Raw genomic sequence first — 72,089 nt, 5'->3', positions numbered from 1 at the left:
CAAAAGCTGCAAGGCAGGGAAATGTCTCTTCCAAAAAGGGAATAGGGAAGACCACCAGAAACTGGTGGGAAAATATTTGTCCATCCCAGCAACAAAGAAGTGCTTGGGTGAATATTTTTGTGATTGTTTTTTCCTGTGGCACCCATAATGGTACAGTTTTGGGAGGAGAAGGCTCTGGAGTAGGAGGTCAGGACAGAATAGGTAGCCCCCGTGTCAACCAAGATACTCTCGGATATACCTGCCACATCCAGTTGCACCTTTGGTCCCAGCCCCATGATGGTTGTCTGTGATAGGCGGGCTGTCTGGAGCTGGCGACTTCAGTCCTGTTGAACCATCATGAGAGAAGGTTTGGCACTTGACCTTGAAGCTCTTGGGTCCCAAGGGTAGAGTGCTGCCCAATGTCCCAATTGACGGCATTGGTAACAAGCCATTTTAGGAGACTTGCCATGGTTCGGACACTGTTTGGCCCAATGTCTGCCTGTCTATAGATTAGACATTTACCTCATGCCTTCTCCTTCAAGGACTTAGGGTTGGTCATAGGGCTTCCTTGGAGTGCAGCCAGCATCTGGCCATGCCTTGTCTCTTTATTCCTCACCCTTTCCTGGGCCTTGGCCTCCCTCTTCTGTTTTCTTCTATAAAAGGTATTGGTGGCTGTCTGGACCATCTCATCTAAAGAGGCAGCAGGGTCCTGCTGCTGTAGCTGTTGTAACTTTGTCCTGATGTCTGATGCACATTGGGAAAGGGATTTGTCCTTTAAAATCACCTGTCCCTCATATGAGTCTAAGTCCAGATTGGTAAACTTTTGGAGGGCCTCTTCTACCCTTTCTAGGAAGGCAATGGGGTTCTCATTGGGCTCCTGAGTTATTGCTGAGAACGGGCACAGTCCCACAACTAATAGTCTTCCTTCTATTTTTATGGGTGAACTTCCTTAGGGGTGAATCTTCCTGAAGCTTATCCTATACAGTACTGTTGCAACCTGAGATCTGGGTGTCCCCTGGTCAGGGTGCAGATCCCCAGGCAGATTGAGGCTGACAACATCTTGGAGATTGAATCCCCTGGCAGGTTGAGGGATGTCAGCCTCCTGAGAGTTGAGTTCCTGGGCAAGTTGAGGCATGTCGACCTCCTGGAACCCCTGGACTGGCGGATCCCTGAGCAGGTTGAGGTGTGACTACCTCCTGAAAGCCAGATCCATAGGCAGGGCAAGGCAGGTCGACTTCCTGGGATCCCAGGATGGAGTTGGGTGTCCCCAAGGCCTCTAGCATGACCAGTTCTGGGTACACCTGAGGGGCTGTAATCTTAACTCATTGTTGCTTTGCTACAATGGCTAGGAATAGATACCAGGATGTAAAGCAATCCCAGCCTGTTACCTGAGACTAGGAACCTAGTGAAGCAGCATTTGCCTTATTCTCTTATTGCTCTAAGGGAATGTAAGTCACTGATTTCCTCCCCTAGTCTTCCATAAGACCAGCTTAGGGTGTCTCAAATGGTAAACATTTCATTGTCATAGACGCACTCTAGGTAATACCAGAAATAATGACATGCAGTTGGTTATCTCACCCTGTTAGGGGCATTAAGAGTTTTATACTTTAATAATAGGCTGGGTGGAGGAATTTTGCCTACAGAGGTGGCAGGGTCCTGGTTGTAGGAGTTATTATTAAGTGTCTTAAGGACATAATGGTAAAAGGCAACAGATATTCAATAAAAGTGGAGTGGAAATTTGAATCAGGGGTATGTTCAAAGCTTTAGGAGAAGTGTGGTAAGTGTTTGGGTCCAAATGACCTGTAGGGCTAACCTCCAATGTGGTAAACATTGTCCCTGGAAGTCCAATTGCTCTTGAAGGGATGTCACCAACACATGGACTTCTAGCAAGCATTGCATTCCCTGTCATCCATCCTAGCGGATTCACTGACATGTTGTAGGAAACATGGAATATGAAGGCCTGAATCTCCAGAAGGATTGGATATTATGCAGTATTTCCATCCAAAGGGCCAACTATCTTCTGGTTGTCCCATCAGAAGATTGTAGATGCAACATTGTGTGTCCGGATGGGGCTCACAAAAAGAACATGAAACAAGATGGAAGTGGGCAGGGCACAACTTTTGAAAGAATGACATAGCCCAAGGGCATAGTTAACTGATAAAAATCAAATTGGTCCAAGACAGTAGACTGTGGAAAATTCTTCATGAGACCACCTGACCTGACCATACAGAGAAATCTGTATGCAGGTCAAGAAGCAACAGTTAGAACCGGACATGGAACAGCAGGTTGGTTCCAAATAAGGAAAGGAGTATGTCAAAGCTGTATATTGTCACCCTGCTGATTTAACTTATATGCAGAGTACATGATGTGAAATGCCAGGCTGGATGAAGCAAAAGCTGGGATCAAGATTGCTGGGAGAAATAACAATAACCTCACATATGCAAATAACACACACTCTTGTGACAGAAAGCAGAGAGGAACTAAAGAGCCTCTTGAAGAAAGTGAAAGACAAGAGTGAAAAAGTTGACTTAAAATTCAACATTCAGAAAACTAAGATCATGGCATCTGGTCCCACCACTTCATGGCAAATAGATGGGGAAACAATGGAAACAGAGAGTTTATATTTTGGGGCTCCAAAATCACTGCAGATAGTGACCTCAGCCATGAAAATAAAAGATGCTTGCTTCTTAGAAGAAACACTATAAGCAACATAGACAGCATTTTAAAAAGCAGACACATTACTTTTCTGACAAAGGTCTGTCTAGTCAAAGCTATGGTTTTTCCAATAATCATTCATGTATGGATGTGAGACTATATTGGACTTTGGACTAAAGTAAACTGAGCTCTGAAAAATCGATGTCTTTGAACTGTAGTGTTGAAGAAGTCTCTTGAGAGTCCCTTGGACATCAAGGAGACAAAACCAGTCAGTACTAAAGGAAATAAGTCTTGAATATTCATTGGAAGGATTGATGCTGAAGATGAAACTTCAATACTTTGTCCACCTGATGGGAAGAACTGACTCACTGAAAAAAACCCTGATGCCAGGGAAGATTGAGGGCAGGAGGAGAAAGGGACGACAGAGGATGAGATGGTTGGATGGTATCACTGACTCTATGGACACGGGTTTGAGCAAGCTCCGGGAGTTGGTGATGGATAGGGAAGCCTGTCACAGTCCGGTCCATGGGGTAGCAAAGAGTTGGGCACAACTGAGCTACTGAACTCAACTGAACTGGCAGAAAAGTAAAATTTAGCTAAACCTTGATCCTCAATCTGCAAACTAAATGACACACTCAGAGGCACCATCACAGTTCCAAATCACTATTGAAAGACCAAGGAGTGGGTGGTCACCCAATTGTTGGAATGATCATTAACATATGAAATCGCTCAGCTCAAAAATCTAACTGCACATTTCACAGCTGCCACACTCGCCCTCTGTTATGGCCCACACTCTTAGAGCTTGCTTCTCTCTGAATCCGAAGAAATCTACCTCTTACCTTTTGCTGTGTTTCTAAATGAATTATTTCTTCAATGAAATATTAAGAAGCTGAACTTCATTAGGTCCTGAAACCAGGCACCACGGATTTTGGCCAGGCTTAAGTCCCAGTCGGATATGACTGTGAGACTAAGCACAGCACCGAGTCCCTGACATGTGGGTTTGAGTCCCAGTTTTAGGTAAATGGTTTCAAAAACAACTTTTAGAAATGGAAAGATGATGACCTTCCCAATACTTTGTAAATGGTGACATAAATGAAGAGAGGATGGGAGGAAAAATCATTGGGAAAAATATCCTGAGGAATCCTTTTCATAACTTGCCAGAAAAGCTGCTAAATATCTGACTTGTGCCCACAACTTTCATTGGCTTGATCCTTGGCACAAAGGAGATTAAGGACAGAAGAACCCTCACCCACTTGGGCAATAGCTACTAGGGTGCAGCAGATAATGGAGCCTTTGGAATACACTGGGGAGTAGCCCCTTCCAGAGTACCTCAATTGCACTCACTGTTACTTATCTGTTCACAGGGGCTTCAAGGAAACAAGAACTGAGAGATTGTAAAGGAATTAAGAACTTTTAGCCATATGTCCTTCCAGCCATAGGGGTGAGGACCTTCTACTTTAACCGGAGGTCTTCTGGAATCTCAGACTGATCCTTGTGGGCTTTTTGCTGAGTTTCTTTTTGCTATCCCAGCTTCCAGCACACTAGGCTTCTTGGCACTTCCATTGTGCTGGGTTTCCTTTCTGTTCAATTTCCATGATGTGAGCTTTTGCCAAGTTGGCTCCTGCTGTGTTTGGTATCTGCCTCACTGGGGCCAAGCTGAGATTATTTCAGCCAGGTTACATCCAGGTCACAGCACCAGATATCTCAGAGGAGTGTGTAATTTCCTCGGTTCTGTCTCCCTGCAGCAAAGATTTGAAATGGTGGACCAGTATTACAGCTCGGTTACAGCTCAGAGTTGTATTTGGCAAGCAAAGGAAAGTACACCCTCAAGGTGTGAGGGCAGGCTGACCCCAAAGGAGAGAGGCTCAGTCTTGGCTCCTCTTTTTGCATGTTTTGCCTCTTTCCCCTGAGTTTGCCCTGTGTAAATTGGGCTAGCCAGGAGGGTTGTTTATTTTCGCTGAGGTTCTCACTCTGGTCCTTGGATTTTCTTTTGTTCCGTTTTCGTGGGCTTTTTCATTTCTTTGTCTTTTAGTCGTCATCATTTTGGACTCCTTTTTCTTATTCTAACTACCTAACAAAATTGAAGGCAGGTGGAAAAGGGGATGACAAAGGATGAGATGGTTGGATGGCATAATCGACTCGATGGACAATGAGTTTGAGTAAGCTCTTGGAGTTGGTGATGGACAGGGAGGCCTGGCGTGCTGCAGTCCTTGGGGTCGCAAAGAGTAGGAAATGACTGAGAGACTGGAATGATGAGTTTCATTAGCAATACTCTAGAAACTTGAAGCTATACTCAAACTTAATTATTGTAGTCAATTTTTGAGCATTCAGTGAATCAGTTAATGTTTTTTATTAAGATGGAAAAACATTCAGTAAGCTGAACTCTTCAGGATTGTATGAGCCTGTGTCATCTTGTTGGTGAACTCAGTCTATATGCATATTATTTCCTCTGCCATAATTTTCCACTTATTTACATGCAAGATTGTATTATCTCTGTGAATTGGAATATATACTTCCACATCAACAAACAAGGACTTAATAGCTATCAGTAATTTCTGGACTTCAAAACTCCTAAAAGGGAAACAATGCCTGTGATCCAGCAGATGCCATCACTCCCCACAGTGATTTCTGAGAAGCTCTGGGGATGTGAGAAATCAGAAAAACAGGATGCTGGCCCCAGATAGCTGAAATGCATATGAAAAGAATGATTTCAATAATCCCAGACTCATGCATCTTCCCATACATAAAAGTGTTAAATTCCTTGAGATATATGGTTTTCCTTAGTTAACAATAATTTCTAATATTCAGACTGCCTGTCTGCTTTGTTGCAAACTTCTAGATACCCTGACTCTTTACCCCAACCACACATCAGTCTCTCAGGGCTACCACTGAATAAAACACTCTACTTTCAGGCTATGACTAATTTTGAGGTCAACATCTGTAATAGTTTTTATTCTAGAGTAGTGCTAGAATTCTTAATTGCCACTACTCTCAACCCCATCCTTATTTGTCTACTTGCTCCCTTGAAATTCTTTGAATTCTTTCTCTATAGTAATAATCCTGCATAAGCATTCAGTTCAGTTCAGTTCAGTCTATCAGCCATATCTGACTATTTGAAACCCCATGGACTGCAGCATGCCAGGCTTTCCTGTCCATCACCAACTCCTAGAGCCTGACCTAAGTCATGTCCATTGAGTCACTGATGCCACCCAACCATCTCATCCTCTGCTGTCCCCTTCTCCTCCCACCTTCAATCTTTCCCAACATCAGGATCTTTTCCCAAGAGTTGGCCCATTGCAAAAGGTGGCCAAAGTACTGGAGTTTCAGCTTCAGCATAAGTCCTTTCAATGAATATTCAGGATGGATTTCCTTTAAGATTGACTGGTTGGATCTCCTTGCAGTCCAAGGGACTCTCAAAAATCTTCTCCAATGCTACAGTTCAAAAACATCAATTATTCTGCACTCAGCTTTATTTATAGTCCAACTCTAACATCCATACATGACTACTGGAAAAACCATAGCTTTGACAAGATGGACCTTTGTTGTTAAATAATATCTCTGCTTTTTAATATGCTCTATAGTTTGGTCATAGCTTTTCTTCAAAGGACCTAACGTCTTTTAATTTCATGGGTGCAGTCACCACCTTTAGCGATTTTGGAGCCCAAGAATATAGTCTCTCACTGTTTTCATTGTTTCCCCATTTATTTGCCATGAAATGATGGGACCAAATGCCATGATCTTAGCTTTCTGAATGTTGACTTTTTAAAATTTTTATTTATTTTAATTGGAGGCTAATTACTTTACAGTATTGTATGGGTTTTGCCATACATCAACATGAATCTGCCACGGGTGTACACGTGTTCCCCATACCATCCCTCTGAGTTATCCCAGCACCAGCCCCAAGCATCCTGTATCCTGCATTGAACCTGGACTGGCGATTCATTTCTTATATGATATTATACATGTTTCAATGCCATTCTCCCAAATCATCCCACCCTCTCCCTCTCCCACAGAGTCCAAAAGACTCTTCTATACATCTGTATCTCTTTTGCTATCTCATATACAGGGTTATCATTACCATCTTTCTAAATTCCTTATATATGCATTAGTATACTGTATTGGTGTTTTACTTTTGGGCTTACTTCACTCTGTATAATAGGCTCCAGTTTCATCCATCTCATTAGAACTGATTCAAATGTATTCTTTTTAATGGCCAAGTAATATTCCACTGTGCATATGTACTGCAGCTTTCTTATCCATTTGTCTGCTGATGGACATCTAGGTTGCTTCCATGTCCTGGCTATTATAAACAGTGCTGTGATGAACACTGGGGTATACGTGTCTCTTTCAATTCTGGTTTCCTCCGTGTGTATACCGAGCAGTGGATTGCTGGGTCATAAGGCAGTTCTGTTTCCAGTTTTTTAAGGAATCTCCACATTGTTCTCCATAGTGGCTGTACTAGTTTGCATTCCCACCAACAGTGTAAGAGAGTTCCCTTTTCTCCACACCCTCTCCAGCATTTATTGCTTGTAGACTTTTGGATAGCAGCCATTCCGACTGGCCTGAAATATTACCTCATTGTGGTTTTGATTTGCATTTCTCTGATAATGAGTGATATTGAGCATCTTTTCATGTGTTTGTTAGCCATCTGTATGTCTTCTTTGGAGAAATGTCTGTGTAGTTCTCTGGCCCATTTTTTGATTGGGTCATTTATTTTTCTGGAATTGAGCTGCAGGAGTTGCTTGTATATTTTTGAGATTAGTTCTTTGTCAGTTCATTTGCTATTATTTTCTCCCATTCTGAAGGCTGTCTTTTCACCTTGCTTATAGTTTCCTTTTGAGAAAATAGAAAGAGAAATTAAGGAAAAAATTCCATTCACCACTGCAACGAAAATAATAAAATATTTAGCACTATATCTACCTAAAGAAACTAAAGACCTATATATAAAAAACTATAAAACACTGGTGAAAGAAATCAAAGAGGACACTAATAGATGGAGAAATATACCATGTTCATGGATTGGAACAATCAATATAGTGAAAATGAGTATACTACCCAAAGCAATCTAAAGATTCAATGCAATCCCTATCAAGCTACCAAGGGTATGTTTCACAGAGCTAGAACAAATAGTTTCACAATTTGTATGAAAATACAAAAAACCTTGAAAAGCCAAAGCAATCTTGAGAAAGAAGAATGGAACTGGAGGAATCAACTTGCCTGACTTCAGGCTCTACTACAAAGCTACAGTCATCAAGACAGTATGGTACTGGCACAAAGACAGAAATATAGATCAATGGAACAAAATAGAAAGCCCAGAGATAAACCCAGGCACCTATGGACACCTTATCTTTGACAAAGGAGGCAAGAATATACAATGGAGCAAAGACAATATCTTTAACAAGTGGTGCTGGGAAAACTGTACAAGTGGAAAACCACTTGTAAAAGAATGAAACTAGAACACTTTCTAACACCATACACAAAATTAAACTGAAAATGGATTAAGATCTAAACATAAGACCAGAAACTATAAAACTCCTAGAGGAGAACATAGGCAAAACTCTCTCCAACATAAATCACAGCAGGATCCTCTATGACCCACCTCCCAGAATATTGGAAATAAAATAAAAGTAAACAAATGGGACATAATTAAAATTAAAATCTTTGGCACAACACATGAATGTTGACTTTTAAGCCAACTTTTTCACTCTCGTCTTTCACTTTCATCAACAGACTCTTTTTTTTTTTTTTCCAGACTCTTTAGTTCTTCTTTGCTTTCTGCCATAAGGGTGGTGTCATCTGCATATCTGAAGCTATTGATATTTCTCCCCACAGTCTTGATTCCAGCTTGGGCTTCATCCAGTCTGGTATTTCACATGATGTACTCTGCATATAAGCAGGGTAACAATATACAGCTTTGACTTACTCCTTTCCTGATTTGAAATCAGTCTGTTGTTCCATGTCCAGTTCTAACTGTTGCTTCTTGACCTGCATACAGATTTCTCAGGAGGCAGGTCAGGTGGTCTGGTATTCCCATCTCTTAAAGAATTTTCCATAGTTTGTTGTGATCCACATTGTCAAAGGCTTGGCATGGTCAGTAAATCAAAATAGATATTTTTTTTCTGGAAAAATCAAAATAGATATTTTTTTCTGGAACTCTCTTGCTTTTTCAATGATCCAGCAAATGTTGGAAATTTCATCTATGGTTCCTCTACCTTTTCTAAATCCAGCTTAACATCTGGAAGTTCATGGTTCATGGCCTGGCTTGGAGAATTTTGAGCATTACTTTGCTAGCAAGTGAGATGAGTGCAATTGTGCAGTAGTTTGAAAATTCTTTGTCATTGCCTTTCTTTGGGATTGGAATGAAAACTGACCTTTTCCAGTCCTGTACCACTGCTGAGTTTTCCAGATTGTCTGGCATATTGTGTGTAGCACTTTCACAGCATCATATTTTAGGATTTGAAATAGCTCCACTGGAATTCCATCACCTCCACTAGCTTTATTTGTAGGTATGCTTCCTAAGGCCCACTTGACTTCACATTCCAGTATGTCTTTCTCTAGGTGAGTGATCACACCAAGATAGTTATCTGGGCCATAAAGATCTTTGTTGTATAGTTCTTCTGTGTATTCTTGCCACCTCTTCTTAACATCTCCTGCTTCTATTAGATCCATACCATTTCTGTCCTTTATTGTGCTCATCTTTGCATTTTGTGAAACATAAGCATACTTTCACAAAATATTCTGCACTACTTCATTCATTTTCTCTATGTTAAACTTGATTCTCTTTAAGAATACCTTCTTTGTTTGTGACATTTTCTGACTAAATACTTCTCATTATTGTAAACAGAGTGATTCTAGAGCCAAGATAAATATTTACTGTTTTTCTATTCATTCTTTCAATTGACTACTGTTCAATTCTTTTTAAAATTTTATTTGAAGTTCATGCTATCTTATTGTTCCCACTTTTTTGAACTTATAATTAGTGTCATCTCATAATCCTGCCACCTTTTCTGTTTCCCTTTATTTCACATTATTTCCTGTTCAACCGGAGGATTATCTCTGTCTTGTTGTCACTTTTGAAAATGACAGAGACATCATTTTTTTTCCTTCTGATGTATAGATGCAATAATTCTTAAGTTTGGATTAACCCAAATATCTTGCTTTCCATTGTAATAGCCTAACTTCTGAGAGGCTCTATTAAAATATGTAAATAAAAACTTTGGGACTATTAAAATTTATGATCGATAAGTTCAGTATAGGGCAATGTTACTTTTACCTGTTCTGGACAAAGTAACTTCTTCACACTGTAGCATCTTCAGTTTCTACTGATTTATTTATTTTTTTAACCATCAAGATAACAAATGTCCTTTGTGCATAATTAAAATAGAAAATTCAGGCTATTATACATTACTTCACCTTTCTGTTTTATAACTGCCAGGTAATTTACAGTCACTGATTGCTCCATTATCTGTCTGGGTCTTGGCAGATACTTTCACATAGATTTTACCTGGGATATTGATTCATTAATTTGCTTTCTCCCACTTTTTAATTCTTTGTTTTTTTCCTACTTGTAGCATTTTACAGAAAAAGAACTGTAAAATTAGGAAACTCTGATCATATATAGGGCTACTGATGGCCAGGTCAAACACCCTCCCCTCGAGGAAAAACACAGTGAAGAGACAGAGAAAAAGGACATTGTCTCTACTCTGAAATTAAGTGAATGCTTCCTGGGAAAGCACAGGAATCCCTAGATTTATTTTCCTTGAAAAAGCAAATCTACTTCAAGGAGAGGAAGACAATGTCTTTACACCTAGTAGTAATAACCTCAGATATGCAGATGACACCACCCTTATGGCAGAAAGTGAAGAGGAACTAAAAAGCCTTTTGATGAAAGGGAAAGAAGAGAGTGAAAAAGTTGTCTTAAAGCTCAACACTCAGAAAACTAAGATCATGGCATCTGGTCCCATCATTTCATGCGAAATAGGTGGGGAATCAGTGGAAACAGTGTCAGACTTTATTTTTGGGGGCTCCAAAATCACTGCAGATGGTGATTGCAGCCATGAAATTAAAAGACACTTACTCCTTGAAAGGAAAGTTATGACCAAGCTAGACAGCATATTGAAAAGCAGAGATATTACCTTGCCAACAAAGGTCTGCCTAGTCAAGGCTATGGTTTTTCCAGTGGTCATGTATGGATGTGAGAGTTGGACTATGAAAAAAGCTGAGCACTGAAAATTGATGCTTTTGAACTGTGGTGTTGGAGAAGACTCTTGAGAGTCCCTTGGACTGCAAGGAAATCCAACCAGTCCATCCTAAAGGAGATGAGTCCTGGGTGTTCATTGGAAGGACTGATACTGAAGCTGAAACTCCAATACTTTGGCCACCTCATGTAAAGAGTTTACTCATTGGAAAAGACCCTGATTCTGGGAAAGATTGAGGGCAGGAGGAGAAGGGGACGTCAGAGGATGAGATGGCTGATGGCATCACCAACTCAATGGACATGGGTTTGGGTAGACTCCGGGAGTTGGTGATGGACAGGGAAACCTGGCATGCTGCAATTCATGTTGCCACAAAGAGTCGGACACAACTGAGGGACTGAAGTGAACTGAACTGAGTAGTACTCTGCACCAGGAAGGGACATAGGTCTGAAACATTAGTATCTTGGAATTTTTCCCTACATAATTATCCTTAGCTGAAAGTGCCTTGCTCAGAAGACCTGAACCAAGCAAAATGTGCGTCAAGTATGGAAAATCATGTCTTTGGCAAATAGTTTCAATCCTTTGGCAAATAGTCTCTAGTTTCTATACTTCTTTGTAACATTTTCCCATATAAAACTTATACTTTATTGAGTAACTCAAATGAAATTTTCCTTAGAGTTTCCTTTGGTGTCAAACATAAAGCAATTTTACCACAGCTATGTAATAAAACTTGCTCATCTTCCTTTGTAATAGTTTCACTTGTTTGTTAACTTATCCATTTATGCATTTTAACTTTTTAACGTTTATTTTATCTAAAATTAGTTTTGGTGTCAAGGTGATATTTCAAGTGGGTAATCGATTTTGTTGCCAGTGAATTTGAGGTTCTTTCTTCATTGCAAAAGATCTGGAGACAGAGCTGAGAGGTAAAGGAAGTAAAGTGATAAAAGTTATTTAAGTAAAGGTACACTCTCCCAGGGACAGCCGTTGGGCAGGTGAGGAGCTGTCACCCTGGGCCTCTTTGGCAAGCCAGTTATGAGGAGCATGCAAGTGAAGGGGCACAATACTAACTGGGGAAGGATGAGTTTGGGGGATGACTTCCTTGATTTTTCATGGTAGTTGACTTCCCTGAGGGGAGGAGTGATTTCTGTCCACATTAGCTTAGAATAGAAGTGTCACGGCATTGGTGCATGATGCATACTTCTTATTTGTAAGGCTAATCCTATTGTAATGAGGGCACAATGAGCAAAAGGTTACATTTGTATGCATTTCCCCACTTTTTTGTTCTGATACTGGGACCCTTATCACCCAAAATGTGTGGTTTCCTATCAGCCTGCAGGTTCCTGCTTTCCTTTGTCTGTCTGTGTGTGTTTGTGCGTGTGTGCTCAGTCCCTCAGTCATGTCCAACTCTTTGGAACCCCATGGACTATAGCCCACCAGGCTCCTCTGTTCATGGAATTTTCCAGGTAAGATTACTGGAGTCAGTTGCCATTTCTTTCTCCTAGGATCTTCCTGCCCAGAAATTGAACCCATATCCCTTGTGTCTCCTACATTTCAGGTGAATTCTTTGCCACCGCACCTGTGAAGCCCCTTGTCTGACTATAGACCCCTACTATTTACCAGATGCGTGATTTCCTTCCACTTGGCCCCTACCCCAAAATCTCATATCTAGCTACCTGTCCGCTGTTAACAATTGTATCATTATGTTTATTTGAATATTGTTATTTTTTCACTAGTTGAAATTCTACAAGTCTCAAAGAATAATTGTGTATACAAACAGACACACCCATGCACACTTCTGACTGATTGTAAAGTTTATTTTCTACTTCACTAATCATCTGACTACCTTTTAGAATGGCTTTACCATATTCTATATTTAATATTTTGTTTCTGCTGTCCAGTCACCCAGTTATGTCATGTCCAACTCTTTGTGACTCCATAGACTGCAGAAGGACATGCTTCCCTATCCCTCACCATCTCCCAGAGTTTGCCCAAGTTCATGTCCATTGCATCAATGATGCCATCTAGCCATCTCATCTTCTGACACCCTTTTCTCCTCCTTAAAATAGACTCTATCTGTACAAAGTGTTTATGTAGGTCATAACATAAAAAAATAGATCTTTATAAATAGAATATAATCCTTGAAAAGTCAGTAAGAATTGGATTTAGCACATAAGTAGAAGGATTTGTTATCGATCTCCAGAGGCCTCAGCCTACAATAGCTTGGAGTAGGTCTTGGGTTCCCAGCCAGATATTGGGGCTGGTTTGCAGTGGTGAAAACACCAAATCCTAGCCACTAGACCAGTGGTCAGTGCCAAGGACCCTGGCCCTCCAGATTTGTGGAAAAGAATCACCAAAAATATGGAAAGTAGTGAAGCAAGAAAAGTATTTATTAAGAGGAAAAGAGTACAGTACATGTGGATAGGCACATGGGCAAACTCAGAGGGAGATTCCCAGAGTTGTGTCCATGTGGTAGTTTAAATCACTTATATGGGGCATTTCTTCCAGTTTTCCTCTGGTCAGTCATTTTAATTTGCCTGGTTCACAGTCTGTATTTGGTGTATCTCAGGAACCTTCATGTCTCGTCACTCATCTCATAGCCAAGATGAATCCTACCTCGGAGGTGTCTGCGTAGAGCATCATTTGATGTTGCTCCCTCTTTGGGCTGCAAGGAGTCTTTTCTGCACATGTGTGGTTGGGAAAGTCTCCAGACTTTAGAATGGGAAATATGTGGTCTGAGCAAGGCCTAGCCTCCTCCCTTGATTTTCCTCCTATTCTTGTATTGGACTTTTAGTAAAGAGAGAATGGATCTCCAATTTCTTTACCCTGAGAGGTAAAGAAATTTTACCCTTTACCCTGTCTTCTACCTTTTTATATTAAGTATAAAATGCCTTTTTCCATCAAGCAGAAAAAAATAAAAGTAGGCAAAAGTTCTAAGTTTTCAGCTTGTTTGGATTTTGAAGACTTGACTGCTGATGGATTCTGCATTACATGAGGTTGCTATTATTTTACAAGCACTGATCAACTTGATTTTCCCTACTCTTGCCTTCCAGTAAATTATTTTTATTCATTGTCACTTTTGATCATTATTTTATTTTTATTGCTGATTTAGTCTTATGACATTTAAATTTTTTCATTAACTCTCTTAAAATTTTATACTGTTGTGCAAAACAATGATGTCACTTACTTTTGCCTACCTAGTATCCCTCTTCTGGTAATGTCACTTAAGTTTTCCTTTGGGAAACTACCCTCGTTTCCTTTCTTACAGTTTTAACTTAATGATCAAACAATGTTTCCCACTTTTTTCAGTCTAAAAAATAAATCTTTATTATAGGAATTGATTCTGGTTAGAAGAATGCTATTAAAAGATTGTCCATTAATGACAACATCCCAGAAACTATACTAGTTCTCATTATTTCTGAGACAGAATTCTGTAGTTTTTTTTTTTTTTTCTTCCTTTCATTGGGTGAGTTACCCTATAGATTTATTGAATTTCTTTTATTGTACACATTACCCAATGACAACTAGTGTTGTCTGCAATCATTGTGGTCTTTCCTAATGGCAATAGAGAACAATATAGAATGAACTAAACCCAAGTGGTGGACACAGGTTTTAAATTGCTCTTGGGTTGAGATGGGACAAAATGCACGGGCAATCTCACTGATTTTGGGGGATATAAAAGTAACAATCCATGGTAGCTAATTAAGTTATCACCTATGGTCCTACAGACGTCTGCCTACTACTGCTACTGCTAAGTCGCTTCAGTCGCGCCCAACTCTGTGTGACCCCATAGACGGCAGCCCACCAGGCTCCCCCGTCCCTGGGATTCTCCAGGCAAGAACACTGGAGTGGGTTGCCATTTCCTTCTCCAATGCATGAAAGTGAAAAGTGAAAGTGAAGTCGCTCATTCATGTCCGACTCTTAGCGACCCCGTGGTCTGCAGCCTACCAGGTTCCTCTGTCCATGGGATTTTCCAGGCAAGAGTACTGGAGTGGGGTGCCATTTCCTTCTCCAAGACGTCTGCCTACTAATAGGGAAAAACTCTGCGTGATTGAACAACCAAATACTTAGAGTGATATGAAGAGAATGAAAAATTATGTCATCATGGGGGAAAAAGTTTGATGATTAAATAAAAGAACAGAATAATCAGATCTTTAAGTTCCTACTCTAACCATAGAAACTTTACATCTTTGTGATAAAAGAATATTATACTTTTTGTAGCTTAGGATAGAAGTCATTGAAAGGGAAAGTCAGTGAAAGATTTTTTTGCTTAACAAATTAGGTTATCAATTGAATTAAAATTCCTTTAAGCATTTGGACATGAAATTTAAAGAAATACAAATAATTAAAATGAAAATATATGTGCAGATTCAGGAAATACAGTAATGAATTCATATTGAAGGTATGATTGAATAGCCTGAACTCATGAGTTCATTTACAAGTAATTCCTATCCAACTTTGCTTTTATGGTCATCCCTGCAATGTTCCTTGGGCTGGATGGGAGTACAGCAGGAAAAGTATAAAGGTGTCATTCAATGGCATCTCAACATTTGCTAGTGCATAATTGTCTTTCTTTTATTTTTAAGAACTGAATTCATGGAACTACTAGGACAAGGAAGAGAATGTTGAATTGACTCCTTTCTTTGATTTTCATCTTCTGGGTTTGTGTTCTGACATGTTGATGCTCTTGTAGTAGTAGTTTGTAGGACAAGGGATGATAGCTATTTCCATCTTCTTATCACCTGTTGGTAGTATTAATATTTACAGCTCCACCTGACACTGATCACTTTTCAGTTCCATATGTGCTACTGACCTATTGTACAAATGCTGGCAGTATAGTGAGCATGTATTTGCTGGGTTTTGTGAGAACTCTTCAAACACTCCTTGCCAATGCAGATGCCTGGTGTGAGAGGTGCAGGTAAGCTATAGCTCTGCACCCAAAGCAGCCCCAAAGTGTGATCCACCTCATGCCACAGTGTTTTATTTTATTTTATTTTATTTTATTTTTTTTGCCACAGTGTTTTAGTTGCAATGCTTTCCCCTCCAGTGGATGACCCATCTGAAAAGTATAAAAAGCATTTTGAGATCTGGATGCCTCCCACAGACTTCTCAATCCATATGAACTCATGACATTTTACTATGTCAAACAGCAGAAATATTGCTTGCTGCTATACATAAACTTTTCTTCTTTATTCTCTATAACCTCTGATGTTTATGTAGCTTAGAGATATTTGTATGAGAGACAATTTATAAACTGTAAATTGTGGGGAGAAAGAGATGCTGATTCCTTGACAAGGTACTTTGCTCTTTCTCTGATTATGTTTATACAGATAAGGGAGTAATGGAAGACGGAAAAGAATTTAGTTTCTCCTTGAATGGTGCTTTTTGTAAATCCTCAACTGCATTTGCTGATAGCCTTTCAAATTAGAAAATGAAGCATATCCTGATTTTCATATTTCAGCTATGAGCTAACTACACTCTTGTTCTGCATTACCCTTTTGCAAAAAAAAAAAAAAAAATTGGAAAGAGTAAAAAAGTAAGATGCCTCCATGGATCACTACCTTGTCCTGGCAAAGGGGCTTACATAACTCAAAGAAGCTATGAGCTATGTCATGCAGGGCCACCCAAGATGGACAAGTCATAGCAGAGAATTCTGACAAAATGTGATCCACAGGAGGAGGGATGGCAAACCACCCCAGTGTACTTGCCATGAGAACCTCATGAAATGTGTAAAAGGCCAAAAAGAAGGTGTCCAATATACCAGGGAAGAGCAGAGGAGAATTACCAATAGCCCCAGAATGAATGAAGTGGCTGGACCAAAGCAGATAGGATGCACAGTTGTGGATGTGTCTGGTGATGAAAGTAAAATCTGATGCTGCTAAGTACAATATTGTATAGGAAATTGGAATGTTAGGTCCATGAATCAAGGAAAATTGGATATAGTCAAGCAGGAGATAGTAAGAACAAACATCAACATCCTAGGAATCAGCAAACTAAAATAGATGGGAATGGGAGAATTTAATTCAGATGATCTGGTCTTTCCAATAGTCAGATACGATTGTGAGAGCTGGACTGTAAAGAAAGCAGAACACCAAAGAATTGATCCCTTCAAACTGTGTTGCTGGTGAAGACTCCTTAATGTTCCTTGGTCAGCAAAGAGATCAAACCAGTCTATCTTAAGGGAGATCAACCCTGAATGTTCCCTGGAAGGACTGATGATGAAGCTGAAACTCCAGTATTTTGGTCATCTGATGCAAACAGATGACTCACTGTAAAAATCCCTGATGCTCAGAAAGATTGAGGGCAGAAGGAGAAGAGGGTATCAGAGGATGAGATGGCTGATGTCCATCAGTGATGGACAGCATCACTGATGCAATGAACATGAACTTGAGCAAACTCTGGGAGATAGTGAGGGACATGGAGGTCTGGGGTGCTGCAGTCCATGAGGCCACGAAGATTCCGACACAACTGGGTGACTGAACAACAGCAACCATTGCCACAAATTAAGGAAACAGTGTATATCTCAAGTTTTTTTTTTTTTTTTAAACAAGTGAACACTATCACAACCAAATTTCAAAAGTAAACAAAATCTGAATAACTGTCTGAAGCAAACTGAAGAGTTAAAATGGAGAAGAATGAGGTTTCACTCATAAAATGTAGCAGAAAATTATTAATGTATTTTATTGACTACAGGCTTCCCAGGTGGTGCTAGTGACAAAGAACCCTCCTGCCAATGCAGGAGATGTAAGAGATGCTGGTTCAATCCCTGGCTCAGGAAGATCTCCTGGAATAGGAAATGGCAACCCACTCCAGTTTTCTTGCCTGGAGAATCCCCATGGACAGAAAAGCCTTGTGGGCTACAGTCCATAGGGTCGCAAAGAGTCAGACATGACTGAAGTGACTTAAAGTATTTTATTGACTAAAGAACCAAAGCAATGTTAGATTAGACTGAATTTACCTGTATTGGTATATTTTCTAGAAATCTTGTGGTTCTTTATTTAATTAAAGTTGATTTACAATATTACATCAGCTTCAGGTACAAAAAATAGTGATTCAATATTTTTTATAACTTTACTGAAAAGTTTTATAAAATACTGGTGTTTTCCCCTCTGTTGTCAAATATGTATTTGTAGCATATTTACTTTAAGGATATTAGTTTATACTTCTTAATCCCTTACCCCTATCTTGCTCTTCCCCCTATCTCTCTTACCACTTGTAATCATTAGTAGTTCTCTTGATCTGTGAGTATGCTTCTGTTTTATTATAATTATTTTTTTTAGATTACATATAAGTGATAACATAGAGTATTAGTCTTTGTCTGACTTATTTCACAAACATAATACTCTCTGGGTGTTGCAATAGCATCCATGTTGTTGCAAGTGGCAGAATTTCATTCACTTGACAGAGTGATATTCCTTTGTGTGTGTGTATACATGCATATGATATTATATATAATTTTCTTTATCCATTCATCCATTGATGAGAACTTAGTTTGCCTCCATTAGCTATTGTAAATAATGTTTCAGTGAACATACAGCTGCATGTATCTCTTCCGAATGTGTTTTCATTCTCTTCAGATATATACTCAGGAATTACTGGATCATATGGTAATTCTATTTTTAGTTATTGAGGTACCTTCATACTATTTTCATAGTGGTTAAACCAATTTACATTCCTACCAGCTGTGCACAAGTTTTCAATTTTCTTCACATCATCCCCAACATTTGCTACTAGTGAGATTTTTTTTTTCTTTTTTGATGGTAGCCATTCTGACTGGTATGAAGTGAAATCTCATTGGGAATTCAATTTGTATTTCCCTGTTGATTCAAGATGTTGAGTATAATTTAATGTGTCTTTTGGCCATCTGTATGTTTTCTTTGGAAAAATGTCTATTTAGGTTTTCTGTGCATTTTTTAAAGAGTTATTTCAGTGACATTGAGTTATATGAGTGGTTTATAGGTTTTGAATATTAAGCACCTGTCAGTCATAGGCTTCCCTTTTGGCTCAGATAGTAAGAATTTGCCTGGAATGCAGGAGACCTGGATTCAATCCCTGAGTCAGGAAGATAACCCCAGAGAAGGGAATGTCTACCCACATGAGGATTCTTGCCTGGAGAATTCTATGGACAGAGAAGCCTGGCAGGCTATATTATTTTCAGATATTTTCTGTCATTCATTAGGTTGTGTTTTCATTTCCCCAGTGGTTTCCTTTGTTTTGAAAAATCTTTAAGTTTAATTTTGTCTTGTATGATTATTTTTGTTTTTGTGTCATTTGCCTAAGGAGACAGACAGATATATATATATATACATACATATATATACAGCTTATGTCAAAGGGTGTTCTATGTTTTCTTCTAGGAGTTTCAGAGTTTCCAGTCTTACATTTAGGACTTAAATTCATTTCATGTTTTTGTACTTAGTATGATAAAATGTTTGACTTTTATTTTTTTACTATAGCTCTCCAATGTTCCCAGCACCACTTATTTAGGGAAGCTTCCTTTCCTCACTATATGTTTCTGACTTCTTTGTCATAGGCTCTATATGTGTGGATATATTTCTGGGCTCTCTATTTTGTTGCATTTATCTATGGTCTCTTTTTGTATTAGTGCCATACTGCTTTGATTACAGTAGCTTTGTAATATAATGTGAAGTCAAAGAGTGTGATACATCCAGCTTTGTCCATTTTTCTCAGGATTTCTCTGTCTACTGGGGGACACAATTGCTTTAACTATTGTATTTTGTGTTTCCATATACATTATAAGACTGTTTGATCTAGTTCTATGAAAAATGTTGTAGGTATCTTGATAGGGATTGCATTAAACCTGCAGAATATTTTCCTAGGTATTTTATTCTTTTCAATGGGATTTAAAAGAAGATTTGTTTTCTTGCTTTCTCTTTTGGATAATTAAGCATTACTGTATAGAAAAAACAATTGCCTTCTATATATTAATCTTGTGTCCTGCAACTTTATTGAATTTATCTCTTTGTTCTAATAGTATTTTGATGGAGACTTCAGGACTTTTTGTGTATAGTATCATGTCATTTATAAATAGTGACAGTTTATGTCTTCCCTCCCAACTTGTATGATTCTTTTTGTGTGTGTGATTGATTTCTTACTGGATCTTCCAATACTATGTTAAATAGAAGTGGTTAGAGTGGGTATCCTTTTCATGTTCCTGATTTTAGAGAAAAAGCTTTTAGCTTTTCAACATAGAGTATGATGTTTGCTGTGGGTTTGTAATATGTGGTCCCTTTATGTTGAGATTGTTGTTACTGTTGTTGTTTAGTTGCTGAGTCATCTCCAACTCTTTTGCAAAAAGAGTAGCCTGCTAGTCTCCTCTATCCATGGGATTTCCCAGGTAAGGATACTGGAGTGGATTGGCATTTCCTTCTCCAGGGGACCTTCCAGACACAGGGATTGGACCTGTGTCTCCTGCTTTGTAGGTGTAATTTTTACCACCAAGCCACAAGAAAGGTCCTACATCGAGATCTGTTCCCTTCATACCCAATTTTATGAGAGTTTTTCTTTATATGAATGGATATTGAATTTTGTCAAATGCTTTCTGTGAGTCTATTGAGATGATTATGTAGTTGTCTTTCCTTTCTTTAATGTGATTTCTAACATATATTGACTTGCAACTATTGAACCATCTTTATGTCCCTGGAATAAATCCCACTTGATTATGGTTATAACCATTTTTATATATTGCTGAATTCAGTTTGCTAATATTTTGTTGAATAGTTTTATACATGTATTCATCAGATACTGTGGCCTGTAATTTTCTTTTATTGTAGTATCTTTGCCTGGGTTTGGTATCTAGGTAACAGTGGCCTTGTAGAATTTATTTGGAGTATTCCTTTGTTTTCAATTATTTGGTATAGTTTGAGAAGGATGGATATTAACTTTTCTTCATATGTTTGGTAGAATTCTGCTGTGAAGCCATCAGATACTGGACTTTTGTTTTCTGGGAGTTTTTCAATTATTGATTCAATTTCACTACTAGTGGTTGGCCTGGTCAGATTATTTATTTTATTTCTTCTTGATTCAGTCTTGGGAGATTGTATTTTTCTAGAAATTTGTCCATTTTTTCCAAGTTTTCCAATTTTTTGCTCTGTAACTCTTGCTAGTATGATGAGCTTTTGTATCTCTGTGTTATGGTTATAATTTCTTCTCTTTCATTTATTATTTTGAGTCTTCTTTCTTTTTTTATTGATGAGTCTGGCTTACCAATTTTGTCTACCATGTCAAAAATTAGGTCTTATTTTCATGTGTTTTCTAGTGATATTTTTGTCTCTATTTTATTTATTTCCCCTGTGACCTTTACTATTTCCTTACTCTCACTGACTTTGGGCCTTGTTTTTTCTTTCTTTCTTTTTTTTTTTTTTTTCTGATTTTTAAGATGGTCAATTACCTTGTCTTTTGGGATATTTGATGTTTCTTGAAATAAGACTTTTCACTATAAACTTTCCTCTTAAAACTTCAACTGTGTCCTTAGATTTTGTTTTTATTTTCATTGGTCTTAAGGTATTTTCTAATTTCCTCTTTGACTTCTTCATTTACTTACTGAGAAATTAGTAGCATGTTGTTTCGTCTCCATGTATTTTTGCTTTTCCCATTTTTTCATTTAATCTGTTTCTATTCAATAATTTTATATCACTGTAATTGGAAAGAATGCTTGATATAGTTTCTATCCTCTTAAATTTTTTGAGCCTTGTTTTGTGGCTTAGTATGTGACCTACTTCGAGAGTGTTTCATGTATACTTGAAAGTAACATGTAGTATGCTATTTTTAGATAGAATGTCCTGTGTATACTTATGAAATATTAATGGTATAATGTGTAAGATCAGTGTTCCCTTACTGATTTTCTGTGTGGATGATGTGTCCTCTGAAGTGGGGTATTAGGGTTCCCTACTATCATTGAATTATTGTCAATTTCCCTTTATGTTTGTTAACATTTGCTTTATATATTTAGGTGTTCCTATATAAGATGTATATATGTTAACTTGTATCATATGCTTATTTTGATTGCTTTATCATGATATAATGCCCTTTTTGTCTTTTGTTTTAAAGTCTACTTTGTATGGTATAAGTGTTGCCATTCCAATTTTCTTTTTATTTCCATTTTCATTAAATATATTTTTTCATTCCCTTTCAAACTGTATTTTAACTGTGAAGTGACACTCTTGTAGACAGAGTATAAATTTTCTTTCCAATCAGCCACTTTATATCCTTTTATTGGCATAATAGGTATGTGCTTATTGCCATTTTGTTGCTTGTTCTTGTTTTTTAATTTATTTTTTGGTAATTGTTCTCTGGTTCTTTTCTTGTTATTTTAGTCTCTTCCCTTGTGGTTTATTTCCTTATTTATAATTCCTTTCTAAAATTCTCCTTAGGTTCATTTAGTCTCTCTCCAAGTTCAGTTAGTGTCCTTATTACTAATGTTTTTAACTCTGTATCTGGTGAAATATCTCTGCTTCTTTCAGGCTTTTTTATTTTTAAGTTTTTGTTGTTTTTCTTTCATTTGAAGCAAACTCCTCTGTCCTTTCATTTTGCTTAACTTTCTCTGTGTCTATGAAATTAAGTGAAGCATTCAACTACCCCTGCCTTTAAGGAGTGTCATTGTGTAGGAGCATCCCTATGCAGTCTGCATGTACGTACTGGCTTTGGTGGGAGAGCTGGATCTGAAGTGAGTGTGGGTCACATCTTTCTCTGGGATTTCCTGGTGATTATCACCTTGGTGGGAGGTGGGGCTGATGTTGGAGAGACTAGAAACAGAAGCAGGTGTGAGAATGGGCTTCTTTTCTACTCAGTTGCTGTCGGTGCCCTATCAGGGGTGAATTGATGTCTAAAGTTCTGAAACAGAAGTCCTGAGACTCAGGCCAGAACTGGGTACATGCCTCTAGATGCATGCTCTCCTAGCAATAGAAATTTTGATCTAGTGGAGAACAGCACTGGGGCAACAGAGGCTAAATCAGGCCCCTGGTGTGACCAGGGTGTGCACTGGAACAGTCCAAGAAAGCTAGTCAGAGTCCCAGGCAGCTAGCTCCCCATCAGTTGCTTGCATGTGAGAATTGTCAGCAACTGCCTTTGCCCTATCAGGTCTGAACTGACTCTGTTCTCTGTATGTGTATAGTCTCTCCTTGGCAACATTGGTCTTTACCATAGTGGAGAGCTGTGCCAGAGCAAGAGAGGATGGACATATGGTGAGGCAGGCTTGGTAAGTCATATGGAGCTTCAGTCTTTTCCCTGGGTAGATCCTCATGCCTGTTATAGTCCCACCTTCTTCTCTGTGCCTGCTAGGGTTGTGAGTTCAGACACAATTTCTTCTCCTCAACGTCTGACAAGATTCTATGTGGATATCTTCTTGCAGCTTTGATTGTAGAATAGCCCTCTTGCTCCTTTCCAGATTGATTTGCTTGCACAAGCAAATGCATTTTTGATGTTTTTGTTGGCGGTGGATGAAATCAGGGTCTTCCTACTCTACCATCTTGATCTTTCTCCCTCCTGTGGTGACTCAGTTTTCTAATGTAAACCTGTAATGCAAATTTGGTTATTAAATTACATTGAACAGATAGAAATCACATTATAATTGAGTATACTGGGATTCAAAAATATCTAATTCCAGATTCAGAGAGACAGAAATGCTGAATATACTTTAACACATTAATTGAAAACATTGCCTATTTATATTATCTGAGAGATATTAGAATGAATTTCCTTCACCAGAATGTTTAGGATAAGATCTGTGAGAGAAGCACAGACTGAAAAAAATGCACTCATGAATGATGTAGTAAAGGGTTTCAGTTGAAATGGGCTCTCTGATTTTAGTGTGGCTGGATGGATCACAAACTTCAGAGTCCAGGTATAAGAGACATAGAAATGTTTAAAAAGAATCAAAGCTAATATGATTAACATGTGGTTACAAGAACATGTCCAGTCATCCAATATCCAAGAATAGTCTAACTTTGGAGGTCTCTGAGAAAATTCAACTAATTATGAATTCATGAATAGTTGACTCATTGGAAAAGACTCTGATGCTGGGAGGGGTTGGGGGCAGGAGGAGAAGGGGAAGGCAGAGGATGAGATGGCTGGATGGCATCACTGACTCGATGGATGTGAGTCTGAGTGAACTCCGGGAGTTGGTGATGGAGAGGGAGGCCTGGCATGCTGCAATTCATGGGGTCGCAAAGAGTCAGACACGACTGAGTGACTGAACTGAACTGAACTGAAGAAATAATTATTATGTAACCTTGTAATGAATTATTTACTTTATGCATCAAAGTAAATTTTACTATTATAAATTTTACTATTTCACTATTACTATTAATAGTAAATTTTACCATTTATATTACTATTAGTAAATTTTATTTTATTTACTATAGTAAATAAAATAAAATATGATTATGTTTTATTATATAATATAGCTAACAAAAGCCTGACTTAGTACTTACAAAGCAGAGTCCCAGTGCTTCCCTAAATATATTTATCTGAATCATGGCACATATCTATGTCAGGAAACGAACAGCAATAACAGCTCAATGCCACATGTTCATATTGTGATGTTTCCTTCAAAGCTTGCACAAAAGAACCAAAGATATTGTATTTATTTACTTGCCTAATTAAGCTTTGAGAAAGGGAAAATATACAGAATGGTTGAGAATTATTGGACATTTGGTCTCAGTTCAGTTCAGTCACTCAGTCGTGTCTGACTCTTTGCAACCCCATGGACTGCAGCAAGCCATGTGTATTGTCAAATACTGGAGACTACTCAACCCCATGTCCATCATATCAGTGATGAACATCATATCATCCAACCATCTAATCCTCTGTCATCCTCCCGCCTTCAATCGTTTCCAGCATCAGGGTCTTTTCCAATGAGTCAGTTCATCCTATGGGGTGGCCAGAGTATTTGGAGTTTCAACTTCAGCATCAGTCTTTCCAAGGAATTTTCAGGACCGAGTTCCTTTAGGATTGATGGATTGTGTCTCCTTGAAGTCCAAGGGACTCTCAAGAGTCTTCTGCAACACCACAGTTCAAAAGCATCTATTCTTTGGTGCTCAGCTTTCTCTAGAGTCCAACTCTCACATCCATATATGACTACAGGAAAACTGTAGCTTTGACTAAATGGGCTTTTCTTGGCAAACTAATGTCTCTGCTTTTTAATATGCTATCTAGGTTGTTCATAACTTTTCTTCCAAGGGGCCTTTCAATTTCAGGGCTGCAGTCACCATCTGCAGTGATTTTTGAGCCCCCCAAAATAAAGTCTATCACTATTTCCACTGTCTTCCCATCTATTTGCCATGAAGTGATGGGACAAGATGCCATGATCTTAGCTTCCTAAATGTTTTAGGCCAGCTTTTTCACTCTCCTCTTTCACTTTCATCAAGAGGCTCTTTAGTTTGTCTTTGCTTTCTGCCATAAGGATGGTGTCATCTGCATATCTGAGGTTATTGATATTTCTCCTAGCAGTCTTGATTCCAGCTTGTGCTTCATCCAACCTGGCATTTCACATGATGTACTCTGCATATAAGCTGAGTCAGCAGGGTGAAAATATACAGCCTTCACGTACTCCTTTCCTGATTTGGAATCAGTCTGTTGTTCCATCATGCCCAGTTCTAACTGTTGCTTCTTGATCTGCATACAGATTTCTCAGGAGGCAGGTAAGGTGGTCTGGCATTCCCATCTCTTAAAAAATATTTTCATAGTTTGCTGTGATCCATACAGTAAAAAGCTTTGGCAGAGTCAATAAAGCAGAAATATATATATATATATATATATATATATATATATATATATATATATTTTGAACTCTCATGCTTTTTCAATGATCCAACGGATGTTGGCAATTGGATCTCGAATTCCTCTGCCTTTTCTAAACCAGCTTGAACATCTGAAATTTCATGGTTCACATACTGTTAAAGCCTGGCTTGTAGAATTTTGAGCAGTACATTGCTAGTGTGTGAGATAAGTGCATTTCTGCCATAGTTTGAGCATTCTTTGGCACTGCATTTCTTTGGGATTGGAATGAAAACTGACCTTTTCTAGTCCTGCGGCCACTGCTGAGTTTTCCAAATTTCCTGGAATATTGAGTTCAGCACTTTCACAGCATCATCTTTTAGGATTTGAAATAGCTCAACTGGAATTCCATCTCCTCCACTAGCTTTGTTCGTAGTGATGCTTCCTAAGGCTCACTTGACTTCACATTCCAGGATGTCTGGTTCTAGGTGAGTGATTACACCATCTTAGTTATCTGGGTCATGAAGATCTTTTTTGTATAGTTCTTTGTGTATTCTTGCCACCTCTTCTTAATATCTTCTTCCTCTGTTAGGCACATACCATTTCTATTCTTCATTGTGCCCATCTTTGCATGAAATATTCCCTTTATATACATAATTTTCTTGAAGAGATCTCTAGTCTTTCCCATTCTATTGTTTTCCTCTGTTTCTTTGCATTGATCACTGAGCAAGGCTTTTTCTTTTCTTAATTTCTCCTTGCTCTTCTTTGGAACTCTGCATTCAAATGCATATATCTTTCCCTTTCTCTTTGCCTTTCATTTCTCTTCTTTTCTCAGTTATGTGTAAGGCCTCCTCAGACAACCATTTTACTTTTTTTTTTCCCTTGACAATGGTTTTGATCACTACCTACTGTACAATGTCACAAACCTCCATCTATAGTTCTTCAGGCATTCTGTTTATCAGATCTAATTCCTTGAGTCTATTTGCCACTTCCACTGTATAATTTTAAGGGATTTGATTTAGGTCATATCTGAATGGTCTAGTGGTTTTCCCTACTTTCTTCAATTTCAGTCTGGATTTGCCATTAAGGATTCATGATCTGAGCCACAATCTGCTCCCTGTCTTGTTTTGCTGACTGTATAGAGCTTCTCAATATTCTCAAAGAATATAATCAATCTGATTTTGGTATTGACCACCTGGTGATGTCAATGTGTAGCATCTTCTCTTGTGTTGTTGGAAGAGGGTGTTTGCTCTGACCAGTGTGTTCTCTTGGAAAAACTCTCTTAGCCTTTGACCTGGTTCATTTTGTACTCTGAGGCCAAATTTGCTTGTTAACTCCAGGTATCTCATGACTTCCTACTTTTCCAGTCCAGTCCCCTATAATGAAAAGGATACCCATTTTGGGTGTTAGTTCTAGAAGGTCTTATAGATCTTCATAGGACCATTCAGCTTCAGCTTATTCATCATAACTGGTCAGCATATAGACTCTGATTACTCTAATTCTGAATGGTTTGCCTTTGAAATGAGCAGAAATCATTTTGTCATTTTTGAGATTGCATCAACGTACTGCATTTTGGACTTTTTTGTTAACTGTGAAGGCTACTCCATTTTTTTCTAAGTGATTCTTGCCCACAGTAGTAGATATAATGGTCATCTGAGTTAAATTTACCCATTCCAGTCCATTTTAGTTCACTGATTCTTAAAATGTTGATGTTCGCTCTTGTCATCTCCAGTTTGACCACTTCCAATCCCTTGATTCATGGACCTAATATTCCAGGTTCCTATGCAATATTGGGCCTAATATACAATTAATACCATTAATATCTAAACATACACTGTGGCCTGCTGTTGTGTATAGAGCTCATAAGCATAAAGGGATAAATGGATTTTACATGGATGATATATTGTAGTCACAGGTGGATCCAAATGTCCATAGTGACCACTTTTTCTTACCCTACAATTCATAGTCATAATTAATATATTCTCAAAACCTTTAATAATTTTTCTGATACCTGGATATTGATATTTATATGTATAAATCAATATAAATATTGATTTCTATTTAGGACAAGGGTTAAATGGTAGTTAGTGATTGTACCCTTCCTTTAAAAATAGTTAACTAATGAGTTAGCTAATTTCATTCCTAAAAGATTGCTCAGATTTTCAACCATCAATTAAACCTGAAATGATTTCTATCATGGCTCTTTTCAATCCAATGTAAAATCTTATAGTTTGGGGAAAATGACATGTGTTTCCCATAAGCTTAATTAAGTTTTGACCCTAATTGGAGTGTGTTAAATAATATATTTAATTTAATTATTATACTTGCCCCTTGAAAGTATAGGATGGTTGCTTTGCCATCTTCCTTTTATCCATGCAGGTTATGTGATCAACTGTGGGGAAATATGAAGCAAAATACATTTAATCCTTAATGTAAAACAGTCATTACAGTCTCTTATATCCTTTTTTCTGCTTACAGGACTGGAGTCAAGTACTCTAAAATGGTAGGGTCATGTGATGGAAGAAACCTCAGATCCATGAGTACATCAATTGAGTGGTTATAGCTACCCAGGAAATTCAGTAAACTAGATCAGCTGCATCAGATTATGTGTGAGCAAGAAATAAATCTTACCATGTAAAATCACTGGAATTTGAGGATGTTTGTTAAATTATATTATGTTGACTACTTCTCAGTTCCTTACTGTGGTTACTAAATTAATCTCATAGTGATATTTTCGCTGTTATTACTTTTTCATTTTATTCATACTAAAGACAACAAATATTAAACATTTATAGACTCTCAGGAGGGATATTTCCATCTTGTCTCAGAGGAACATCGGCTCTCTGGTTTGTTATGTATAATGTATGCTTCAAAAAACTTGGCCATCTTACAATTTTAATAGGTCATCACAGTATCCCACATGATTGATGAAATCATAGCTGCTGCTAAGTCGCTTTAGTCGTGTCCGATTCTGTACGACCCCAGAGACAGCAGCCCACCAGGCTCTGCCTTCCCTGGGATTCTCCAGGCAAGAACAATGAAGTGGGTTGCCATTTCCTTCTCCAATGCATCAAAGTGAAAAGTGAAAGGGAAGTCGTTCAGTCGTGTCCGACTCTTAGCGACCCCATGGACTGCAGCCCACCAGACTTCTCCATCCGTGGGATTTTCCAGGCAAGAGTACTGGAGTGGGGTGCCATTGCCTTTCCCAACTGATGATTCCTAGAGATTGGGAAATAGTTGATACCTTATATGGCTTGGAAAGACACAGAGCTTTCGAAGATGGGAAATAACCACCTTCCCCCCCGCCCCCCCCCACACACACAAACTCTCAGACTTGCTGTCTAAGTGGAATTTCACATACTTCAATGATGTAGAATTTCAAGAAAGTGCCACTGAATTGAAGGGAAGAAATTCTATAGTTTTAGATCAAAATTATTATTTGTAGCTCCTTTATGGAAATATCCTTAGATATTGTGGAAAACATATACATGTTTTAGCACACTTGTTTTATCTTATTTACAGTCAAATAAAAATACAGTAACTTTAAGTGCAGAGCATCTTGAGGAAAGACACCCTGGCTGCTTTTGACAGCAGGATTAATGGATTTGCTTTTTGATCTTTTAGGTCCATGCGAACCCAGATAGGAGGACATTCTCATCACCTACATGCTTTCTTTCAATAAAACAGCCCTACAATCTTTATTATTATTATTATTTCCAGTTTACCAGTGGTGTGTTACTGCTTATCAGGGAATGAGAATCCCTATAAAGTCGTGTCTTTGTGATGCATAGACCATTCCAAAGGCCACAGTATATTGACAGTTAGATTTAAAAATACTATCAAAAGTTGTCAAAATGTCCTTGTTTTATTTTTTTCAGCATGCATATCAGTATCTATACAATATCTAAATTTTGGATTTGTTCAATTATTCAGTGTTTGCCTTCCCCAAATGGAAAACAAACCATACCTTGAACAGAACTATCCTCATTGTTCCTATAAAAATGCCTGACATATACTGGGGTCCAATTAATATTTCTTGAATGAAGGTTAGTTGGTCTATGATTCTGTCAAATATTCTTCAAATGCGTTTGCACATGAGGAAGTATTCTGTAATTTAAATGCTTCTAAATAATTTTCCTTATTTTTTTAATATCTTTTTTCTTTCTTCACCTCTCCCTTTCCTCTTTTCTTCACCTCTCTCTTGCATATTCATTACTAATATGAAACTGTTGCTCTCCTATAGAATATTCTAATCAGCATCCATTGTAATTGATCATTATGCTAGATGTAAAAATGAAAAAAAATAATGTTCTCATTCTTCCCATGCATATCCATATCCTTTAACCACATGTTCACTACATGGGGACTTGCACAAACAGTTCAAAATTTATGTATTGTAATAAATCTCATCACAGTTCTCATAGTGATCTCATTTGGCTTATATTATCAAACAATAGCACCACAGAAATATTCTCTTTCCAACTTTTTCACACCCACACAGGACTGTGTGTTCTCTTAAAACATTTGTGTGACTGCCCTCTTCTCTTTGGTCTCTCATTAGTTTAGACACGCATTCTTCTCTTCCTGGCTTGCCTGGTAGCTCAGCTGGTGAAGAATTTACCTGCAATGCGGGAGACCTGGGTTTGATCTCTGGGTTGCAAAAATCCCCTGGAGAAGGGAAAGGCTATCCACTCCAGTATTCTGGCCTGGAGAGTCCCATGGATTGTATAGTCCATGAGATCACAAAGAGTCTGACACAACTGAGTGACTTTCACTTTTACTTTCCTCCTTACCTGAAATATTGCAACATATTCCAACTTGTTTCTCTTTTCACTGTTATGAAGTCCTCTGAAGTGTTTTCGATTGAACTTTTCAGAACTATGTTTCTAGGAAATGGTCTAAAAATAAAGAAATGAGTCTTAAAGACTCTGAAATGAACTACAGTGGGGAATAACTGTAGAACAGTACTACACAATAAATAATACATAGCACAGTATATGTGCTTAATATATTTTTGGAATTGCACATTTAATCCAATTAATAAATACATGTTATGAGAATAATAAAGATCTTAAATATTGTTTTCCAATATTTCAAATTAGCTAGTAATGTATAGAGCTTCATCTGTAGAAACTAAACAAAGAATAAAGTAACAGAAGAGCTGGATTGCTTCTTTCACATAAAATGCCATTCTGGAAGGAGGTACTATGATCTCAAAGTTTGATGCAGCTGGGTCATCGTAAATACAAATCTCTTCTAGTATCCTAATCGTCTATCTAAAAATGTGTGACATCTCATTTTTTATGAGATTTTGTTGCATCCCTGGCATCTTATCCATTTCCCAGGCAGAGAAACGTCAGAGAAAATAAAATGTAAAGATATTCATTTACATTAGGAACACAATAGCCTTCTTCAATGCCTCTTCTACTAAAATCTGTTTGCTTCTCACTGGCCAGATCTAGGACACACAGCTACACTCAATGTCAAGAAACTGAAAGAAATCATTTTATTAAATGTACATGTGAATATTTTGCACTAAATCCATGGCTCTGTTTGTAAATTAAAAGAGAATAGATACATGTAAATTACATCAACTATTACTGCTAAATAAACCAAGACTTTACAGTTTAAATGATAATCATTTGCTTATTGCTCACATGTTTATGGATTAACTAAGTAATTATGCTCATCTGAAGGAGGCCCCAATAAACTCAGACTGGGTCATGTGCTCCGGGGTTTGGATGATCTGGCAGTTGACTTACTGTCCATTCTGGCGGTAAGCAGTGAGGGTTGTGATGAGGCTATGTATATTTTATTATCAGCAAGCTAGTCTGGGCATGTTCACAATGCAAGCAGCAAGCATGGTTCTGAGACCAGTAAGAGGGCAAGACCCAATGTGAAAATCGTTCTCACATTTTGGCTTGCATAACTTTGCTACTGTAATTTTAGCTAAATTAAGTCATATAGTTGAGCCCAGCGTTAAGTGGAAAGAGGTTGCCAAGAAGCACAGCTTCAAGGAGTCAAGAACAGACTTGGACCATTGCTGTAACCAATTCAACACAGGGGACTGGGTCTGCCTCAAGAGTACACATATGTTTGACGGGGAAATAAATAAGATGACTCAGTGAAGTATTTTGAACACAGCCAACATTCGATAAGATTTTTTTCTTATATTTATTTCAGAAAAGTTTTTTTTATACTTTCTTAATAGAAAAATGCTTAATGAGATATATTATCCTAGGAAAGTATCATTATATGGAAAGATATATCTGATAAAATGTCACTGAATTTCTCCACACACATCAGGCATCATCAGTTCAGTTCAGTCACTCAGTCATATCCGACTCTTTGCGACCCCATGGACTGTAGCATGCCAGGCATCCCTGTCCATCAGCAACTCACGGAGTTTACTCAAATGCATGTCAATCGAGCTGGTGATGACATCCAACCATCTCATCCTCTGTCATCCCGTTCTCCTCCCACCTTCAATCTTTCCCTGCATCAGGGTCTTTTCAAATGAGTTAGTCCTTTGCATCAGCTGGCCAAAGGATTTCAATTTCAACTTCAGCATCAGTCCTTCCAATGAATATTAAGGAATGATTTCCTTGAAGATTGACTGGTTTGATCTTGCAGTCCAAGGAACTCTCAAGAGTCTTCTCCAACACCACAGTTCAAAAGCATCAATTCTTTGGTGCTCAGCTTTCTTTATAGTCCAACTCTCACATCCATACATGACTACTGGAAAAACCATAGCTTTGACTAGATGGACATTTGTTGGCAAAGTAATATCTCCACTTTTTAAAATGCTGTCTAGTTTGGTCATAGCTTTTCTTTTTCATTTTATTTTTAAACTTTACATAATTGTATTAGTTTTGCCACATATCAAAATGAATCTGCCACAGGTATACATGTGTTCCCCATCCTGAACCCTCCTCCCTCCTCCCTCCCCATACCATCCCTCTGGGTCGTCCCAGTGCACTAGCCCCAAGAATCCAGTATTGTTTTCTTCCAAGGAGCAAGCGTTTTTAATTCTATGGCTGCAGTCACATTCTACAGTGATTTTGGAGATGCCCAAAATAAAGTCTGTCACTGTTTCCACTTTTTACCCATCTATTTCCAATGAAGTAATGGGACTGGGTGCCATGATCTTAGTTTTCTGAATGTTGAGTTTTAAGCCAGCTTTTTCACTCTCTTCTTTCATTTCCATCAAGAGTCTCTTTAGTTCTTCTTCGCTTTCTGCCATAAGGGTGGTGTTATCTGCATATCTAAGATTATTGATATTTCTCTCGGCAATCTTGATTCCAGCCTGTACTTCATCCAGCCAAGTATTTTGCATGATGTTCTCTGCATTTATGTTAATAAGCAAGGTGACAATACATAGCCTTGTATATACTCCTTTCCCAATTTGGAACCAGTGTGTTTTTCCATCTCCAGTTCTAACTGCTGCTTCTTGACCTGCATGCATATTTCTTAGAAGGCAGGTCAGGTGGTCTGGTATTCCCATGTCTTGAAGAATTTTCCACAGTTTGATGTGATTCACACAGTCAAAGGCTTTGGCAGGATCAATAAAGCAGAAGTAGATGTTTTTCTGGAACTCCCATGCTTTTCCAATGATCCAACGGGTGTTGGCATTTTGATCTCTGGTTCCTCTGCCTTTTCCACAGGGTTATTTGCTTCTGTGAGTAACTCTGACATGCCCAATATGAAGTAAAAATACTTTTACTATAAGTTTTTTTAAGATGACAAATGTCTTGAATAAAGGCATCTCAAGCAAAGAGGACAATGTTATGGTATTTTGAAATCTAAAAAAATATTTTTACCAGGCATATAATAAAAACAGTGTGATATTCTTTTGTCCATTGAAAACACTATTATGTACATATGTAGTCATCCTGGTTAAATTAAGCTTTTTAGAGTGTACACTATTTGATTATATTTATAATACAGGTGACCCAGTTCAATCACTGGGTCAGGAAGATTCTGTAGAGAAGGGGATAGCTACCCACTCCAGTATTCTTCCCTGCAGAATTCAATGGACATGGGAACCTGGAGGGCTACAATCCATGGGGTTGCAAAGAGTCAGACACAACTGAGTGATTAACACATATAATTTGTGAAAGTGTTAGTCACTCAGTCATGTCTGACCATTTCTGATTCCATAGACTGTAGTCTACCAGGCTCCTTTGACCATGGAATTCTCCATGCAAGAAAACTCATGTGGGTAGCTGTATCTTTCTCCAGGGAATCTTCTTGGCCCAGGGATTGAACCTGAGTCTCCTGCATTGCAGGAAGATTCTTTACCATCTGTGCCACCAAGCAAGCCCAATATAATTTGTATTGGTCATTGAGCTCTTCCAATTGATCCTGTTTCTTTCATTTTTTCATAATTATATAGATATTTTTATTATTGAACCACAAACAGCATTCACACAATGGCTTCTTGGGCAAATGTTGAAAGCATTCCATACTCAGTAGTCTCCCTTATACAATTAAAAGTAAAAATTATGCCAAGAAAATGTGCATGTATATATGTCAGATGAGATAAACAAAAACTGGAATTATAGCTCAGCTGAAATAAATAAAATTTGACATTTTAGTATTTATGTTTGTGATATTTCTGCTACAAACTGCAGAAATTAGCATAGCTATATTAAACATTTTAAATTATTTCAAAGTTGGACATGTTTACTGTGTAATTGTCAATTTTTAAATAGCAAGTCATATAGTATAAAAAATGCAAGCATGCATTTCAGCAAAATGTACATTTGGGTTTTGTTGATATTTGGTAGTATTTTTGGTGAGATGCAGAAATCTGGGCTACCCTCTGATTAGCTCCCAGCCTCTTCTATGAATTCAAACTATATTAAATATTTAATTTCATCAAAAAATGTTTCTTTTTACCACCTTAGTAGCACACATGATTGCCATTCTTCATCCTTTCAAATCCCATTTTTTTTTTGGAAAAAAATCACATGACCGCAGCTAACTACAGGGAAGGCTGGGAAATATAGTCTAGATGGAATTTTAGAGGATGATATCATGTTTGGGTATACATGGTTTCTGCCTATGGCATTATCCAGTTCCCATCTATTTCTCTTGAATCAACTCAGATCATTTCCCCCGTTGCTTTTACTTGCAAGCGTTTTAGCCTGTATCCCTAATGCTAGACCCACTCCTACCTCAGGTTTTTTTTTTTTTTAATTTTATTTTATTTTTAACCTTTACATAATTGTATTAGTTTTGCCAAATATCAAAATGAATCCATCACAGGTATACATGTGCTCCCCATCCTGAACCCTCCTCCCTCCTCCCTCCCCATACCATCCCTCTGGGTCATCCCAGTGCACTAGCCCCAAGCATCCAGTATCGTTCATTGAACCTGGACTGGCATCTGGTTTCATACATGATATTTTACATGTTTCAATGCCATTCTCCCAAATCTTCCCACCCTCTCCCTCTCCCACAGAGTCCATAAGACTGTTCCACCTCAGGTTTTGATACACACTGTTCCTTGGGCATTAACATATTATGTCTAACTCCCATTCTTCATCTGTTACCTCTTAGCTCAAATAGCGTTTACAGAGATAATTCTTTCCTGTCCACCAATAGGTCAATTTTCCCTAATACATGCTTGCAAAGCACTTTGGATTTTTAAACATCAATATTTACCATGGTAGAGAACCATATTTTTGTGATTATTTTTATTTATGGTATCCTCCTGCCTTCATTAGATGGTGTTTTAGTTTTCTAGCATTACTATACAAAATGTCAAGTACTAGTGACTTAATGACAGAAATGCATTTTCTCAGGGTTCTGCAGATGGGACTTCCAATGAAAGCTGTCTGGAGGCTTGACTTCTGAGGTTTCTCTCCTTGGCTTTCAGATGGCCACTTGCTCTCTCTCATACGGTGTCTCCTATGTGCATGCATACCTCTGGTTCTCTCTGTGCGTCCACACTTCTGGTAAGGACACAGGCCATATTGGGTTAGGGTCTATTATAACTGCTTCTTTTAATTTAATTTCCTTTTTAATTGACCCAGCTTCAAATACAATCATAATCTGAGGCACTGGACTATTGGGACCTCAACCTATGAATTTGTGGGGAAAACAATTCTGTGATAAACTCCATGAAGGCTGAATTGGTGATTTGCTTCCAATTGTGTCTCTAGAACTAGTATATCACTCAGCATTTAGTAGGTGCTCAATGTAAATATATTGAATTAATGAAAAATATGGTGCCTAAGTATTTGTTCTATTCACTATTTTTTGTTACACTTTCTTTTTTATCTTATGTATTCACCAAAGGTCATACTAGAAACCCTTATTATAAGATACATGAGAGACAATGTTATTAAGTTTTCTAAGGGCTGAGAATATTTTATAATTTAGTCATTAAATTAATGTGCAAACCAGAATATATATAGAGAGAATATTCTTTATTAAGAATCAGATTATTTTCACTACAAGTAATACATGAAACTTCTAGGTACAGTGATTATGACAAGGAAATGCAAGTAATTAGAGTTCCTGATGGATAGAAGATCAGTCCTGGGTGTTCATTGGAGGGACTGATGTTGAAGCTGAAACTCCAATACTTTGGCCACCTGATGCAAAGAACTGACTCACTGAAAAGACCCTGATGCTGGGAAAGACTGAGGGCAGGAGGAGAAGGGGACAAAAGAGGATGAGATGGTTGGATGGCATCAATGACTCAACGGACATGGGTTTGGATGGACTCCAGGAGTTAGTGATGGACAGGGAGGCCTGGCATGCTGCAGTTCATGGAGTCGCAAAGAGTCGGATGTGCCTGAGCAACTGAACTGAACTGAAGTGATGGAAAGAATTACTGTGACAAAACTATAGCCAAATATGGACAACAAACTTACTCTGGTAACACTTGAAGCTCATTAACAAAATCAGAATTTAGAGAGTTGAGTGAAGAGAGCATTTCCTAAAATTCAGTTCAATTCAGTTGCTCAGTTGAGTCCAACTCTTTGAAACCCCATGGACTGCAGCATGCCAGGCCTCGCTGTCCATTACCAACTCCCGAAGTTTACTCAAACTCATGTCCATTGAGTCGGTGATGCTATCCAACCATCTCATTCTCTGCCATTCCCTTCTCCTCCTGCCTTCAATCTTTCCCAGCATCAGGGTCTTTTCAAATGAGTCAGTTCTTCACATCCAGTGGCCAGGGTATTGAAGTTTCAGCTTCAGCATCAGTCCTTCCAATGAATACTGAGGACTTCAGGATTTCCTTTAGGATGGACTGGTTGGATCTCCTTGCAGTACAAGGGACTCTCAAGAGTCTTCCCCAACACCACAGTTGAAAAGCATCAATTCTTTGGTGCTCAGCTTTCTTTACAGTCTAACTCACATCCATATGTGACTGGAAAAACACAGCTTTGATTAGACGGACTTTTGTTAGCAAAATAATGTCTCTGTTGTCTAGGTTGGTCATAATTTTTCTCCCAAGGAGTAAACATCTTTTAATTTCATAGCTACAGTCACCATCTGCAGTGATTTTGTAGTATAGAAAAATATAAAATAAGAAGTATGTTGAACACAAGGTTCTTTTTTTTTTCTTTTTATTGAAGGATAATTACTTTACAGAGTTTTGTTCTTTTCTGTCAAACTTCAACATGAATCAGCCATAGGTATACATATATCCCCTCTCTTTTTGAACTTCCCCCTATCTCCCTCCCATCCCACCCCTCTAGATTGATATAGACCCTTGTCTGAGTTTCCTGAGCCATACAGCAAATTCCCGTTGACTATCTATTTTATATATGGTAATGTAAGTTTCCATGTTACTCTTTCCATACATCTCATCCTCTCCTCTCCTTCTCCGCATGTCCATAAGTCTATTCTCTACGTCTGTTTCTCCACTGCTGCCCTGTAAATAAGTTCTTGAGTATCATTCTTCAAGATTTTGTATATATGTGTTAAAATATTATATATGTTTTTATTTTTCTCTTTCTGACTCACTTCATTCTGTATAATAGGTTCTAGGTTCATCCACCTCATTAGAACTGACTTAAAAACATCATTTTTTATGGCTGAGTAATATTCCCCTGAATATATGTACCACTCTTCTTTATCCAGAAATTATAAAACTCTTAAAGGAAAACATAGCAGAACAATCAATGATATAAATCAAAGCAAGATCCTCTCTGACCCACCTCCTAGAGTAACAAATAAAAACAAAAGTAAACAAGTGGGACCTGATTAAACTTAAAAGCTTTTTCACAGCAAAAGAAACACTAAGCAAGGTGAAAAGACAACCCTCAGAATGGGAGAAAACAATAACAAATGAAACAACTTACAAAGGATTAATTTTCAAAATATATAAGCAGCTCATACAACTCAACACCAGAAAAACAAATAACCCAATCAAAAAGTGGAAGAAAAAAAAAAGACTTAAACAGATATTTCTCCAAAAAAGACATACAGATGGCTATCAAACACATGAAAAGATGCTCAACATTGCCTAATATTAGAGAAACAAACACGAATTTTGATGGTGAATACTTTTATCTCATTCCTGACTATGAGGAGGGGGTTTCACTATCATTTCAGTTCACTCACTCAGTCTTGTCCAATTCTTTGTGACCCCATGAGCTGCAGCACACCAAGCTTCCTTGTCCATCACCTACACCTGGAGCTTACTCAAACTCATGTCCATCAAGTTAGTGATGCCATCCAACCATCTTATCCTCTGTCATCCCCTTCTCCTCCTGCCTTCAATCTTTCCCAGCATCAGGGTCATTTCTGATGCGTCAGTTCTTCACATCAGGTGACCAAAGTATTGGACCTTCAGCTTCAAGATCAGTCCTTTAAATGAATATTCAGGGCAGATTTCCTTTAGTAATTACTGGTTGCATGTCCTTGCAGTCCAAGGGACTCTCAAGAGTCTTCTTCAATAACAGTTTAAAAGCATCGATTCTTTGTCCCCAGTCAGTTTTTCTTTGTGATCCAACTCTCACATCCATAAATGAGTACAGGAAAAAATACAGCTTTGACTAGATGGATGTTTCTTGGTTAAGTAATGTCTCTGCTTTTTAATATGCTGTTTAGGCTTGTCATAACTTTGCTTCTAAGGAGCAGGTGTCGTTTAATTTCATGGCTGCAGTCACCATCTGCCATGATTCTGGAGCCCATGAAAATAAAGTCTGTCACTGTTTCCATTGTTTCCCCATCTATTTGCCATGAAATGATGGAGGTGGATGCGGAGATCTTAGTTTTTTCACTGTTGAGTTTTAAGCCAGCTATTTCACTCTCCTCTTTCAATTTCATCAAGAGACTCTTTAGTTCCTTTTGGCTTTCTGCAATATGGGTGGTGTCATGTGCATATCTGAGATTATTGATATTTCTCCCAGCAATCTTGATTGCAGCTGTGCTTCATCCAGCCTGACGTTTAGCATGATGTACTCTGCATATAAGTTAAATAATCAGGATGACATTATACAGCCTTGACATACTCCTTCCTTGATTTGGAATCGGTCGGTTGTTTCATGTCCAGTTCTAGCTGTTGCTTCTTGATCTGCACAAAGATTTCTCAGGAGGCAGGTTAGGTGTTCTGGTATTTCCATAGCTTGACTGATTTCCACTGTTATGATCCGCACAAAGGCTTTGGCATAGTCAATAAAGCAGAAGTAGATGCTTTTTCTGGAACTCTCTTGCTTTTTTTGATGATCCAACAGATATTGGCAATTTGATGTCTGGTTCCTCTGTCTTTTCAAAATGAAGCTTGAATATCTGGAAGTTCTCAGTTCACAAACTGTTGAAGCCTAACTTGGGGAATTTTGAGCATTTCTTTGCTAGTGTGTGAGATGATTGCAATTGTGTAGTAGTTGGAGAAGGCAATGGCACCCCACTCCAGTACTCTTGCCTGGAGAATCCCAGGGACAGAGGAGCCTAGTGGGCTGCTGTCTATGGGGTCGCACAGAGTTGGACACGACTGAAGCAACTTAGCAGTTAAACATTCTTTGGCATTGCCTTTCTTTGGGATTGGAATGAAAATTGACCTTTTTCAATCATATGGCCACAGCTGAGTTTCCAAATTTGCTGAGATACTGAGTGCAGAACTTTAACAGCATCTTCTTTTAAGATTTAAAGTAAGTCAACTGAAATTCCATTACCTCCTGTAGCTTTATCCGTAGTGTTTCTTCCTAAGGCCCACTTGCATTTGCACTACTGGATGTCTGGCTCTAGGTGAGTCATCACACCCTTGTGGTTATCTGGGTCATTAAGACCTTTTTTGTAGAGTTCTGTAGGTGTATTCTTGCTGCCTCTTCTTAATATCTTCTGTTCCTGTTAAGTCCATACACTTTCTGTCTTTCATTGTGCCCATCTTTTCATGAAATGTCCTTTGGTGTCTCTAATTTCCTAAAGAGACCTCTAGTCTTTCCCAGTCTACTGTTTTCTCCTATTTCTTTGCATTGACCACTGAGGAAGGCTTTCTTATTTCTCCTTGCTATTCTTTGGAACTCTGCATTCATATGGTACATATTTTCCTTTTCTCCTTTGCCTTTAGCTTCTTTTCTTTTCTCAGATATTTGTATGGCCTCCTAAGACAGCCATTTTTACTTTTTGCATTTATTTTTCTTGGGGGTGGTCTTAATCAATGCCTTCTCTACAATGCCATGGACTTCTGTCCGTAGTTTTTCAGACTGTCTGTCTATCAGATCTATTCCCTTTAATCTCTTTGTCACCCCCAATGTGTAATTATAAGGGCTTTAATTTACTTCATACCTTAACAGTCTAGTGGTTTTCACTACTTTCTTCAATTTCATTCTGAATTTTGCAATAAGAAGTTCATGATCTGATCCACAGTCAGCTCTTGGACTTGTTTCTGCTAACTGTACAGATCTTCTCCATCTTTGGCTGCAAAGACTATAATTAATCTGTTTTCAGTATTGACCATCTGTTGATGTTCATGTGTAGAGTCTTCTCTTTTGTTTTTGGAAGAAGTTGTTGTTGGCATTATCATATAATATTATGGATTTTAAGGTTTTTACTTTTCCCTTGGAGATGCCTTTTATATACATATATAGTTTATCATACAAATGATAAATTTTTGAATACAATTTTCTTTTATAAACCATGAGTTGCGCATTGACATTTATTCAATGCTTTTTCTGTGTATGATGATTATATGATTTTTTTTGTTTTTATTCTGTTAAGACACTGTACGTGCTTAATCGCTCAGTTGTGTCCAACTCTTTGTGACCCCATGGACTGTGGCCCACCAGTTCCAGTGTCAATGGGGATTCCTCAGGCAATAAAACTGGAGTGGGTTGCCATTTCCTTTACCAGAGACCTTCCCAACCCAGGGATCGAACCCAGGTCTTCCACACTACAGGTGGAGTCTTAACCTTCTGAGCCACCAGGGAATCCCTAATACACTGCATAGCTCTTCTAAAATGTTTCTAATATTATGTATAATAAATTTCTGAAACAATGTTGACTTTATTTTGATGTATCATGTTGTAAATATCTGATTTTTTTTGGGGGGGGATTGAAGTTCTTCTTAGTAAAAATCAGCTTAGTATTTATAAGAACATTCAAATTTTATTTCTTTTTATTTTGATTTTTGTCAGTTTGGTTTGTCAAGGGACTTGTCCATTTCATCTGACATAATTTTGTTTATCTTGTCTTAAATACTAAATTTTTAGTGCATGCAAAATATTCCTTTTTGATTTTTTAAATTTATATTGGATTATTAGTATACTCAGTTTTTTCTTCAGTAGCCATTGTTGGAGGGTATACGCACAAAAACACATACATGTATTTATATTAATACATTCAAATAATCCAGAAAAAGCAATGGCACCCCACTCCAGTACTCTTGCCTGGAAAACCCCATGGGTGGAGGACCCTGGTAGGGTGCAGTCCATGGGGTCGCTAAGAGTCGGACACGACTGAGTGACTTCACTTTCACTTTTCACTTTTCACTTTCATGCATTGGAGAAGGAAATGGCAACCCACTCCAGTGTTCTTGCCTGGAGAATCCCAGGGATGGAGGAGCCTGGTGGGCTGCTGTCTATGGGGTCGCACAGAGTAAGACACCACTGAAGTGACTTAGCAGCAGTATTCAAATAATCAATGTTAGTTTCTTTAAATTTCTTATTTTTTTCTGTGTGGTTCTATCTTATTATTTATTATATTTTATGAATCATTTTCTAGCTTCTTCAAATTGTACTTATATTAATGTATTTCACATTTTACTTTTTGTAGTATATTCATTACAAAACACAAGTTTTATTCTAATAATAGGCTTTGCTGCATTCCATGAGTTTTGGTATGATATATTTTATTATATCTTCATGCAAAATATTTTTAAATTTTATTGATTTTGTATTGACATAAGTTTTTTGCAAATGTCTTCTCCTCTGCCTCCAAGGGTGGTATTTTACAAGAGGCATATGGTGCTGGCTTCCATCTGAGATGGTTTCCACATGTGTGCCTCTTCCCATGAGCGATAAACCAATCAGAGGAATAGCTTCTTGGCAAAGCAGCCCATTGCTGGGTGAGACCACCTTCCATCTTTCTAGATCACTGAGATTTTACATTGATAGGTAAATATGTGCTGCTTCTATCTTCTCTGAAGATAGATTCTAAACATACTTGATGGGGTATATAATACTGGCTATCCACGAAATTAAATTCACCACAAATTTTGAGCTATAACACCCTGTTATCTCAGAATAAACTGCTTGGAGCCATTACGATATTTATAAAGTATCACAGCTTTAACAAAATGAAAACATGCCATAAAAGAAATGCCCTTCAAATTTTATGCAAATGCCTCAGTTTCAATAAAATAAACATTAATTAAGTTTACGTATGCAAATTCTAACTAGCCATATTTTCATACTTGGTTATTAACCACAGTTTTCTTTTATGTCTCATTGAAATTAGCCCTATCATTTAGAAAATATTAACCAAAGAATGCTTTACATTTTTATGTATTAAATATGAAATATTATCCAAATAAGTATAGAACCCATATATTTGAAAATATACTATAAAACAATAAAGAGATACTTTTATGCAAAAAAAAAAAAATTGGGGGATTTTCACCTTGAGAATTTTATAATTATTTTAATATATTAAATATATGTACCAGTGTATAAAATTTCAATCACTTGAAACAAAATGAGACATTATGTTAGTAATCAACATATTGTTAATTTTGGCCCACATGTACATTTGAAAACATATGCAGTTTGTATATGAAGCTGTTGCATTCAATGTTCTACATATTACATTGATGTTGCATTTATTCATTGGCTTTCAAAATCTTGAATATTTCTATGAACACTTCTTTACTGTATAACTGAAATAACTCTTAAATATTGCTCTCTATGATTATTGAATTTAACACTATATAGTCTCTTCTGCATATATTTTTGAGGCAATGTTATTACATACAAAAAATTGACCATCGCATCATTCATTGGAAAGACGCCTTTTATATTCTGAAATACTCCTTTACAAATCTTACCCTCCCTATATTAAAGTATTTTTGGTACAGTGATTTTGGAAGTTGATATTCCTTTATATGTATTGTCCCATGTTTTGTTTTCAATCTTCCTGAAATCTTAAATTCAAGGATTTCCTTTTTAGTGTCTATGCACAGTTTTATATTGATGCCTGAAAAATCTCAGTAGCTCAGTCTGGGCATGCTCAGTAGTCTAGACATGTTCACCTGATTTATCTACTTAAAACTGACTAGACTATTGTCAAGATTTTTGGCTGAGATATATACTAAACTGAACAATCAACAAGAAAGAACCTATTTCCAAGCTCATTCAAGTTTTTGGTAGAATCATTTCCTTGCAGTTATAGATCTCAAGATCCCAGATACTACTTGGGTATTGTTCACTTTCTTTAAAAATTTAGTTTGTTGATCACAATCTCATAATTGAGTTATTTAGTTAATTTGCATTTAATACAATAATTGATATATCTACAAGGTAGTGTTCCATGTTTCTAATTTTGGGGCATTTTTAAATTTTTTCCTACTTAAGATACTCTAGTATTTCTATATTAATCTTGCTATTTGCATATTATTTTATTAGCTCCTTGAAAGAAGAGAAGCAAAAAGCAAAGTAGAAAAGGAAAGATATAAGCATCTGAATGCAGAGTTCCAAAGAAATGCAAGAGATAAGAAAGCCTTCCTTAGTAATCAATGCAAAGAAATAGAGGAAAACAATAGAATGGGAAAGACTAGAGATCTCTTCAAGAAAAATTAGAGATACTAAGGAAATATTTCATGCAGAGATGGGCTCGATAAAGGACAGAAATGGTATGGACCTAACAGAAGCAGAAAATATTAAGAAGAGGTGGCAAGAATACACAGACGAACTGTGCAAAAAGGATCTTCATGACCAAGATTATCACGATGGTGTAATCACTCACCTAGAGCCAGACATCCTGGAAAGTGAAGTCAAGTGGGCCTTAGAAAGCATCCCTAAGAACAAAGCTAGTGGATGTGATGGAATTCCAGTTGAGCTATTTCCAAATCCTAAAAGATGATGCTGTGAAAGTGCAGCACTCAATATGCCAGCAAATTTGGAAAACTCAGCAGTGGCCACAGGGCTGGAAAAGGTCAGTTTTCATTCCAATCCTAAAGAAAGGCAATGCCAAAGAATGCTCAAACTACTGCACAATTGCACTCATCTCACAGGCTAGTAAAGTAATGCTCAAAATTCTCCAAGCCAGGCTTCAGCAATACGTGAACCATGAACTTCCAGATGTTCAAGCTGGTTTTAGAAAAGGCAGAGGAACCATAGATCAAATTGCCAACATCCACTGGATCATAGAAAAAGCAAGAGAGTTCCAGAAAAATATCTGTTTCTGCTTTATTGACTATGCCAAAGCCTTTGACTGTGTGGATCACAATAAACTGTGGAGAATTCTGATAGAGATGGGAATACCAGAGCACTGGACCTGCCTCTTGAGAAACCTATGGGCAGGTCAGGAAGTAACAGTTAGAACTGGACATGGAGCAACAGACTTGTTCCAAATAGGTAAAGGGTACATCAAGGCTGTATATTGTCACCCTGCTTGTTTAACTTCTATGCAGAGTACATCATGAGAAATGCTGGGCTGGAAGAAGCACAAGCTGGAATCAAGATTGCCAGGAGAAATATCAATAACCTCAGATATACAGATGACACCACCCTTATGGCAGAAAGTGAAGAGGAACTAAAAAGTCTCTTGATGAAAGTGAAAGTGGAGAGTGAAAAAGTTGGCTTAAAGCTCAACATTCAGAAAACGAAGATCATGGCATCTGGTCCCATCACTTCATGGGAAATAGATGGGGAAACAGTGGAAACAGTGTCAGACTTCATTTTTTTGGGCTCCATAATCACTGCAGATGGTGACTGCAGCCATGAAATTAAAAGACGCTTACTCCTTGGAAGAAAAGTTATGACCAACCTAGATAGCATATTCAAAAGCAGAGACATTACTTTGCCAACAAAGGTCTGTCTAGTCAAGGCTATGGTTTTTCCAGTGATCATGTATGGATATAAGAGTTGGACTGTGAAGAAAGCTGAGCGCTGAAGAATTGATGCTTTTGAACTGTGGTATTGGAGAAGACTCTTGAGAGTCCCTTGGCCTGCAAGGAGGTCCAACCCGTCCATTCTGAAGGGGATCAGCCGTGGGATTTCTTTGGAAGGAATGATGCTGATGCTGAAAGTCCAATACTTTGGCCACCTCATGCAAAGAGTTGACTCATTGGAAAAGACTCTGATGCTGGGAGGGATTGGGGGCAGGAGGAGAAGGGGAAGACAGAGGATGAGATGACTGGATGGCATCACTGACTTTATGGATTTGAGTCTGAGTGAACTACGGGGTTGGTGATGGACAGGGAGGCTTGGTGTGCTGCGATTGAGTCACAAAGAGTCGGATATGACTGAGTGAGTGAACTGAACTGAACTGATATTATGGATTATATCAGGTATGTTTGACTTCTTGGATTCTATTAAGTATTAGTATTTTTATATTTTTTGAAGAAATTGATGAGCTTACAATAACTTACGTTTATTTTCATACTCAATTTTCGTGGATTTTTGTCATATTTTCTGTATACATACATTTTTTATATCATATAATAATGTTCTTATTATTACATTTACAGCATTACTCAGTTTAATTTGCCCAGATATTTACTTTTCCATTCCTGTTTTAAGATAATTTTAAGTGGGATTACTTTCCTTCTGCATGAAAATACTTATTCTTTAGAATATGCTTTTAATGAAGTTTACTAGAGGTAAATTATTTAGTTTGGGTTTTTATGAAAGTATATGTTTTTAAATGTGATTTTTGTATACATATAAAAGGCCACATAAATCTGAATTTTATTTTTAACAGATTTTATTTTAACAAATTTGTGTAAAGTTTGTATCATGCATGTGAGGAGGTTTATTGTTTCTTTAAAGGACTATGGAAATAATTTTGCTTCTAGTTTCTCCTAATAGAGCAAAAGTCACTTCTGAATGTTATTTCACTTTGCTTATCTCGTGAGGCCTATTTTCATGATAATAAACACCATAAAATTATAGCTATTCATAGTCATAAAAAATGTATACCAAATAAGAAACACTAAGGAAAAAGAGTTAAGATGAGCTCTAGAGGCTATGATTTTTAGGTAAAATTTGCAAAATAATTGAGCTATTCAGAAAGTTCATCACAAGAAGCATGACAAGATGCAGAATAGAAGCAATCTTTTTAGTTAAGGATATACTCTTTCTATTATGAAACGTTGAAAAATTGGGACAAATAATATAGAAAAAGATTAGCCTTCAAAATTGTATCATAATTAAAATTACACGCAACACTTTAATTTCATATTAGCACTTATTTTCTTCTGTTGAAACTAGGGTTTATATTTGTATGTAATTTAAAAATATAAGTGGTCTATGACTCTACTCTGATAGTCATAAAATTTTATGCAAGTTACTGGAAACAAATGGATGAGCGTAGCAGGTTCTTTAAAAACTATCAGAATAAACATCTTACAACTACCAAGAACAGTAATTATTAGTAAAGTAATTAATGTTAACTGATAGTCTACTATTTGTAAGATCTTATGTTGGAGCTTTACATTAATTAAATTGTTGAATCTTCACTAAAGTTCTATCTAGTAAAGGTTATTCATTGATTCTATTTAAATGATGATACATATGGAGTGAAGTCATTATCATGGTGGCCAAAGACATTTCTCCTTTTAGTTCCATGAAGCAATGGCTCTGTGGGAGTTGTGGGATCCAGTACCATATACCAAGGAGCCTGAGAGTCACCTTGCACCTGTGTATCTGCTATTGAGCACATAGACATTTCTTCAGGTGGTGAAATCAATGGAGAAGCAAATCTGCCCCAATCCCTGTCTCCATAATTGGAAAGAAACCTGGAGAGGGTATGCACAAAGACCAGAGAGAAACTGTAAAAAGTGAAGCCTTCTGGAAGAGATTGGAATAAAAGAAAGAAAAAAAAGTTATAGCATAGTGGAAGGAATCAGAACCTTGTGGTGTTGGCCCTTCTCCAAGGCAACACAGCATGTGGCTGAAATATCAGAGAGTAGTGACATTTCCTACAGGGGAGAGGAATGGTGAGTAAGTGCCCACCACCCAACTGGTTTGAGATTGAGCTGGAATATCCAGTTTCTTTACAGAAGTATCCAGAGTACTGAACTGGATTCTCTGTCTCTATAAGGTGGGAGGAGACCAGGAAAGAGTTAGATAAGAATATCAAAGGATATTAAAGAGACATGGTTCAAGGGAATGCTCTAGTCACTGTAGAAGATGTTAAGTAGATTCCTTAAAAAAACTAGGAATAAAACCACCATATGACCCAGCAATCCCACTCCTAAGCATATACCCTGAATAAACCAAAACTGAAAGAGACTCATGTATCCCTTTGTTCATTGTAGCACTATTTACATTAGCTAGAACATGGAAGCAACCTAGATGTCCATGGATGAATGGATAAAGAAGTTATGGTACATATACACTATGGAATATTACTCAGTCATGAAAAGGAATGCCTTTGAGTCAGTTCTAATGAGGTGGATGAACCTAGAACCTATTATACAGAATGAAATAAATCAGAAAGAGAAAGATGAATAACATATTCTAATGCATATATATGGAATCTATAAAAACGGTACTGAAGGATTTATTTACAGGGCAGCAATGGAAAAAAAGGCATAGAGAATAGACTTATGGACATGGGGAGAGGGGAGGAGATGGTGAGATGTATGGAAAGAGTAACATGGAAACTTACATTACCATATGTAAAATAGATAGCCAATAGGAATTTGCTGTATGGCTAAGAAACTCAAACAGGGGCTCTGTATCAAGCTGGCGGGGCAGAATGGGGAGGAAGATGGAAGGAAGTTCAAAAGAGAGGGGATATATGTATACCTATGGCTGATTAATATTGAGGTTTGACAGAAAACAACAAAATTTTGTAAAACTATTATCCTTCAATTAAAAAAAATTTAAAAAAATCAAAGATGCTTAATTGCTAAAAGTGAACACTGAAATTGAGTCATTAAGTTCATCTTTAAGTTGAATCATTAAGTTCAATTGATCAATTGGTCAATTATATAAATGGTGTCACACATACCAAAAAGTACCTTTCTAAGTCATATTATAAGCTGTGAGATATTTTATTGTGGAATTCTAAATCAAGAGATTTGACACTGTACTACAGATATGTTAATATTATGGGATAGAAATTTAATGTGAATCAATAAATGTTGAATTAAAAAAAGAGAGAGAGAGAGACATGGTTCCAATGAGAAAGAAAGTTGAACTGGGAATCAAAAATCCCAGAGCCAGATGGCTTATCTGTCAATTTCTACCAAACATTTAAAGAAGACTTAATGAGGATCCTTTGAAACATTTTTTTTTTTCTAAAAAAGTTAAAGAAGAGAGAATGCAGTCAAACATTTAAGTAATCCAGCATTACTCTGACACCAAAGCCAGGTAAGCCACCACAAGAAAAAAAAAAAAAGAAAGAAAGAAAGAATAATAAAGTGAAACTAGAGACCCATCTCTCAAATGAATAGAGATGCAAAATTTTTCATCAAACTATGAAAAATCCATCATATTATAAGGATTATACACTGTGACCAAGTGAAATTCATACCTTGTATTCAAATAAGCATCAATACATGAAAGCTAATAAACGTGACATGCCACTTCAATACAGTGAAAAATAAAAATCACATAATAATCTTAACAGAAGCAAAAAAAAGATCATGAAAACACATGTTTCCATGAAAAGCAAAAAATCCTCTCAGTAGATGTGTATAAAAGGAACATAAATCAACATAATAAAGACTGTATATGACAAATTCACACCTAACATATTACTCAGTGGTAAGAAACTGAAAGCTTTTATCTAAGCTCAGGAATAAGACAAAGAGGCCTACTCTCACCACTGTTATTCAACATAGTAGTGGAAGTTCTAGCTGAAGCAATTAGACCATACAAAGAAATAAAATGCAACCACATTTGAGAAAGTAAATAAGTAAAATTGTCATTATTTGAAGATGATAGGGTCTTATATATAGAAAATCCTAAATAGTCAACCAAAATTACTATTGACTCTAAAAAAAAAAAAAAAAAAGCTCAGCAAAGTTTCAGGATATTAAATCAACAGAGAAATTAGTTGTGTTTCTACAGACTAACACAACTTCTGAAAAACAAAGAAAAAAAAAGAAATTAACCTGATTCAAAAATTCATCAAAAACAAAAACAGTTTTTGGAATAAATTTAAGCAAGGAGGTGAAAATTGCAAGATAGTAATGAAAGAAAGTGAAAAAGATACAACTGAACAGAAAGATATTTCATGTTCACAGATCAGAAAAATTAATATTAGTAACATCTCTACACTACCCAAAGCCTTTTCTAGATTCAATGTAATCCTGTAAACATTTCAATCACATTTTTTGCAGAAATAGAAAATGACCCTAAAATTTGTGTGGAACTCTAAGAGACCCCAGATAGCCAAAGCAACACTGAGAAAGAAGAAGAAAATTAGAGATATTGCATTTCTTGATTTCAAACTTTACTGTACAGACATAGTAATTAAGCAATATAGTAACTGACATAAAAAAAAAAAAAATAGACACATAGGACTTCCCTGGTGGCTCAATGGTAAAGAATCTGCCTGCCAATGCAGGAGACCTGGGTTTGATCCCTGATCTAGGAAGATATAACATGCCACAATACAGCTAAGCCCGTGTGCCACAACTATTGAGCCTGTGCTTTAGAGCCCAGGAGCCTCCACTACTGAGTGCATGTGCTGCAGCTACTGACGTCCACTTGCACTAGAGCCCACGCTCCACAACAGGAGAAGCCACCACAATGAGAAGCCCTTGGACCAGAAACAAGAGTAGTTCTTCATCTCTGCAACTAGAGGAAGCCTGCACAGCAAAAAAAAAAACAACAACAACAAAAAAAAAAACACTGCACAAACTAAAATGAAATAAATAAAACTTAAAAAAAAAATAACAGACACTTCAAACCAATGGAACAGAATAGAAAGCCCAGAGTTACTCTCCCCTGCCCTCATCACTGATGATTAGCTAATACTTGAAAAGCAAGTCAAGAACATTCAATGGGAAAGGATAGTCTCTTCAACAAATGGGTGGATAAAACTGGATGACCACTTACAGAGAAATTAAATAGACCCTTTCCTTATACCATTCAAAGAAATTAACTCAAAGTGGATTAAAGACTTAAACATTTTTACCTAATAGGGTAAGATTCCCAGATGAGAATAAAGGGAAGAAATTCCTTGATTTTGGTCTTAGTAATTATTTTTTTTTGAGATGGGTCACCAAAAGCACAAGGAAAAAAGCAAAAATCATTAAATGGGACTATATCTAACTAAAATACTTCTGTACAGGAAAAAAAACAAACTGTAACAATAAAAAGGCATGTATAAAATGGAAGAAACTATTTAAAACCATATATCAGATAAAGGGTTAACATACAAAATCTATCAATAACTCATACAACTCAATAACAACAGTGACGCATCTAGCTAAAGAGGGAGACAAATTAACCAAATAGGCATTTTTCCAAAGAGATATCCAGCTAGCTAATAAGTTTGTGAAAAGATACTCAATATTATTGTTACTCAGGAAAACGCTAATTAAAACTCCAAGAAATATTATCTCACACCTGTGAGAATGGTTATAATTAAAAAGTCAGGAGATGAGTTTTGAGGATGTGGAGAAAAGAAAATCATTGTACCTGTCAGTGGGAAGTCAAATTGGTTTTGTTGTTTAGTTGCTAAATCATATCTGACACTTTTGTGACTCCATGGCCTGTAGGTCACCAGGCTCCTCTGTCCATGGGATTTCCTGCACAAGAATACTGGAGTGAGTTGCACCTTCTTACTAGAGGGCATCTTCCTGATCCATGGATTGAACCCATGTCTCCTGCATTGGCAGGTGGGTTCTTTCCCACTGAGCCAACAGGGAAGCCCCAAATTGGTTTACCAACTATGAAAAACAGTATTTACCTTCCCTCCCAAGTTAAAAAGAGAACCAATAGATTATCCACCTATCTTGCTTCTAGCTATATATCCAAAGAAAATGATGAGATATATTCACTCCAGTGTTTATTGCAGCGTTATGCACAATAGCCAAATATTTAAATGGCCTAAATATTTATCAGTGGATAAAAAGTTGTATATATGTATGTGTGTGTGTGTGTGTGTGTGTGTATATATATGTATATGTATATATATATATGAATATTATTCAGCCCTGAGAAAGAAGAAAGGTCTCTTTTTCAACAAAGTAAGAATCCTTCAGGGCATTATGCTAAGTGAGATAAGTCAGACAGAGAAAGCTAAGTAATGTATAAGACCATACAGTATATGTGGAATCTAAAGTGAACTCACAGGAACAGAGAAAAAAAGATGGTTATCAAGAGCTGGAGGATGGGAAAATTGGGGACATGCTGTATAAGGTTACAAGCTTTTGATCAGTAGATAAATAATTCCTGGAGATACAGTGTACAGTAGAGAAAGGAATGGCTACCCACTCCAATATTCTTGACTGGAAAATTCCAGGATGGAGGAGCCTGGCTGTCTAGAGTCCTTGGGGTCCCTAAGAGTCAGACATAACTGAGCAACTAACATTATAGTGTTTATATAGTAGACAGCAATACTGCATTATAAACTTTAAAGTTGTTAAAAGACTAGATCTTAATTCTTCCCACTACAGAAAAAGATGATGATGATGTTATATGACATGGTAATTATGTGATATATAAATGTATCACATCAACAAGTTGTATATCTCAGATTTGCATGATTTTATATGTGAATTATATCTCAACAAAAATAGTTGTGAAAAAAGATGAGAAACAAGTACAGAGACACATAACTAAGTTCATGGGAATTGCATAGTCAGTAAAATTGGAGTTGAAATTTAAATTCAGGCAATTAGAGCCACTCTGTATGTATGTGTGAGTCACTTTGTCATGTTTGACTCTTTGTGACACCATGGACTATATAGCCCACCAGGCTCCTCTGTCCATGGGATTCTCCAGACAAGAACCTTATATATATATAATCGTTTATATATATAAACAATTTATTTTTATTGTCACTTTGTTTTTTTAATTGAAGGATAATTGCTTTACAGAATTTAATTGTTTACTGTCAAATATCAACAGGAATCAGCCATAGGTATGCTCACGTTCCCTTCCTCCCAAACCTCCTTCCAATCTCCCTCCCCATTCCCACCCTTCTAGATATTGCCACAGAGCCCCATACACTGAGGAAACCTAAATGGATACATTAATTTCCTACATACCTGGGTTTATTCTTTTTCAATTTTTAAAAGTTATTTATTTTTTATCGAAGGATAAATGCTTTACAGCATTTTGCTGTTTTCAGTCGAACCTCAGGATGAATCAGCCATAGGTATACATATATCTCCTGCCTTCTGAACCTCCCTCCCTTCTCCCTCCTCATCCCACTCCTCTAGGTTGATACAGACCCCCTTTTCGAGTTTCCTGAGATATAGAGCAAATTCCTGTTTGGCTATCTATTTTACACGTGGTAATGTAAGTTTCCATGTTACTCTGTCCATACATCTCACCCTCTCCTCCCCTCTTTTCATGTCCATAAGTCTATTCTCTATGTCTGTTTTTGCACTGTTGCTCTGTAAATAAATTCTTCAGTGCCAATTTTCTAGATTCTGTATATATGTATTAGAATACAATATTTATCTTTCTCTTTCTGACGTACTTCTCTCTGTATAATAGGTTCTAGGTTCATCCACCTTATTAGAGCTGACTTAAAGGTGTTCCTTTCTATTGCTGAGTAATATTCCATTGTGTATATGTACCACAACTTCTTTATCCATTCATCTGTTGATGGACATCTAGGTTGCTTTCATGTTCTAGCTACTGTAAACAATGCTGCAATAAACAATGGGATACACGTGTCTTTTTTCAGTTTTGGTTTCCTCAGGGTATAAGCTTAGGAGCTGGATTGCTGGATCATATGGTGGTTTTATTCCTACTTTTTAAAGGAATCTCCATACCATCTTCCATAGTGACTGTATCAATTTACATTCCTACCAAGGTGCAAGAGTGTTCCCTTTTCTCCACACCCTCACCAACATTTACTGTTTGTAGCCATTTTGATGATAGCCATTCTGACTGGTGTAAGGTGATATCTCACTGTAGTTTTGATTTGTATTTCTCTAATAATGAGCTATGTTTAGCATCTCTCCATGTATTTGTTAGCCATTTGTATGTCTTCTTTGGAGAAATGTCTGTTTAGGTCTTTTCCCCGCTTTTTAATTGGGTTGTTTGTTTTTCTTGTATTAAGTTGTATGACCTGCTTGTGTATTTTAGAAAATAATCCTTTGCCAATTGTTTCATTTGCTGTTATTTTCTCCCATTATGAGGGCTGTCTTTTCACCTGGCTTATAGTTTTCTTTGCTGAGCAAAAGGTTTTAACTTTAATCAAGTACCATTTGTTTACATTTGTTTTTATTTCTGTTACTCTAGGAGGTGAATCATAGAGGATCTTGCTTTGATTTATGTCCTTGAGTGTTCTGCCTATGTTTTTCTCTAAATTTTAGAGTTTCTGGTCTTACACTTAGATCTTTAATCCCTTATGAGTTTATCTTTTTGTATGGTGTTAGGAAGTGTTCTAATTTATTCTTTTATATGTAGATGTCCAGTTATCCTAGCACCATTTATTGCAGAGGCTGTCTTTGCCCCATTGTATATTCTTGCCTCCTTTGTCAAAAATAAGTTACCCATATGTTCATGCTCTTTCTATCATGTTCCATTGGTATACATTTCTGTTTTTGTGCCAGTACCGTACTGTCTTGATGACTGTAGCTTTGTAGTATAATCTGAAGTCAGGAAGGTTGATTCCTCCAGTTCCATTCTTCTTTCTCAAGACTGCTTTGGATATTCAGGGTCTTTTATGTTTCCATATGAGTTGTGAAATTTTTTGTTCTAGTTATGTGAAAAATATCATTGGTAATTTGATAAGGATTGCATTGAATCTGTAGATTGTGTTTGGTAGTATAGTCATTTTCACAATATTGATCCTTTCTATCCAGGAACATGGAATATCTCTCCATCTTTTTATGTCATTTTTTATTTCTTTCATCAGTATCTTATAGTTTTCTGTGGACATTTCTTTTGTCTCCATAGGTAAGCTTATTCCTAGATATTTAATACTTTTTTGTTGCAATGGTGAATGGGATTGATTCCTTAGTTTTCTCTTTCTAATTTTTCATTGTTAGTATATAGAAATGCAAGTGATTTACACATATTGATTTTGTATCCTGCAACTTTGCTAGATTCACTGATTAGCTCTAGTAATTTTCCAATACTATCTTTAGGGTTTTCTATGTACAGTATCATTTCATCTGCAAACAGTGAAAGCTTTCCTTCTACTTTTTCAATTTGGATTACTTTTATTTCTTTTTCTTCTCTGATTGCTGTAGCTAGGACTTCCAGAACTATGTTGAATAATAGTGGGGAAAGTGTACACCTTTGTCTTGTTCCTGGTCTTAGGGGAAACACTTTCAGTTTTTCACCATTGAAAATAATGCTACTGTTGGTTTATCATATATGGCCTTTACTATGTTGAATCAAGTTCCTTCTATGCTCATTTTTGAAGATTTTTAATCATAAATGGGTGCTGAATTTTATCAAAGGCTTTTTCTGCATCTATTGAGATTTGTTAATATAGTGTATCACATTGGTCGATTTGTATATATTTTAAAAAATATTTACTTTTGGCTGTGCTGGGTCTTAGTTACTGTGTAGATTTTCTCTTTTTTAAAATTGAATGTATTTATTTTAATTAGAGGATAATTATTTTACAATATTGTATTGGTTTTGCCACACATCAACATGAATCCGCCACGGGTGTACACGTGTTCAGTTGTGGTAAGCAGAGGCTACTCTGTAGATGTGGTGTGTGGGCTTCTCATTGTGTGGGCCTTTTCTTGTTTTGGAGCAAGGCTCTAGGCTGGGCAGGTTTCAGTAGTTTCCATTTCTAGGCTCTAGAGCACAGGGTCAGCAGTTGTGGTCCATGGCTTAGTTGCTCCATGGCATATGGGATCTTCCCAGACCAGGGATCAAACCCCTGTAACCTGCTTTGGCAAGCAGCTTCTTCACCACTAAGCCACCAGGAAGCCCAGATACCTGAATTTAGATATCTTTACAATAGAAGTTGAAAAGGTCACCTGTAGGATTGTGGGAGCTCACCATAAGCCTAAGGAAGAACATTGGACTTAAACACTAACTCAACAAAGTGTAGAAACTATAACTGATTACATGATAGGTGGCAAAATCTGTGCATATAGCACTAGCATGTGTGATAAATCACTACAGTCGTGTCCGAGTCTATCTGACCCTACGGTCTGTAGCCTGCTAGGCTCCTCTATTCATGGGATTCTCCAGGCAAGAATACTGGTGTGGATTGCAGTGCCATCCTCCAGAGGATCTTCCTGACTCAGGGACTGAGCTCATGTTTCATGTCTCCTGCATTGGCAGGCAGGTTCTTTATCACTACCATCACCTGGGAAGCCCAGCACTAGAATGAGACATACTCTAAAATTAACTTAAAATATATAATGCATATTAAATAAAGTATTCTTAGGAGTAGCAAATTTTAACTGCTATTCTTAACATTTATTTTGTAATTTTGTATTGCCACAGTTTAGAATTATACATTGGATACCGTTATTTTCATATCTCAGAGCCTCTGAACAACTTAATACATTTTCAAGTAAAGAAGCCTGAAGTGGAGGTTAGTAATAAAACCCTTTCTGGATCCTCACAGGAATGCTTCTCTTGAGCCTCTGCAGAAAAATTTTAACCAGCCTCCTTCTACAATTATAACTTGAAAAGTCAGTGACTTTTTGGCTGATAGAGAGTTCAGTAGGACACCACCAGTGGCCATCACCTAAAAGGTGTCCAGAAATAAACAATATAGGTGTGGTATTCAAGTGCCATTCCAAGCTATGGAGAAAAGTCCAGGAGCAGATTCATTGCCAAATGAAGAATCCTATTGTTTCAGGCTAGGACTCTAACGCATCAGGCTATATTGGTTGGGGGTACTTGTTAGAAAGAGCCAGAAATGAACAGAGCCAGACACCAGAATCTGATTCTGGCTATGATTGAGTGTAAAGAAGCAAAATCAGAAATGTAGACATTTCAATTCACAGTTCAAGTCTGTAGCCAGACCAAGAAAATTAAGCTGATCAGACACTGGTTGCTGGAGCTCTGATAAGATGCTCTGTTAAGTTGTTTTAGTAACATGTGGCTCATTCTGTTCCTATGGTATTTTAGGCACATTTTATTATGAACAAGTTTTTTTTTTTTTCCACTGTACTGTCTAATCAAAGAAAATCACATTTTTTAGGAAACAGAGGCTTTGTTTTATATCTATATATGATTCATTTTAGTAGAGAGGATGGGAGAAATATCAAATATTAACTGAAAGATTATCATAGACTTACATTTGAAAAATAGAATTGTGCAATCACATTATGTTGAATATAAGATCAAAATGTTATTAATAAACAAAATTACTTCTTACTCTAATATATGAATTCAATTTATCATTCAATGTAACTTTCTGCTTTGGGTGAATATTTTACTGAATATGTTTATATAAATGTCCTTTTGAGAAAATATAATGCTATTTTTATCATTCGGATTACTCACTTATCATTTTCATTTCCTGAGTAGATTGATTTCCAATTCTTCAAATTGTTATGATTTTAGAAAACAGAGCAATTTCTCATCACATGCATTGATTACTTGAAGTTAGCTGTAGCGTCTAAAAGAGGAAAGATACATTTTCCATATGATTCAAAATTCTGTGGAAAAATTGCCTGCTCACTTTCACCCTTCATTTGATTTGCTGCATATAAAACTTATTAGTAGTCATCTGTGAAGTTTGTTATGACAAGATAGAACAGGCCAACTTATATAAAACATGAGAATGATGAATGTAGTTTATTTTCAAGTTTCTCTCTTCTACCTGTGCATGAGAAGAATCACTTTACATTCATTTAATTATAGAAAAAATAAAATGTTCATGCACACAGGCCCACAAGAGGCACTTTATTCACAATGGTTGAGATTCTATTTCCTACTTGTTTTAGAGACCTCCTTGGTTTTCTAAATCACAATCAAGGAAGAAAAGACCGGAAGGAATTTGAAAATCATGGCTGGAGCTTAGGTGAAAGAGTTCCAGTTATGTATTTGAGTTCCTAATATGTGCAAAGCATTTTAACAAATAAAGCAGCAAATGCATTGTCCTAATACATATTACACAAGAGGAATGCAATGTTCTTGCCCCAAGTAGAGTTAAACCTTGACTGAGATAATAAAGTGGGTGCTAATTAGTCTCATTAATTTATCAATTAATTGAATAAATATTGAGTGCCTATTGAGAACACTCTCAGGTACACTCCTAAGTTGTTTTTTTTTTTTTTTTTTCTATTTCTGATTTATAATACCCTATCCAATCATGTTGAGATGATACTGATGTCTTTCTTAAGGGCAGGGCATATTTATGATCTCTTGTACACACAAGAGAAATATACAATAATGATAATAATAAACATTTAGGCAGGTGCTGGCATGGCTTTACCTTCATCCATTCAGACCGCTTTTTTACTTTTGTGCACACTAGCCCCAGTGTGATTTCACCTCAAAGAGCCAACAACCATGTCTCTCTGCTGAAGGATAATCAGAGAGTGTTCATCTATCAAGACCAAAAGCTGTGGGACTTCCCTGGTTCTCCAGGAGTTAATAGGCCTTCCAGTACAGCGGGCATGGGTTAGATCCCTGCTCAGAGCACTGGGATCCCACGTGCAACTAAAGCAAATAAGTCCACACCCACAGCTAGAGAGTAGCCCTTGGCACTACAATGAAGACCCAGAACAGAAAAAAAAAAAAAAAAAAGATTAAATGTTCTTGTTTTCAGATCAACCACTAGTGAAATTTACTGTATGTCCTTCCTTCTTTGTAAGACTTTGATGAAACTTATATACAAATTTATGTTCAAACTTTTTGTTAATATTAAGATCTATTGTAAGCACATGTTTGAATTCCACATTATAAGACATGTAAACATATAAGGGAAAAAACATAACAATGTTTTTCCAGCTCTAAATGGGGGATTCCTCACTGCCCCACCTCATCTACTAACTGTATTATTTCAGCATCTGTTCATCTATATCAGTTAAAATGGAGAGTTAACTAAATTCACCAATTATCTCATACAATAAGATGTCCAAGTTAATTTTCTTGGGAAGTAAGTTTCGCCCCAACTGTTCAGCTAGATCCTGTGAAGCTGACTGATGAATCTTTCACAAACTAAGATGAGTGGTAAGAAAGGTAAAAGGAGAACAACTAAATAGAAAAATACTTGGTAAAGAGTGATTTTGTGATGATTGACTTTCAATTCAAAATGCTCGTTGTAAAGCAGGTTCTTAAATTTTATTTGTTTTAAAGCATTGAACTGTATTACTTCTCAGTAACAAAATCTCCTTTCTGAACACTTTCAAATTATAAGGGCTTAAAATACAGAGAGTGTTTGTAAAGATTTTAGCAAAAAGTCATGGCTTATAAAGAAACAATAGATTTCTATGCAAAACAATTTGAGTTTGTATTTTCAAAAATTGCTTAAAAACTTAATTTTGTGACAAGTGTATTATGCGATAATGTTTCCCATTAGATCTATGTGGCTTAGAGATAGTCCATCAGGCTGGAAAACACTAAAAGTTCAATCTAGTAATCAAATTCTTAGATTCCTACTCTTGATGTTTTCATTATTGCTGTAGAGACCTTACTTTTTACTACTTCTACTAACTTGTCTGTTATTCTTTGATATTATATCTGGAGGATTTTATACTGAGAATAACATATTATCACATGCCAGGAAGAAAAAACTAAACTTTTAAAGTGCTCATTGAATGCATCTTAACACTAGTAATTCATACTTGGTTGTTTTTTACTCAAAGGGAAAACAGTAAGGTATAATATTAAATGAGCAGTTTTTAATTTATTCAGCAAGAGATGAGGAGTTCACAAAATCCTGCAAAACTTATTTATATGTTCATAAGCAAAGAAGGAGGGGGAAGAAACATGGCTAAATATACATTTAGCTTAAAAAATATTGCTTGTTTCATCCTCCCCTGAAGATGTGATAATAAAGAAAATAAAATTGAAAGATTGCAAAGTGGTGTTTTCAACAATCTTTAGCACTGTCTTTATACTAAGGGAAATTTGTTGTTCAGTTACTCAGTCATGCCCAATTCTTTGCGACCCCCATGGACTACAGCATGCCAAGATTTTCTGTCCTTCACCATCTCCTAGAGTTTGCTAAAACCCATTGAGTCGGTGACACCATCCAACCATCTCATCCTCTACTGTCCCCTTCTCCTGCCTTCAATCTTTCTCAGCATCAGGGTCTTTTCTAATTAGATTCTTTGCATCAGGTGCCCAAAGTTAGTTCTCTTAAAACTGGAACATGGATAGAATAATCAAATAATGAACATGTGTATGTATGAATGTGTGTGTGTGTTGAAGGATATTAAAGCTTATTCTTTGTCAGCATGAACTACACGATGTAAAATATAGAAGTATTTTTGATGTTTATTATTTTTATTAAATTATTGTTTAAACATGCTTTGTCAGACCTCTAATCTCCCATCTGCATACTAAAAATACACAAACTATGGACCATTTAGTTATTAGCTGTCATAATGAGGTAAAAGTAAATATATTGGATTTTCTTAATCAAAATTATAATTTTTAACATTATTTTTCTATGGTATTTATCTTCAGATTAGCATGGCTCTTTTACATCATCAACTAACTCATCTTAAAATGAACAGATAAATAAAAATAGCTAAATGAGTTCAAGAACATAAAACTTGACATGTTTTATAAGAAATGTTAATCTAATGTTGATTTTTTCTCATGCAAACAATTAGTAACTATTTTTGATATGTATTGCTGTAAGCATAATGATTTTTAAAAATTGATCGAAGACTTGAAATATGTCAGATTGCAATAGGTTAACACTGAGCAAAAACTAGAAAGTAAGAAAAAATTCACAAAAATCATATTTTTAAAGACAGTACAAAACTGAAATGCTTGAGAAGATATCAAGGATATCTTATCTTACTAATGTATTCACATTTAGCTATTATAGAATAAATGTTTTAAAAGACAATAAACAACAAGGAAAATTGGCTTCATGTCAACCAAATTTTGATTTAAAAAGAGTAGCAAATACTTTTATGCCTCTTTCATATCATTAAAACTCATGTAAATCATTTAATAATCCTTTATTGAATCCAAGCAATATGCTAACTCAGAAAAGGAATATTTTTCTATTATTTCATGATATCAGTTTTGATCAAAGCTGTGAAATGATTGCAATAAAAATAATATGATCATTTTCTCTTCAAAATTTGGATATAGTAACACATTATTCTGTGTTCTCCCTTAGATGTAGATTAAAAGGCAGGAAGAGAAAAGGACTGGTAAATGTGCCAGGTCCTGAGTGAAGTATTTTATGAACATTTGTCTCATTTGATCCTGGGAGCGACCTGACTGTTAACTGTGAGCATTGCTCTGTAGCTATTAATGATTCTCAAAACCATCAGCAAGGCTGTTTTATAATGTCAATAAAAGTCCTAATTGCAACCATTTATTGAGCCCTCATTATGTGCCAGGCAGTCTACTTAGCATTTTACTTACATTACGTTATTTAAGTCTCAAAAAAACCCTCAATATTCTCATAAAAATAAGAAAATAGAATCATAGTGGATAAGTAACTCAAACTAAGAGAAATTGAGATTTTTAGCTAGACTCCTTTGACTCAAAAGATTACTATTAGCTGCCTCTCTAGGCCACTGCCCCTTCCAGTCTTACCAAAGTCACATATATCTCTGACTAATCATGGAGACAAGGGGAACTGGTGATGATCTTATGACAAGCATGCTAGAAGCTATGCTTATTTCTCTTTTAAACTGAGTATGTTAGGTTACTTGTGCACACGTGTGTGTCTCTATGTGTAAAGGGAATTTAAATTTTGCAACATAATAAACTCTTTTGTTGAGGTGATCAATTGGTTGCAGAAGACTGAGGATGAGAGATGAGAAAATCCCAACCACTATGTTACCCCAGGAAATGTGTTGTCTTCTTCAGAAAGCTTATCAAAGACAAAGCCTAGTAAGAGTTATTTTCTATCTCTATGTATTTAAATATAGAATCAAATATATATTTTGATATATATCTTGTCATTATTAGATTTTATGAGATACCTATCATTTTAATCAGAAGAAATATATACATATGTGTGTGTGTATATATATACACATCCTTGCACATGTATACATACTATGCACCATTTATTAATCCTTCATTGTGTGCCATACATACATACACATACACACATATGTATACACAATGCACATACATCAAAAGTTTTAATAAACATGGAAATCAAGTATGTAACTTCTGAACTCTCATCCTGGTAAAAGAACAATAACATGAAAAAAATGAAAAAGAGAAGATGCAAAATATTTCACTTACAGGAACACTCTTTAATTCTATAACCATTCAGTCAGAGGCAATGAAAAGGACCAAAACATATTAAAACCTTTGTAGTCTTATATTGGAAGTATAGTCCAGATGTCATAGATAATGAACTTATAGATCATAGCATTGAGTATATTATTGCTATTTTACCCCTATATGGTTGTTTTCCTATTTATCTAAAGCCACTCAATGATATCTCCCTCTATCTATAATAATTTTGCCAGTACCACATTGTTGCTGTGAAGATCAGTGAAACAATCTTGGTAGAATGTATATAGGACTGTGCCTGCCCATATTAAGTGCAGAAGTACAGAGTGGTAGCTGGATTCTTTATGTTCACAGATTGAGCATAGCATTTGTTAAACAGCCAATCTGCAATAAGTATTTCCTAGGTCAGTGACTACAGAATCTGTAGGCATATTACTCCCTTTATTACTTTCTTTTCTTGTCAAGGTGATTTCCATCAGCCCATAATTGGAGACAGAAGAAGTTATATCTCTACAGCCTCTCTTTCATAAGTTAAAAGTATTCCACATGTGTAAATATATGCAGGTTGATGAAATTGCAAGCACTTTAGAAATAAGAACATTATTTGTAATTTTCTGAATTAATTAAGTGTGCCATTGTGAAACTTCCAGTTTTAATATTCCAGAAGTTTTCTTTTCTGTAGATGATATACATGATTTATTAGTTTGTTTAAAGATATTCTCTCAGTTTAAATGCATTATATTGGCTCAGAAAAGAAACTAAATGAAAGTGATCAGCATAAAGTGTCCCATTCTATGCCATAGCCCTACTGGAAATGAGTGCAGAGAGGGAGAAAATCTGTTTGATCATCCCTGACTACTGGCTTATTCCACAGTGATAGACACATGCAACAGAACCAGGGAGGGAGAAATAGCGCTGCTTCTTCCATTAACTCTTTTCATATGAAAGGAACAGTTATTTCAACCTTTACATATTGTCTTTGGGCTCCCCCAGTGGCTCAGCAGTAAAGAATCCACCTACAATGCAGGAGATGCATGTTCACTACCTGTATTGGGAAGATCCCCTGGAGAAGAAAATGGCAACCCACTCCAGTATTCTTGTCTGGGAAATGCCATGGACAAAGGAGCCTGATGGGCTATAGTCCATAGGGTCTCAAAAGAATCAGACATGACTTAGCGACTCAACAACAACAACAATGTTGTCTTTATAAATCTTACCCATTTAATAGAAGTAAAAAGACATTCATAAAAAAGCCCTTTATATAGGAGACATGAGCTCAGCAATTTGGTGCAACATTTTTCAGGTTGTATTTCTATGACTCCAGTGACCAGGACTAAATTTCACCATTGGTATAATCTTGAATGACAGGAAAAGATAAATCAAGTAAATGCCAAGTGTATATCGGATTCCTTCCCTAATGGTGTGAATTTCTTAGTGAAAAGAGTAAAATTAAAAAATAAATTTTACAAATTTTTCAGTTGGAATTCTTTAATAATGATGAACCTGACCTAACATTGACCTTTGTATTTGCATATTTCAAAGGAAGAAAAATATTATAGTGGCTAGATTCATTACAGTTTAATATCAGGGTTATTTTCATTTCATCAGGCCAATATAATTCTCATAAAAACAATAAATGCTTCATGCTGACCACAACATCATGCATACAAATCTATTTACTTCTTTCCAAATGACCCATCACACAAAATTTTTCCTGTATTAACTGATATGTCACAAAACATTAAACATGACACACAGCTCATTTTTTTTTCTACAAACAATGTATGTTAGGTACAAATTAATATATTATGTATGGAAATTCATATACCATATGCTAAATAAGTTAAATTTTATGTAGCCTAACTCCTGGAATTTTAGGTATATAATCACCAATGATAAGCTTAACAATGTTTAAGTCTTGGTATTTAACCAAACACATGTAGGAAAATAAAAATGATGATATAATTCAGTTTTGAATTATACAATCAAAATTCACAGAAAAATTATCAAATTGAACTTACTACCTTCAATTCCAGGGTTTTTTGTATACTTATTTCATTTTGGTTTTTGGTTGACTCAGGACCTTAGAAGGAAAACCAACCATAGCAGCTAATAACCTTTCAAGTCTGTTGCTGCTTATAAAGCATTCTCAGGAACAATAAGAAGAAACCCACCAAACTTTGAGAAGATATGATTTATTTTATCTGAAATTTTTACAATATATGTGTTAGGTGTTTTTGGTTTGGAATCTGTGGTGGTTTCATTTTAGGTGGTCTCTAGTGGTGAAGAGAAGTACATGCAGGGGCAGACAGCTGTGGGGGTCCTAGAACAAAGAGGGCTTTGCAAGGCTTAGATCAGGGGCTAGTGGAGATGCCCCTTTCTGGGTAAAAAACAAGCACAGGAAATCAAGGAAAGGATGACCCAGGTTTTGCTACTAGGCTTCATGACTGTCTCCATCGGCCTTCCTTGCTCACCTGCGTGTCTCACAGAGCCCCTGTACACAGGTTTGCAGAGATCCCTGTCAGATAGGGTAGAACCAAGACTTTCTGGTCCAGGTATCCTTTCAGAGAAAACTCAGCTGCCTGCCAACTCTTCCTGTGCTGGGTTTCTGTGCTGCTTTATTTGAGGTTGCAAGTACCTGGAAAAGAGAAGCAGGTGTTTTTCAAGAATGTTTATGAAACTTCTGTGTTTAAAGTGCACATTAATGGGACCCAAACTCTCTTGCATTTGCAGCTCACTTCTTAAAATTATGTACATGTCCTCTAGAATTTGCTTGGGCAAATCTTTATCCATGGGCATTGGAAACCCTTTGGTTTCTGCGTTAAAGCCATTCCAGTTTTGTCAATGGCACCCCACTCCAGTACTCTTGCCTGGAAAATCCCACAGATGGAGGAGCCTGGTAGGGTGCAATCCATGGGGTCGCTAAGAGTCAGACACAACTGAGCGAATTCACTTTTGCTTTTCACTTTCATGCATTGGAGAAGGAAATAACGACCCACTCCAGTACTCTTGCCTGGAAAATCCCATGGACGCAGGAGCCTGGTAGGCTGCAGTCCATGGGGTTGCTAAGGGTCGGACACGACTGAAGCAACTTCACTTTTACCTTCTAAAAGAAAATAGGATGGGGAACACATGTATACCTGTGGTGGATTCATTTTGATGTTTGGCAAAACTAATACAATTATGTAAAGTTTAAAAATAAAATAAAATTAAAACCAAAAAAAAAAAAAAAAAAAAAAATAAAAGAAAATAAACAATTACCAGGTTAGGGAAGTTGTAAAGCTATCAAAATAATACATCTAGACTGAAATGTAGAAGTAAATTTAAGAAAAAGCATTAACTTTTGATTGTTTTCTTTTTATTAAATAGATGTAAAGAATATTTTTCATCACATTAAAACTATTACAAATTTACCCTGATAATGATTATAGTTTCAAGTATAGTACTAGAATTACAAAATACAGTAATCCAAAATAGGAAAAAATATATAATAATATAATAAAATGATAAATAATGCAATAAAATAATGAATAAACCTAAATATTTCATGTTTGAAAAAATAGGAGAAGAGTATAATTGCTTAATTCATTTATTTAGAAATTTCTTTAGTGTTCTCAATAATGGAAAAATCCCCAATAAAACTAAAATTATCTACCTCTAAAACTCAAGAAAAACAGTTTAAAAATCTTTTGAACCAAGAAAACAACACAGAAAACTGCCTTTTTAGAACAGTAAAACATGAATAGATTTCCTCTACTAAGTGCAAAAAAATAGAGGAAAACAATAAAATGGGAAAGATTTGAGATCTCTTTAAGAAAATTAGAGATACTAAGGGAACATTTCATGCAAAGATGAGCACAATAAAGGACAGAAATGGTATGGACCTAACAGAAGCAGAAATATTAACAACAGGTGGCAAGAATACACAGAAGAACTATACAAAAAAGATCTTCAAAACCCCAATAATCACGATGGTGTGATCACTCACCTAGAGTCAGACATCCTGGAATGCGAAGTCAAGTGTGCCTTAGGAAGCATCACTACGAACACAAAGCTAGTGGAGGTGATGGAATTAAGTGGAGCTATTTCAAACCTTTAAAGATGATGCTGTCAAAGTTCTGCACTCAATATGCCAACAAATTTGGAAGATTGAGCAAGTGGCCACAGGACTGGTAAAAGTCAGTTTTCATTCCAATCCCAAAGAAAGGCAATGCCAAAGAATCTTCAAACTATCCCAGAATTGCACTCATCTCACACATTAATAAAGTAATACTCAAAATTCTCCAAGCCAGGTTTCAACAAAATGTGAACTGTGAACTACCAGATGTTCAAGCTGGATTTAGAAAAGGCAGAGGAACCGGAGATCAAATTGCCAACATCCGCTGGATGATCAAAAAAGCAAGAAAGTTCCAGAAAAACACCTACTTTTGCTTTATCAACTATGCCAAAGTCTTTGACTGTCTGGATCACAACACACTGGAAAATTCTTCAAGAAATGGGAATATCAGAACACCTGACCTGCCTCTTGAAAAACCTATATGCAGGTCAGGAAGCAACAGTTAGAACTGGACATGGAACAACAGACTGGTTCCAAATCGGGAAAGGAGTACATCAAGGCTGTATATTTCACCCTGCTTATTTAACTTATATGCAGAGTACATCATGATAAATGCTGGGCTGGATGAAGCACGAGCTAGAATCAATATTGTTGGGAGAAATATCAATAACTTCAGATAAGCATATGATACAACCCTTATGGCAGAAAACAAAGAAGAACTAAAGAGCCACATGATGAAAGTGAAAGAGGAGAGTGTAACACTTGGAGTAAAATTCAACATTCAGAAAACTGAGATCATGGCATCTGGTCCCATCACTTCATGACAAATCAATGAGGAAGCAATGGAAACAGTTTTGTTTGGGGGCTCCAAAATCACTGCAGATGGTGACTGCAAGCAAGAAATTAAAAGATGCTTACTCCTTGGAAGAAAAGTTATGACCAACCTAGACAGCATATTAAAAAGCAGAGATGTTATTTTGCCAACAAAAGTCCATCTAGTTAAAACTATGTTTTTTCCAGTAGTCATGTATGATTGTGAGAGTTGGACAATAACGAAAGCATAGCACTGAAGAATTGATACTTTTGAATGGTGGTGTTGGAGAAGACTCTTGAGAGTCCCTTGGACTGCAAGGAGATCCAACCAGTCCTTCCTAAAGGAAACCAGTACTGTATATTCACCGGAGGGACTGATGTTGAAGCTGAATGTCCAATACTTTGACCACCTGATGCGAAGAACTGACTCATTTGAAAAGAATCTGATGCTGGGAAGGATTGAAAGCAGGAGGAGAAGGGGACGACAGAGGATGAGATGGTTGGATGGCATCACTGACTCAGTGTACATGAGTTTCAGTAAACTCCAGGAATTGGTGATGGACAGGGAGGCCTGGTATGCTACAGTCCATGGGGTTGCAAAGAGTCAGATACGGCTGAGCGACTGAGCTGAACTGAACTGATACCAAGTGGAAATAATAAGCTACTGGGAAAGAAATGCCACAAGATATATGTGAATTCACATTATGGAAACTACTTTGTTTCAGTGAGGGACTTGGAAAGAAAGCAAGTACAAAATAGTTAATGCATGTTTCTCATGTGAAATTAAATATTTTTCAAAAATAATCAAATCTACCCAAATTAATGTACAATTTCAAAGAAATTGCTGTAACTAATACTCATTTCCTTTTTTTTGCAGTGATTCTTTGACAAAATTTTCCAAAACTCAACTGCAAGTATAAGTGTCCTGAATTTATCACTACAATATAGATTTGCATTATTAAACAACACATTCTGCTATAAATTAATAATAACAGTGATAATGAGAAACATGTACCAAAGTCAATTGGGGAAAATCACATCTAGAAACAAGACTTGAGGGATTTCCAATTTATTTTATCACAAATATGGCATCTTCAAGAATGTTTTAAAATGATGCATTATAGTTTTAAATATTTATTTAAAAATTAGAAAATAATGTTATGTTTAAAAGTATAACCTCTCAGGTAGGAAAAAAGTATGCATGCATAAAGATATATACTTTCTCTCCACAAAGATACTGCTCAGAATTAAAGATGTATTAGTTTAAACTCTGTGAAAAATCTGTATTCAGGGAGCATACTGAGAGGGCTGTGGGGATTAACACCTGCAGGTTAATAAGGAGGGTGGGACTATTCAAAGGAAGAGTCCTGTAGATAAAAGCAAGCCCACAGGGAGCTCTGGAATGTGATGGCACCTGAAAGGCAGACCACTTGGCCTTTCTTCCTCTCTACTGATCAGTCATGGATGTGGTTGAACCTTGGGCTTAGACAAAGAAATCTCTTCCACCAAACCAGATCTTGGAGAGAGCATATAATCAGACAACAACATTGAATGGAGATTCTGCTCTCCATTTCTTAAAACATATTTAAATATGATATCCATCTACCCATCCATCAAACAAAAACTAAAAGGCCGACAAGACATGAGAAAATATTTAATCATATTTGACAACTAAAATTTAATATGTAACCATGCTCTCAAATCAATGAAAAGTAGAGAAATACCACAGAAGAAAAATTGGCCAAGGATACAAACAGTTCATTCACAAAAGGCATTTCACTGGTCAATAAATACAGGAAGAGACACCCAAGATCAAAACTAATCAAATAAGGAACTTTTTTTTTTTTAAAGTTGTAACATGATATTAGTGGTTGAGAGATGTTTGTAAAATAATTAGGAAACAACACTGTAAAAAAATTACAGAATGTATGATCCAGTATATACTTAAACAGATAACTATGAAAACTTGAATTGATAACATTGATGACTTTTTATTTCACAGTGCATATTTTAACATTTATTTAATGATTTTTTGATGATAGTATTTTTTTAATTTATTTATTTTAATTTGAGGTTAATTACTTTACAATATTGTATTTGTTTTGCCATACATCAACATGAATCCACCACAGGTGTACACGTGTTCCCAATCCTGAACCCCCCTCCCACCTCCCTCCCCATACCATCCCTCTGGGTCATCCTTAGTGACTCCTGATTTCTCTGTGATAACTCAACCAAACCCATTGGCATGGCACACTGAATACAAAGGATTCTGAAATCAGGGTTTAGCCTTTTATTCTTTCTGTCCTGTCTCTTGCCACTCTTCAAATCACTGTACACTATAAAGATATTCAACTGCTTGCAGCTCCCGGAATTTCTGTTTTATATGGACTTCCCTGGTGGCTCAGACAGTAAAGAGTCTGCCTACAATGCAGGAGACCCAGGTTCAATCCCTGGGTTGGGAAGATCACCTGGAGAAGGCAATGGCAACCCACTCCAGTACTCTTGCCTGGAAAATCCCAGGGACAGAGGAGCCTGGTAAGCTACAGTCCATGGAATCACAGAGTTGGACACGACCTCACTTTCACCTTCACTTTTCACTTTCATCCTTACATGACAATGCCCCCTACCCCCACCCCTGGAAACTTCTCCACAATCTACGATCAAATAATAACTTGTGCTCCTTCATTTTCCAGCTAGTAGTCCCTCTTCCTGGGTGATTTCCGATTCCTCAAGGCTGAAGGAGGAACACCTCATCTTTGAACTTGATCACCCACTGACCACACAGTAGAGCAGTTGTCTCTTTACTCTTTGTCTCCCCAGCTAGAATGTAAACTTCTCAGCAGTTCCATGACTCCACTTCACAAATGCATTGGATAAAGTTTCCCCTCTCTCCTGTGGAAGGCGTTCTTCATTGCCAAGTGAACGCACTTCAGACCAAACTCTTTTCCCTCACAGGTAACTATTTCATAGTCATGTTCTCTAGATCATTTCTTTGTGTCTCACTGTATGAATGATAAAGAGGGTAAAAGTGACTCCCCCAAGATACCTCACTATTACCATCTTTATCACTCATACCAGTGAGTTTCTCCATAATCCAGTGGCTATACTTCAGAATTCATTGCAGTGATTTACTAAATACAGATGCCTGGACTCTATTTACAGGTCAATTAACTTAGAAGCTCTGGGTATGACCTAGTGATGCTTTGTAATATCCTAGGTGACACCAGAGGCAGTCAGGACTAAGTGGCTGTTCAGTGGTAAAGAATCTGCCCCCCAATACAAGAGATCAGCTTCAATCAAGAGATGCAGCTTCAATCCCAGGGTCTGGAAGATCCCCTGGAGTAGGAAATGGCAATCTAACTTACTCTAGTGTTCTTTCCTGGAAAATTCCGTGGACAGAGAGTCTATCGGGTTACATTCCATTGGGTCACAAAGAGTTGGACATGACTGAGCATGCATGCGGAGAAGGCAATGGCACCCCACTCCAGTACTTTTGCCTGGAAAATCCCATGGACAGAGGAGTCTGGTAGGCTGCAGTCCATGGGGTTGCGAAGAGTCAGACACGACTGAGCAACTTCACTTTCACTTTTCACTTTCATGCATTGGAGAAGGAAATGGCAACCCACTCCAGTGTTCTTGCCTGGAGAATCCCAGGGACGGGGAAGCCTGGTGGGCTGCCGTCTATGGGGTCGCACAGAGTCGGACACGACTGAAGCGACTTAGCAGCAGCAGCAGCAGAGCGTGCATGAGTAGGTGATACCAGACAGGTTTAGGGATCATTTGATATTGGTCAAACTCAGATTGATTTCATTCAGTCCCATAGATTCATATATATACATATGCGGATGATTTCAATTCAATTATCCATCTTCCCTGATCCACATCTAACTACCATGGGAAATCTCCCTTAAAAGTCTAATAATCTTTACTTTATTAAGATAGAACTCTGATTTACTCCCTTGAAGTGCTCTCAGGTCAACAATGGATATCTCTTATTAAAGATTGTTCAGGCCCAAGACCTGCAGTCTTCTTTAACTTCTCTCTGTCATTCTTGTTCTGTGTGAATCCATCAGTAATTTCTTCTGTTATTTCTTTTTTACTTCATGACTTTCATTCCTTTCCTCACACTTTATATAATTTTTTTACTGAAGTATAATAGATTTACAATTTTTTTGTTTTTATTGAAGTATACCCTCTTTACAACATACAACAAAGTGAATTAGCTATATATATATATATATCCTGCCTCTTCTGCCTCCCTCCCATCCCACCCCTCTAGGTCATCACAGAGCAGAGATGAGCTCCCTGTGTTATATAGCAGCTTCCACTAGCTATCTATTTCATAATGTTTCATTAGTTTCACATGTATACCAGTGATTCAGTTATGTGCTGTGCTGAGTCTCTTCAGTCATGTCTGACTCTTTTTTTTTTTTTTTTTATGTCTGACTCTTTGAGACCCTATGCACTGTAGCCCATCAGGCTCTTCTGTCCATGGAATTCTCCAGGCAAGAATACTGGAGTGGGTTTTCAGGTTCTCCTCCAGGAGATATTCCTGACCCAGAGATCAAACCCATGTCCCATTATGTCTTCTGCATTACAGGCAAGTTCTTTACCACTAGCCTACCTGGGAAGTCCGATTCAGTTATACATATATTTAAATATTCTTTTTTTTGTATTGTTTTCTATTACAGGTCATTACAAGATACTAGGTACGGTTCTCTGTCCTTATTTACCTGTTTTATGTATAGTATATACATTAGTGTATTTATGTTAATCCCATACTCCAAATTTATTATTAACTTCTGTTTGCTTCTTTAAAATATATCCCCAATTTCATTACTTCTTAGCACCTTCATTATCAGCTAAACCAGAATTTCTTAAATCTGGTATCAATGTACATGGGCTGGGAATGGTTACAGATGTGCTGAAATACTGATCCTTTTACCCTGCCCTGGTAGCTGGCAGGACCAGTGAGTTGCAATCCCTGAGCTTCTCATATCAGGTTTTGAGGTCTGTCCAAACCTGATACAAGATGGTAGAAGCTATCATCAGGGAAAGGTGACTACTATAGTACATTCTGATGAAGTCCCCTTGTTTTGATTTTCAATTATCTGCAGTTATTTTCAAAATGGCAAATAAAATGATATTTGCAAATGATAACTGGTTGTAACACTGCCATGCTCAGGGTTTTTAGTGGGCTCCCATCACCATGGGCCCTGCCTGTCCATCTAACTTCATCTCTACAGCTCTTCCCCTGAGACACTGCTTCTTGCTGACCTTAGAAAAGACCACGCTGGTTTCTTCTGTCTTACATGTGTCGGTCCTCTAAACCTGTCCTGGCCCATTCCCCCATTTTCCTGAGGTGTCTGCCTTATGATGTTGCTCAGAGAGTCCTCCCCTACACACAGCTTTCCCCTTATCACATATTATCTTTCTTCATGGCATAATATATGTTAATATGAATTTATCTGCTTATGAATTTGTTGTGTCTCAACAGAAGAGAAACTCAGTAAAAGC

Source organism: Bos taurus, chromosome 9 (assembly GCF_002263795.3).
Source record: "Bos taurus isolate L1 Dominette 01449 registration number 42190680 breed Hereford chromosome 9, ARS-UCD2.0, whole genome shotgun sequence".
In the NCBI taxonomy this organism is placed as follows: domain Eukaryota; kingdom Metazoa; phylum Chordata; class Mammalia; order Artiodactyla; family Bovidae; genus Bos; species Bos taurus.
This window is presented reverse-complemented; position numbering follows the sequence as displayed.